General features: G+C 41.9%; 2 protein-coding genes across 2 annotated transcripts in view; both read right to left on the reverse strand.

Moving 5' to 3' along the window:
• Window positions 1-2894: 2894 nt before the first annotated feature.
• On the reverse strand, window positions 2895-22393 carry SMAD5 (SMAD family member 5). Its single transcript, XM_030458943.1, has 7 exons — window positions 22194-22393; window positions 11716-12385; window positions 10260-10511; window positions 8995-9114; window positions 8181-8402; window positions 5797-6053; window positions 2895-4892 (listed from the first exon to the last, which is right to left on the reverse strand). The coding sequence occupies exons 2-7, from the start codon at window positions 12116-12118 to the stop codon at window positions 4749-4751; spliced, it is 1398 nt and encodes a 465-aa protein (XP_030314803.1). The 5' UTR covers window positions 12119-12385; window positions 22194-22393; the 3' UTR covers window positions 2895-4748.
• Window positions 22394-71122: 48729 nt separating this feature from the next.
• TGFBI (transforming growth factor beta induced) overlaps window positions 71123-72089 on the reverse strand; it is a 21777-nt gene continuing 20810 nt past the window's right edge. Inside the window, exon 17 of the mRNA XM_030459339.1 lies at window positions 71123-72089. This exon is cut by the window's right edge and continues 101 nt beyond it. The gene's annotated coding sequence lies outside the window, so the exon portion shown is untranslated.

A 72089-nucleotide genomic window follows, 5' to 3' on the forward strand; every position in this document is an offset into this window, starting at 1 on the left:
GGAAAAAAAGCTATTTTTATTAAGGAGACAAGAGGACTTCCCAAAGTATTATTGCAAGGTGCCAAGGGAGCACCAAGAAGATCCAACAGTATGGAAACATTTTGTTTCAGTTTTGAACTAATGAAATAATTTGTAATCATTTGAAAAAATATTTCTTTTCATTTGTGCACACCACCAGTTACTATTACAGCTTCTATTTCTGTAGTATCTTGGTATACAAGATTTCTCCCCCTCAATTTAAAAAAAAAAAGAGGCTAATAAGCAGTAAAAGGACAGTGTACCAAAGTTTTCCAAAATTCCTATTTTACTGGCACAGTACTTGAGTTTAAGAGATATTTGAACAGCCTTCATTTCAATAAACAGAGTATTGAGCATCAATTTAAAGCTCCACACATTCAGACATAATGATGGCTGTTTAAAAATGTTATGGTTGTGCACAAAGGTAAATAAATTTTAAAAACAAAACAGAAATAGAACTCCAACCACCCCCAACAGAATAATTTAAGTGTTGCTGAAGTCTTACAAATGTACATTTTTTGTGTACGTTGAATGTTTCTATAAATACCACCAAATTCAAACCATTTTGGCTGGCTGCATTCTACAAGAAAAATCCCCTCCAAGTTAATGAAATAATTTAGCCTTTGCTTCTGGGAGCACTGCAGCTTCTGCATTACAGAAAAGCTATAGGAAAGTGTTTTTTAAATCACAAGATGATGTTCCTATGAGGAGTAATACACCCATGGTAAGGCATCACCAGAGTTATAAGAAGTCAACCATCAACCCTTTTACACAAATATTTGAGACATGCTGAGTTACAGATAAAGGAAATCAAGAAAAATCTGTGGGTTTTGTTGTTTTGTTTATTGAAATATGAGCAGCAGTATGCAAAAAATATCTTTAAAACATAACATAGCAAAACCTAATAATTTTAAAATTAACAAAATAAAAAGATGTTTAGAGTTAACTGAAAAAAACCTCATTGCTAGAATTGTGTTTCCTACAATGTAAACAAAAGCATAAAGGTTATGCTTGCAACAAACACAAGAAGCAGATTTATGGAGCAGCACAATAAAGCAACATTATGTTGTAATCTGATGGTTTGGTCTATTGATTTGAATTCAGAATGGGGTAACCTTCCTAAACAGAAACTTCACAACTGAAAAAAAAATAAAATAAAAAAGATGGTCACAACTCTGGCTTTTGAAGAAGCACTTGGGGCAGCTGAAACAACAGCCTGAACAAAATTATTTCAAACTAGGGAGAAAGCCTGACACATTTCTCTGAATATTCTCTAGGCTTACACTAGAAAGAGTATCTGCCCACACTGACACTGTAATACTGGGAGGGAAACAATCAGCTTCAAGCAAACCCCAAAATAATTTTTTAAACAACTCTATACTGAATCAAAACACATGGACTGTCTCATCATTCTTTTGACTGATGGGCTGTTTTGTTAGATTTGTCTCTGGTCAGTCAATCATGCTAGAAAGTTTTACTTTGGTCCTATAGATAGTATAACCCAGTGTCATCCCTTCATGTACAACTACTTCATGCCTAATGCAATTAAATGAACATAATACTTAGGCAAGGCACTGGACTGGCTGCCAGCAAGACTGAAGTCCTCAAAGGAGGAATACCCAAGCTACCTTCTCTTAGTGACTATAAAAGCAAACCCAGAAAGAACTTCAGTAAATGCCTGTTCTAGGCTCTTTGCTGGTAGTGCCAAAGTTGTTAGTTAATGCTGTGGTTGGTGCAAAGTAGAAATATGCCCCAAACCAAGAAAACAGTTACACTACAAAAGCCAAAATAGTTTTCACTGAAAAGTAACATTCAGTCAAGAGGTTCCATCTTTAACTACCACAGTACTGGCTGATTCAATTTCTCCATCCCTCCACTTAGAAGTGATTTAAAGACAAATGTGCTGCAACAGAAGCAGCACTCACTGTCTGCCATCTCTACACTGGAAACATGGTCAGGGCCAAACACTTCTCATACAATCCCTCCAGGCATTGCTATCTGAATTCTGTATCAGCAGCACAGATGAACTAAACTTGATCAGGAACATCATAAACCAGCAGCACACAAAATCTGCTAACTAGAAAGCTCTCAAAAAGTCCTACTTAAAAGGCACAGAGAAGTAGAACACAGACAAAATCTTACTGGGTCTGCTCCTGCAAGCCTACCCTGGCAAAACCAGCAGTCACAAGGATACCCCCAGCATGGCATAACAGGTCAAAAATATGTACACAAGCAGAAAAATGCCAGAGTATTCAGTACTATTAAGTACTAAATCAGTACTATTAAGCACAGCATCAGAAATGGGTTAACTGGATATTATTGCAGAAATTATGGTTCAGTGCATGGGTAACCACAATACTAGCACTAAGCACCAGCTCTGGCTCCTGAACACCCACTTCAGCACCCATTCTGGAGTCATTCAGCTGGCCACATCTAAACATACAAGTGAATAGAGATGAAGCCAGGTGAAAAATATTTTGGATAAAGTAAAATGTACCTACAACAGATCTTTCCTCAATCCAATGTGCCATGACATTTATTATAAAAGCTAGTCAAGAAAAAAAAATAAATCCTGTAGTGTCAAATAAACATGCTCAGCAACTCGAGAAAAGTCAGGCCCCAGGAGAAGAAAACAGAAGCCTGATCCTGTGGCCAACTGACTTTGCATCTTATTCAACCAAAAGAACCATCTGTGGGTTGCAGTTTCAAAGATGAAAGAGGAGACCCCAAAGGTGAGAGACAAACAGCATTATTCCCCTTCTCCTGAAGATTCACTTGGTTTGTTTTTAAATGCACTTGAGAAACTGCTTAAAAAAAACAACCCGAAAAACCAAAACCAACACCAAGCAATACAGAAATTCCTGTACAAGAGAACATTAGGGTTCTGCAGAAGTGTTACAGTTTATTCCTTTAAGGCATTTCATAAGAAACATTTTAATGACACGTAAACAATTTTATTCCTTTAAGATAATTTGTTACTTAGGTACCATATGATGCATGATTTCCATATTTGAGCAGAAACTGTCATTCAACAGAAGACACAAGAACTTGTGTAACCACTCAGTGTCTCAGGATTGCAGTAATTAACTGCAACACATCTTTTAATCAGTACTTGTATTTTAGAGTTTTCAGCCTCTCCCTCAAACACTGAGTTCTTTTCTGAAAAGGTGTTTGGGAAAGAGAAAAAGGAAGGTGAGAAGCCAAGATACAATAGGTCTTTTCCTGCATGCAAAGAAATTTTGTATATAATTCACTTCCAATCACCTTAGAATATTTCTTTCAGCTTCCTTTTTTATGACTTAAAGGGGAAAAGTATGCATACACTATTTAACTGATTTATTTTAGTGTTTAGTACAGTGTTAACATTCTCTACCAAGTAACACAACAGCACAGGCAACAGGATTCCTTACATGTGAGAGAGAAATTTCATCATTAACATATTAATGCAGTCCTTCAATCCCATAAAGCTGCCAACTACAGTTATGAGACTTCTGATTGAACACCTGCCATCAGGGACAGGATCAAGACCACTGTGTCACGCAGGCTACAAAGAAGTGATTACTTTTGGTCATCACCAACAAGTCTGTATTAAATTACATGAGCTGAAGTAAAAGCTTCTGCATTCAGTTACTAACTTGCTAAGCCACTCACAGTCTTCAAAGAGACTCAAACTCATACTGAAAGTGAATTAAATACAGTGTAATCACTAATACTGCATAATGTCTACCAAGAGATTAAAAAGGCCTAACACAGATCAATTCCAGACAGGTAAAATAAACAGCTAGAACACCAAAAAGAAAACAAAAAAAAAACTTAAGTCCTTCCAAAAAGTAGAAAGCCATTTACAAACAGTAGTGTTTATGTTAAAATAGAGAAGGGTACCTAAAAAGAAAAAGCCTTGGCAACCAAATCCAAACGGCATGAGTGTAAATCAAAGCAAAACAAGAACTACTACTCCAGAAACGTGCAAGATGTTTACCTTGTATCAATTACTATTTAAAATGGTGGTTAAAAGAAATATTACAAAACTGAAGTGGGAAAAGGCTAAGAACTGCTATTCTGCATTAATATACAGTGCATTTATGACAGCATTTTCCAATAGATGATACAAGTGTTTTTACACCACTCCAATATTTGTAAAAAGTATATTTCATGTGTACATTAAAAAAAAATAAAAATAAAAAAAATCACATTGTTCAATTGAGGCAAGTTAGCCATAATCAAGTCTAATTTTGCTTATGACAGATGCCAACCTTAAGATGTTAAACAACTATGCTAAAAATACAGCTTGCAAGCTGGAGCTGCACATGTTCAGTTTCATAAACGCTAAAAAAATAATCCCAAACTATGATATGTATTTCTTTTCTGAAGTCAGTCTTCATAATTCTTGTCCCTACAGGACAAAAAAAATAAATTTCCAGTTAAGACATATGCCTGTTTAAGGTCTACTTGAAGGAGGGGAAAAGTGTTCTGAATTTTTCAATAGACTTTTTTTTTTTTTTTTTCCTTTGGACTCAACTATCACTTAAGCATCAAAAGAACAAATTGAAATGTAAAACTGATTGGCTATACATAATGGAATTGGTCACAAAGGGATTAAAAAAATAATAAAAAAAAAAAAGTTAAACCATAAGATCCATTCTCCAGACAGCTCACAGTATCCACACTGGAAGTTGCTCTAGAATTAGAATAAGTTCACTAAAAATAAGGCTGAAGGTGGAATTTCGGCACTATGAAACAGATGAGATGGGATTAAGAGGAGAACCCATTTGTGTAAGTACTTTATCCAGCCACTGGAGGGGCCCATGAAGATGGATTTCTATCCAGCACGGGGTGCTCGTGACATCTTGTCGGTGATATTCAGCTCCCCAGCCCTGAAAAAATGAACAAGGTGTTACCCATCAAGTCCAGAATGTGCTTGTCTTTCAGCAGAACTGTGCTAACAAGAAGCAGGGAATCATCTAAAATACTTCTCTGAAGGTAACTCACAGTCTAACACCAGTTCTTATCAAAAGGAAAAAAACTGAGGTTGGGAGGAATGAAGGGAAGCTGCACCTGGAAGTCTGAATTAAGTCTTGTTTGCTAGACACTTGGAGCAGCTCCCCTGTGGAGCTCCTGACTCAGGAGGGACTCTTGGCTAAGGCCATGTCTCTCTCCTGCTCCCTACCCTCTGCACTCTCTGAGCACTATTTATCACAATTTATAAAACAAACAAGCCATCCTGGGACAGGGTGATAAACAACTGTAGAAGGCCCAAGTCTAGATGCCATGCTAGAACTGAAAGAGACAGCATCTTGATTAAATAACTGAGATTAAATTACACAGCACAGTTTGACCTCAAATTCTAACATGCATTTTTCCTATATTTTTTTTTATTCTTAAAACTCATCTTTTTGAAGGAGGTGGAACTTCTGCTGCAATCACTCATGTTCACCTCTCCTTATACTCTTTTTGTGGTATTGCAGTTCACTTTGCTCCTTCAAACTTAGAGCATGAGATGCAATCTCTTTAAATAACATTACAGAAACCACAACGATTAAAACCCTGTTCTGAATCATGAAACAACTAAACACATAGCTTACAATCAATACAGCAATCTTTACTTTTCCTTTATTACATCCATTTCCCTTCCCTCAAATTAATCCCTTTTAACACACTTATCACTGAAAAGAACACTGGCTCAGAAGAGCTTTGCTACATCATTACTGTGCTAATGTAATTAATGCTGATTACCCAAGCCCACCATAAATTTAAACGCCCTCCAAATAAGTTGTTTACCTTTACAAAACTCATTCGAATGGTGCACATTTTGGTGAGCTCATATACTGCCTCAAATCCATGGTTGACAGATTGAGCTAAAAGCTGAGCAAACTCCTGATTGTTAAAGATTTTCAGACTGCATCCACTAGGAATCTTGCATACAGTTGTCGGGTGAAAACCATGGTGGTAGTTGCAGTTCCTGCTCTGTACAAATATGCTGCTATCACTTAAACACTCTGCATAGACTTCCCCACCAACATAGTAGAGATGAACTCCTGCAAAACAAAAAGAAAACCGCCTCATGTTACATTTTTCCAAAAATATATTACTTAATACAACTCCCTAAAAATCAAAGACAACAAAACAAATTCTATGTTTGAGGAGCTTTTCAGAAAAGCTTTTATACCCACACAATCAGCTCAGTTGAAAACAGAGTGGGTTTGATTACCCAGCAGCCACTAGATGGCCTTGTCTCATTAGTGACAGAACAGAATGAAAAAAACTGCTTGTGCATCTCAACAACAATTTTAAGCTCTTTCTTTTGAAAATCCGTAGCTTTAAAACTCCAGTTTTACAAAAGTGTTAGCTTCTGCCTATGGCAATTCTAATAAAAGTAAGTGCCCTCGAAGAAGGGGCAGTGATAGGCACCAATGAGAAAGTATATCAATAGCTTGCTCTGATTTTCCACGTTTTTAGCAAGCAAAAGGAGAGGAAAATCCAGTTAGTTGCACAACTAAAATACCATCAGGCTTCACAGACCTCAAAATTAACAAAGCCTCTAGATTGATCACATCAGCCTGGACTCAGTGAAGTGTGTAATTGCTTCCCTCTATGTTCTGAAGTCTATATAACACTGACTAAAAAATAATACATAAAAGCTGCTGATCTTTCAGCAACCTTCTTCATTTAAAAAAGACAGTGACCACCACTTTCTAGCCAAGTTGTTTTGGGTAAAGATGATCTGAGATAAATGTAAGAGTCTGAGAAGAACAGAGACATTTCAACACAGAAATCACTTACACTTCCAGTGCAACACTTCTACAGAAAAAAGTTTAGCAAATAGAATTGAGTAGTTTTAAGGAGGCAAAAAAACCCAAGCCCATCCAAACAAAAGCCATAAATAAACACTATTTTATCCTAGAAATAATTTAATTGTTCTCAGAACTGTTACCATAAAGCAAAGTTTTAGCTTAATAATTAGTATTAGAGATGAAGGCATTCTAAAGCTCATGGCAGCCCATTCTATTTTACACTATGATGTCAGAACCTTGTAACATTTCCGACTGCAGGCAGATGCACAAGATTACACTGCCAGTACCATGGAAAGGGATAAGACAAAACAAAGGAACCTGTCAAACTACTTGTCCCTCAGAAACCAGTTGTTTCCCTTTATAACAATAATTTTTCTCAGACTACAGCATTGCAGAGCCAAGTTTTCAACCAGTGTATTAATATAACTCATGGTCTCTGCGTTATCTGCAAATTTTTGCTGTATTTATAGTAGTTTCTAATTACAATGACTTTCTAAGGGATGGGGTGATATATTGAAGATACATTACAAGCAACAGTGACTTTCATGAAACAGGACTCAAGACCAACTGCAACAAATGATCTTAGGTGTTAAAAAGGCCTCTAGGTATGTGCAATACTAATGGGGTTTTCTTCTCAGCACTTCCTTAGTTACAAAAAAGGAGACATTCAGAAAAAAAGCAGCACTACATTTTAAGATAATCCAAGCACATTCCATCAAAGATGAAAACTGTGCATCTACATGTGCTATCAGCCAAACACTTCAGGAAAACTAGAAGATCTTGCAAAACCTGCTGTCTGAAGGAATCCCTCCCACACACATACACACCCTATGGATTCACTCAGACAAATGAGCTCTTGCAGTTTAACATTAGCACTTCAAAGTCCTGCTGCCAACTCATGCAAGGTATTTGAACAAACTGTAGACAGCAGCCTAATGCCTTACCTGAACAACAAAATTAAAAAAAATCTTTGATATACTGTAAAGTGGTATGAAGAATTTGATTTATGCAGTAGATATAATAAGAGTACTAGAAGCCCTGCAATACGTTTCTTGGTGCTGAAACAAAAAACTCTACATACAATCATTAACCATAACCAACAAGCACCTATGACATTATAGTTTGGTAAGGAAGAGATAATATTTAATCTTTTAAATTAGTCTCAAAGAAAAACGTATGCAATTCCTAGACTAATTGGAATCAAACTATGCCTGAGCAAGTTGTCTTTAGATAGTGGAGAGGCAGACAATCTATCACAGATCACTTCTTCTGCTCCTCTTATCTGAGAGTAATCATTGTTGCAGTACACCGAAGCTGAAACAAAAACAAGGACTTAGCTTCTAATCATGCATTAAAAAACCTGAGCTTTACCTTTCCCAATGTGTCGTCTGGTGTTCTCAATTGTTGAATTGCGATTAACATTTGAGAGCAAACCTAAACAGAACCTGTTTTTATTATTGGAGGGATCTGTAAACCCATCTACTAAAACACTTGTAGAAGATGCATGAAAAGCTTCCCCAACACGATTATTTAATTCATAATACACAATTGAACACCAGTGTTTGGGTTCTTCATAGGCAACAGGCTGAACATCTGAAAAGAAGCAAAATGGAAACAGCAGTTTATTTAGGTGTCAAAGTATTAACTCTAAAACTGTAAAGCAGATCTTCCAAACATCAACAGGTAACTAAAACCTTAATCAACAGTTATGATGGCTAGGAACAGTCCTCATTTGGATCTTAGTGATTTTTACTTTCATGCATTTTAGCTAGCCCACTTATTTAATAATTCCAGTCTTATTTTTATTTATTGTCTATTTTAAGCCTGGTACTAAACAACATTTCTTAAAATGTGTTTTAATTGGTATTTTAGGCCTCAATTTTCAGAGCCTTTATGTATATTCTAAACAACAAGTGAAGGTAGCAGAAAAGGCTCATTCTGATGAATGAAAAAAGAAATTCAACTTCTTGTAAGTCATACTAGGCACCTGAGGCTTTAAAAGCAAGAGATGCAAATAGGCAAGGCAGGTTTTATTTCTCAAGTCTTTCTGTTACAACACCAGTTTGCCTTGGAGGACTGCTTCCACTTACAAACATGGTTACTGCACCGTTTGAAGTTCTTCCATTTGGTCATGAGTTGCAAGAAGCCAAACTATGTTAATTTTACACCATACTATAAAACTTACCTCTGGTAGATATATTTGGCATGATTTGAGGGATCATTGTATTGCTCGTGTCCATAGACTGAGAATTATCCTGCCCCATTTGATCATCAGGGGGCATATACGCAGGAGGTGGAGTATCAGCTACACACATGAAAAAATATGAATAAACCTCAACAATTTGAAATATTTATTCATTCTAGAGTTGTAAATACACAAAAGTACTTTTCAACAAGAGCTGTTAAAACATTTGGACCCATTTTCAAAGTAACCTGAAGTCAACCCAGCCAGCTGTCTTTACAGTAAGCTCCCTAAATAGAGCTGGATTCTTACCTATGGGACGAATAACAAGATTGGACACTTGAGGAAAACTAAGGGATCTGCTTTTTTCTTTCTGCCTTTGTTCTTTAACAGTTCCATGCCTGCAGCTGGGCAAGATGACTACAGTTCCCACTTCCCCCCACCCCATTAGCTTTCTTGCTTGCTCTCCTCTCCATGTTCAAAAACAAACAGTAGAAGTAAACTTTCTTTGCCATAGCATAACAAAGGTCTAAACCAGTTATTTTTTGCTCCTTCTGTAGGCCAAGTTCATTATAAAAGCAGGCATCTCTAGATTCCTCCAATCAGCACAGCAGAGTATCAACACACTAGTATCCTATTCCAGCAATTCCCTCCAGACACCACTAATGCTTCCATCCCAGTGCTACAGCCCTGATGCAGGAGGGATACCCCACTGAACAGACACTCTTGGAAGCTCTGGGCAGCCAGAAAGAACAAAGAGAAGGCTGGTGAGCTACTGGAGAAATTAATTCTCTTTTTTTGGCTTTATAAACCACACCAATAACCACAGACTCAGTAAGGCTTCTTTCCTTTGCCCCTACCAATTGTTGGGTTTTCAACTCTATATTCATCCAAGTTGGTAATGTTCCTAGAAAATATTTGCTCTATTTTTTCCCCTTTAAGTACCATGTGTCTTTATTCAGAGAAAGACATCAGTAAGATTCTTGCTCAGCCTTTTACATTTGTTTTCTCTTCACTGCTATTCTTCTGATGTGCAAGCTATTCTACATTGAAGCTGTGCAAAACAACTCACTATAGTATCTGTGACCATAAAAAAAAACCAACAAACATTTGCAAAAATAAAACTAAAGCAATTAATTCTGACTACTGACAAAACTAGGAAGAAACTCCCCTAAAACACAAACAGAAAAGCAATTTATTGCAAGGATCCCAAATCCCTGAGGACATTTCAATTCTTTTCATTAAGGTGACATTTAGGTTGTGCTTACCTGGTAGCTGAAATGGACTGGATGGTCCAGAGCTAGCTGGGGAGCTTGGGTAAGTGCTGCTGGCTGGAGAAGGTGGATAGGGACTGTTTGGTGAAATGGAAAACGGAGTGCTGTTGGGCTGCTGGAAAGAATCTGGAAATGTCGCGTTGTGTGGCATGTGTGGTTCGTTGTGGCTTAAGTTCCTGAACTGAACTAGGAGGCTGTGCTGTGGATTGAATTCACTATGTCTAGGCACTAACACTGGAGGTAGAACTGGAAAAAAAAAAAACACAACCAGAAAAAGAGGGAAACTTAAGATTAAAAACTGAGCTAGAAGGGAAGAGAAACATATAATGTGCTTATCATGAGAATTTCAACGCTAGCTGGGGTGGAAAGAGGAGGAGGAGATTAATCTGTCATATCTCTACCCTGCTCTTCATTTTTTTTACATTAGGCTTCATGGAAGAACCAACAAAAATCAAAGATGAAATGCACTTTTATTTTGTGCAATGGGAAGCTGCCCTTTTTTAAAAAAAAAACCCATAACACTCCACACACAGCAGTACGAAGTATTGATTTAGAAGTGCAAAACTACCAGCCAAACTGGAAATACAGTCTCTGGTACTACAGTCAAACTATATAAAAATATGTAATTACACACAGTCCTTTTCACTAAGACAAACAAAAATTCATACTTCCATATACAACTATTAGTAACCTGAAGTTTTATCTTTTACATTCAAGAGTACCAGAGTCTGGAATTCAAGTGCTGCAGCAGAGCACTTGAGTGCTACAGACCCTTGCAGTGGAGTTACAACTGTTTTAGGGAACAACAGAAGAAACTTTTAACTTTCCAGAGCAACATAATTCATCTCTCCCACTCATAACCACAATCCTCACCTCTCCCATGGCAACAGGCCTTGTAAGCAGGCTTGCTACCTGACACAAACTTGGTACATACTCTAACTGGTCATCACTCTTGGTTCTGCTCAGCTCTGTTGCCTGATAATGGGAAACCAAGTGGGGAACCCTTGATTTTTTTTTTAAACTCAATTCATGTCACTCACTAAAAAACCATTAAGTCCCAAGAAGGCTACCAACCTCCTTGCAAGGACTGAGGATTTTAAACAAGTTTCTCAAAAACCTGAAGTCTTTTGATGACCACAGTTCTATTTTCTTATAAATGAGGACTTTGCCACAAACTTTAAGGGCAGCAGGCTTAAAAGATCTGTGAGAAAAGTGTCATTTACTACAAAGAAAAACAGCTAGTACAGGATGGACACTACACCTCCCCAGAACCCCATCAGAAAAAGTACATTTTGAACATGTTTCTTCACACACACACTCACACACACCCCCACCATACACCAAATGTAATTTGTTCTATAGCACTGGAGAAGGAGGAGGAGGGAGGGACTGAACCAGGGAGATTCCTGTCAATTTTACTCCGTTTTTAGCCAACCATGTTCAAACATACCTGGGCTCTCCACCCTCTTATAGTGGTATGGATTGATGCAGACTTCCTTCTGTTTAGATCCAAAAGGAAATTCACAAATATCCAATGGCTTCAGCTCGTGATGGCTTTGTAGATCAGGCCAACGCCAGACACGACAGTAAATTACATGGGGAAGGCCTTTTCTGTGAGAAACTTGAAGTCGTCCATCTAAAGAGCGCGGGATAGTAACGCACTTGCTGGGCTGCCCTGGACTACTCAAAGCTTTCTCCAGTTCTTCCATAGCACCTTTTTTCTTTTTCAGCTTTTTTACCAAAGCATCGACAGCTTTTTCTGCCCATTTTTCCTCTTCATCTCCTTGTTTCCAGCCCAACAGACGCTTTACAGCTGGGCTAGTAAAGGAGAACAAACTGGCCATTGACGTCATTTGACTCAAGTCTTCAAAAGGTTTGTTGGGTTTTGTCTGTTGGGGTGTTTTATTTGACTTGGGGTTTTTTGTGTGTGTGTGGTTTTTTTGTTTGCTTTTTTTGTTTGCCTGTTTGGTTTTTTTCTTCAAATTAATGTCTGTGTCTACCAAAAGCAGTTATTGCCACTGATGAGCTATATTATTTCTTGAAGACTGAAAAATGAACTCATAGACGTCAGGGATGAACTCTTCACATCAGAAACAACGGTCGATTCCTCCACTTTAGTTCTATTAAAAAGATTAAGTTAACAAGTGATTAGTAAACAAGCAAAGAATGTGGTAAAATAATAGTAAAAAAAAAAAAGGCAGATATTAAAGAGCATCTGTTTCAACTCTAGCCATTGCACTGGATTCTGTTTCAAAACAGAATCCCAGAAGTACTAGGTAGGACCTCACCCCAAAGCTAGATAAAGTGGGAAAAAGGATGTCAGGGGAAAAAAAGGGACAGCAAGGTTTCTGTTAACAACATTCCCAACATCCATGAGTTTTCTTCAGAAGACAGGCCTGGGGAATGTGCTTTAAAACTGGTATTTTCTCTGTCACAGTGCTTCACCAGGAGACTTCAACTTGCTATGAAGAGGGGAGAGACACAGTGGAATCAGCAGTTCCCCTACCAGTACTGCAGAGGTCTCAACTTCTCAAATGGATATTTATTTCCCAAAAGGAGAAAATACTGAAACATTTATTTGCTCTTGAGTTCTAATTAGGTACCCCAAATTTTGGTTTTGGCTTTTTGTTTTGGTTTTGTTTGTTTGTTTGTTGCTTGTTCTTATTTGTTTGTGCTTTTGTGTGAGGGTTGGGGTTTTTTTGAGAGAGAAATTAAAAAATTAGGAAGAAGCTGAAGACAACTAAGCCAAAAACAATTAAAAGAAAAACCCATTAAAAACCTCAAACCAAGCCCTCCACAGCCACCAGAAAGGTGATCAGACTTTCCAGCTGTGCCTATTTTTATGCTGTACTTCCTTGTATCTTTTAAGAATATTTGAAGGGCTGGGTATTTTTAGACTTTGACAAAAAAAAAAGTTTTATTTTGCCCAGAAAAAGACTGGGGAAGGGGGGAGGCAAGACATGAAGTACTTGAAATGTGACCTTTACTACAAGCTGCCTCAGAAAGCAGAAGAACAACATCATGCAAAGCAAACTGTGCTCATGAATGGTGGTGCTTTCCACCACTCAGCAGCTCTAATGCAAATCCTCCCCCCTCCAATTTAAGGAGTAAGATGACAAGAGGAAATGATGTGCTGTGGCAACGAACTGATAAGAACTTGTAAAATCCCTTGTGAATACTAAATAAGCAAGTATAGACAATGAGCAGCTGGCAAAAAGCAAGAGCAGAGCTAAGAGAAAGGATGTCAATAACAAAAGATGCTTCCTTTCTTGCTACAGAGACTGCCAAACAACATTGTCTCTGAACTTTTGATAAGCCAGTGGTGAATTAGAACACCTAATATACCTCGAGACACCAAATCTGCACATAAGAGAAAAGGGTGTCTGTGTGGACAAAGCCAGATTTAAGTACCTGTGTGCTGCTTCTCTTAGATTGTTACCTTTAATCAAGGGGAACTTTTTTCTCCCATCTTTGATAAACTAGAAGTCATCTGATAAGGCTTTTTTAAAGTGTCTAGGCACATCTACAAGCTCACTCAGACACATGGATGTGTTTTACTGTAACAGCCATATATGAGGCATCACCAGCCAACCAAACATCCAAACATCCAACACCAACCAAACATCCCTAGACAAAGCATTTATAACATCCCACACTGTAATCATCTCAGATTTTCTGCTGGGGAGGTGGAAGGTGAGGAAAGCAAGGAGCAGACCCAAGGACATTTGCCTACAAGGAAGGCTGCAAGTTTAAAAACTTACAAACACCTCATACAGGAAAAAAATTCCTAGTAGCTTAATCCCATTGGTACTCCTTTGATTGCTTAGCTTTGTTTCAATAATATGAAAAAAAAATGGGAAGAGCAAAACAAACTGGAAAACTGAAGATTTTTTCCTAAGATCTCAAAAAAACCCAAACAAACAAGAACAAAAAAACCCCAAAAAAACCAAAAAAAAAGAGAAAGGAAAAAAAAAAGAGAAAGGAAGAAAAAAAAAAAAAAAAAAAAAAAAAAAAAAAAAAGAGAAAGAAAGGAAAAAAAGAGAAGGAAAGAAAAAAAAAAGTCCCACTGCTTCAATATGTCCTTACAAAAGGGTACTGCATAAAGAAAATAAAAACTTTACTTATTTATTCAGAAATAAGGACATGTTTGCATTTTATGTATAAATTTAGTTCCCAAGAACCATTACACATGAGAACCTTTGCACCCTTCAAAGTAACAGGAAATACATAAAGGGAGATAAACTTGGCCAAGAACACAGACTAAATATATTCTTTTGCTGAGGACAAAAGTTTCATGTTCTAAAAAGTAAAAGCTGTTCAGAGTTGCAATTAACTTACTTCCAAGCCCTGGGTACATTCAATAGCTGTAAGATATCAGCAGTTGCTCACACCCCTAGAAAAAGGAAATGAACCCACCTAGAATCTCAGACCAGCAAGAAGACAATTAAAAAGTTCTATTTCTGTTTCTCAGCTCTGCTTTCAAAGAATCTTAAGAATCATCAAGGCAGAACACACACTAGAAATTCCTATAGTTAAATTGAGCTCAGAAGAGACTTCAAGAAATGCCTCTTGGCTGTTGCCACTCAGATCTGTTCCACTGCAGCTGTCCCACCTATATTATGCAATTAAGTTTACAGATCTATGATTCTGTGGTCATGTATAATCTTTATTAATTTATTTTTTCTATTCTGAACACAGTAACATGCAGTAACTAGGAATGAAATTATGAAATTTTTCTGGTTGTGTATCATTTCAACATCATTTACCCACAAGTATGCTCATGGAATAAACAAGCTCACTAAAAGCAAAGAAAACTGGAATGTTTCTACCAAAATGACGCCTTGCAGTAACTAGTGTTTGTGTCAAGGGAATTTTGATAAATTACTTTGCCTTATAAACTATGATTTTAGAAATAATCTCGTTAGATTAAGTAACATACTTAGCTCTAAGAATTTTACATTAGTCTGAATACAACATAAGGACAAACTAGTAGAAAAAGCAATCCAGAAGCACCAGAACAGATTTGATCTAAACTGTTTCAACTATTTTAAAAAAGCATTTCCACACACAAGCTTGTGCTATAACCACCAAAAAATGATGCTGTCCAAGTTCAAAACTTTAATGGCATTAACTGTAAATCCCTACTGGCCACCCATGAGGCTTTCAAGACTGTTCTGCTGAAGTGTATTTTTACCTGTTTGTGAATAGCAAGGGCAAGAAAGAAACCCTGCAATAAACTGAGAGGCTTTGAGAGGCACAAATGACACTGAATTTATCTTATTATAGGTTTTTCAAAAGTTCATTCTGGAAAGTAAAATCACAATAGTTTTACAGCCTCTGATGTTCCTTAAGAAAACAAAATAGTATTTAAAAGCTTCATTATTAGTGGACTAAAGGTGTTCCATTCTTTGGAGTTATTTAAGGTCACAGAGCAGTAGATTGAGGCATTTAAGTAGAAATCAAACATTTTCCTGAGGAAAGTGCCACTCTTCTAGGGTTTTAAAATTTGTGAAGGAATGGCATAAACCACACTTAGAACATTTACTTGCATTTGATGTAATTTCAGCATCTCCTTTTTGAAAGGTTTTTTAAGTACTCATGATATCTGCTAGGAATAGCTTCACCAGATCATCTGGATTTATGTTTGCAGGCTTCAGAAGTGCACCTTATGAGCTGTAATTGCAGTACAACAGTGTGCCACTGTCAGATTTGAGCACAGAAAACAAATACTGCTGTAAAGAGGCACATTTTCATTCATAATGTTGCACAAATTACTCATATTGTTGCACCCCTAGATGCCTCTGGTAACTTTCATGGGGAAAAAGCTTACTTACATTTCCTACAGAGGCAGAGTTCATAATACATTACCTTTTTTTTTTTAATTTAGTAGCTTTTCAACTGAGCTACCAGAGAACATCAGCTGAGAAACATGTTATTACCTTTAAAAAAACCAGTTACAAACACTCTTTTAAGAGCAAGTGTAATGCATTGCATGGGGTAGCATGAGGGGGCTTTTTATGGCTGAATATAAAAGGAAGTAATTGCTGCATCAAAATTAAGACTTTGGGGCATGCATTATTTAAACATTTAAAGTTCTTGTTAATGACTACAGCTAATGGAAGGAAACTGGTTGTGTGAACAGGTCCATTGTTCAAACCCCTTAATACCTCATCAAGCCACTGAGATATAAACAAAGTTAGTTAACAGCAGAACTCACAAACTGTGTTTCATTTGTGAAGATGGAAGAAACCATCTTTCATCTACTATCACAAATACTAAGCAACTCTAGTACCTTTTGGTTCCTCTTCTGAGATTTTCTTAAGTATATATTATCTTATTTTCTTATATAAACTGGCAAATTCAGATTACTTTGATTGTTATCAAGGAACCTCCTTCCAGCTAAGAGGGCCTGAGCAGGACTCACAACTCAACAGATCAGTATAAAATTAGGAACAGTATCTTTACTTCACCAAGATGCATTTTGTATGTAACGTGTTCTGTCATTGATTCCAAACTAGTTTCCCACATGCAAAATTGAAATTTAAAGTACCATTAATCCAAGCCACCCACCACCCCAAGCAGCATGGCAATGAAAGATGCTTTTCACAAGCCTAAGAATAAAATGGGTAGCAACTACACATGGTCCTTACCCTTTTCTACTGTCAATACCAGGGTAGTACTACAAATGTACAAGTGCTGATCTTCTCCTGCTTAATTCACTCATTTGCAAATTAGGAAAGCTTCCTGTAGCTTCAGACCCAGTATGAAATTAAGGAACTTCACTTCTCACGATTAGAAGCTGCTTTGAGACTCAATTTCATAATATAAACAAACCACCACTTATGGGCAGCTAGACAATTGGGAGTTCATTAGAGCTGCTGCAGACTTCCAGTTAGGACTATTTTGCAGTCAGCTCTTGTGCCTGACTTTATTGCCCCTTCACACTTAGAAACGCTTGAGTCTTTTGACTCCATGCACCTTAACACACTACACATTCAGAGAGCTCCATTACAGTATATTAGAACACACATCACACTGCAGTCAGTTATAAATATTTTCTTTAAAACTGCAATCTCACACATCACTTTCACATCATTTTATGGTCCTTCCTGACAGGAATTGTGAAGATTTAGTTTTACTTTTATTATCATTTCCCCAACCCTACAATCAACACTGCAGCCTAGCACAGAGTGTCATGCAGTGGCATTCATTAGAGCCTTTTATTGAGAAAAAATACAGAAGAAACATTGGATCCAAGTTATTCCACGCACACCAAGGATAAAACAAACCCTAAAGTTACACAGTGGTTAAATAATTTGGGCAATAAAGCTGAAGGCCCTACATATTTCCCTGCCATTGCCACAGCCCTTCAACAACAACAACAAAATTCTTTCAATTAGCCTGTGCAACATCTTACTCAAAGAGCATTATAAATGACTGAATTTGCCTTCTTTTCCTTCTTCCCCTTAAGGGTAAGATGGAAGGAGATTTTATGAAGGATACCAAAAAGGAACTTATGGTATTTTCATCAGAACTGGGCCTGCATATCCACACATCCGGTTGACCAAAACCTGTGATAAATACTTCTACACAAGCACAAGATTTCTTTGCTTCAATCAAGCCTTGTAAGGCAATATATTCCAACTAGTAGCACATGTAAACAAGAACAGAAAAGAACTGTCTGGTATCTTCAAATATTGTACTAACTACGACTGTTCTCCAAACAGAAAAAATGCATTGACAGCTTCAGACATAGTTTTCTCATACAATACTTCTTTTCATTTCCACATCTGTGTATCATCTAACACAGCTTAAAAAAAAAAACCACAAACAAACTAAAAAAACCCCACAAACCTGAAGCATATAACTGTTGGCTGAGAAGTATTTAACTAGCACTCTCTTAAAAGGAATATTACAAAAAAATCTGAGGCTAAGCACAAGCAGCAAGTAATGCATTGTACATGGAAGAACTTATAAAAGCTTTATAGCTCAGATTGCAAAAGTGATGCTATTGTCTCAAAAATCACTATCATAAAAATAAAACCAAGTGATGATTTATATCACAAAAGAGGTCCAGCCAGAAAAAGTTCACTAATAGAGCCTCACTGCATTTCAAAAGCACCTTCACTTCCAACTCATGACAGGAAAAGCTCAGAAAAAGTATAACCAAATAGCAGAAAGTTTTGGATTTGTTCTGCATCACAGCAAAACTTGAATTTAACTATATACATGATGCATGGGAGGGGAGAGGTAGGAAGAAAACTTCCCAAAGTCAAAAATGTTAGTATCTATTTTTCAAGGCATCCACTTAGAACACAAAATTCGAATGTTCAAATAGCCCTGGTGCCTGCAACTGCTCTAATTACTGAGTAAATTAGCTTTTGTAGGTCTCAAAAAACAAATTCCATCTTAGAACCAAAAATCTTTCTCCCTGTAAGTGTTTTGTCAGAACCATGCAATTTCTCACACTTCTGTTTCAGCTAACTGGCACTTTCCAACAGAAGCATTATGCTGAAAAATGCCATCAACAGCAGTCAGCACATCTCAAAGTCAGCCCTGAAAATGCCTCATGTTTTTAAGTTTATTTAAGATCTACTCTAACCACAGCAGGTAACTACAACTTAGCATCCATTTCTTAATTAGATTTACATAAGAGTATCACTAGATTTCCCTAAACATGAAAACAAAAGCCTCTGCCACCATTTGTTGGTTGGTGGCATGGACAGGCAAGTGGGCAATTACAAATGACCTCAGCATTAATAAAGGACATCCTACACTTTCCATACCTCTACAGTATGATAAGAAATAACAAGCTGAATAAAGCCTTCCAAAAATTTAGATGCTCATATGCAAGGCCTTTATTAAAGAACACAATCCTAAATACTGCCACTAAAAACGTGAATTGGTAATAAAAAGTGTAACCTGAAAGCAGGGACTGTACAGACTTCAGAAAGCTTTGAAAGGAAAAGAAAAAGAAAGCTGTTCATGTGTGTGTATAAACACTTTCAGTCCAAGTGAACTGCATTAAGATGGTGACAAGTTTACAAAAGATACAGAATTTGGAGGGAACACTAACAATAGTAATTCAGCAACCTTTTTTTCCCCTCTTCCACAGAATGAATGAATGGCAAAGTATTCTAAATTTGTCAGTTTGTGACATCCACTGACCCAGAATTCAGAGACACTACCTCATAGTTGGTGGATCAGTAGCAGGGACTCTGACAAAGATCCTCTGTCAAGGATGACAGTCCTGGCAGGCTCAACCTTGGTGGTAGGTCAGTAGGGATACAGACTTGGCAGGCAGTGTTCTGCACCTTGCCAACCCACGCTGGTCAAGCACACTCAAGTGCCAGCCAAACTTTTCTACGTGGTCACAGGAACACAGCTAAAAAGGTTTCCAGAAAACGGTGCAGGAACTTGCTCTGTGACTAATGATAACTTGATAACTGCAAGAGTCTTAAATTACTGTTTGACTTGCTTTTAATGAGCTGTTTATCAATGTTAGCCATTAAATATCTTAAGTGTCCTCAACTCACACATGAGCAAACCTCATTCCGAACACGAGCTTCTCTCCTTACCTGTTGCTATTAAAAAGTCATCCAAAGATCTTTAAAGAAGAAAAATTAACACATTTAAATTAAATTCAGGGAATCTATCATAAACATGAGAAGAAACCTGCATTTTAATCAACATGAAAAATATAACTGCCAGGAAAGGAACAAACAGACTTGTAGTGAATCTCCACAGCAGTATTTCTTCAAGTATATAATTCAGCCAAGAGCAACAAGAGTTTTTAGTTTTCTTCAGAGAACTATGAAGTAAATATAGAGGACATTTAAAAAATTTTAAAAATGAAAAGCGTCCTCTGGAATATTAAAGATCACAACGTGATTTGCAAAGACCATTTGAATAATCCCAAATACATACACTACACTAAATAAAGCATGAGCACTCCATCTTGTAAGATAATTTCTACCAGCTCAGATAATAATCCATCATGAAAACTCTGCCAAGGAGATCACCTACTCAAGGTGCAATATTAAAAATCTGGCTATATAACAAGAACCTAGCACAGAGTCCCCAGAATCCACAGTTAAAGAGTTCCTTCTGAGGTTAAAACTCCAAACCTCAACAAAAACCAGATATCACAGCTGTGAGGAGCATCATAGTAGCAAGGCCTTTTGTTGTGATCTTTTGTCATCAAGAGAAAGAAGTGCAAAGGACACCTCCCCTCCTCCTTTCCCACTTCTCATCCCCATCAGGACCCTCCATCTTGAGCTTTCACTAGGAAAGTTTTCTTTAGAAATTAAATTCCTCCCTCAAGTGCATTTTCTCCACATTTGAAAGGAAAAGAAAGGTTTGAAAAAGGCAGGCTTGTTGGGTGTTTTGTTTTGCAAAAATAAGTGCCATTAAGCACTTAGCAGCAATTTCAAGGCTGAGTGAACAAAATTTTAATATCAGAGGTAAAAGTAAACCACTATCAAACAGCAGGGATTAAGACATCAAATCCAACAGCACCCTACACAGACAGAGCACTCTCAAAAATTGCAACACACTAATTATGAAACATCTTCAATTAAGTTATTTGCTGCTTCTATTAACTTCCACTACCACCAGCTGCCAACTTCATAAAGTATTACAGCTTTTGATGAGCATGGGCACATGACTGCAACAGCATGCTTGCACCCTTCTATCATTGAAATTTTGTGATTTCTCAGAATATCAGAAGACTATTCTGTGCAGCACTTCCATAACCAAGATACACAAGGAACACCCATTTATGTTTACAGTATTTTAAAGCTACCCACTGCAGGTAAATGATCTGAAATTAACAAAGGAATGAAAAGCAGCAAGAGATTTCATCTAAAACCATCACATACTGACAACCAATTTTCCCACGACAAGACAAAACTCACAGGCTGATGCAAATTTTGACAGTTATTCCTTAGTGGTTTTGTTACAGCAAAGAGCCCAAGTCATTCACTGAGTAAACTCCCTAAATCCCCACAGAATCCACCAATTATTACTGAACCTATTCCATGACATGTTCAACTACTACTGCTGAATCAGTTCTTCCCTACTTTACTGAGAAATACCTTCATTTAATTAGCTTAAAAGTCACATCAGAAACTACACCACTGGAACACCACACAGATCACTTGATTCCCAGTCTTGTGCTTTTTAACCACAAGACCGTATTTCCTCTATTAAGTTTACAACCCGGAGAAAACAAAAATTGCCATTCCAAATCACTTCAGCGGTCCATCTGTTGTCAGGCAGCTGTCAGGACTGGATGCACCCCAGAGAGGCCAAGGCAGACAAGCCATGTGTGCCCTAAGATCGCATTGAAACGTCTGGGTTTGTTACTTTCCCCTTTCCTTTCGCCAGGCCTGACTCCAGTAAAGAGCGGAGTTCCTCGTCTTAAAAAAATAAATAAATAGTTTTTTTTAAAAGAAACAAAAAGCACCGAGCCTCTCTCTCATTAGCATTGCAACAGTTCGCTCCTACAGTTACGTGCACAGACTTATTTTTATCGGCACGAAGCGTGTTTCCACAGCCCCGCAGCGCGGTCCTGCGCTCCCCTCTCTCCCACCCCCTCCCCCGGGGCTGCTCCTTCCCTCACACACCGCCCTCCGGCCCCTTCCCCCTCCCGCTGCCTCCCGCCCCTCAGGCAGCCCCCAGCCCGGCCAGGGACGCCCTCAACCCCGTCACCGCCAGGCCCGAGCAGCCGCAGGAGGCCTCAGCCCCTCGGATCTCCCCGACGGGCCCGTTTCCCCCTCACCCCCCGGCAATCCGCGCCTCTGCGCCCCGATGCCGCTGGGCGCTGAGGAGACGCCGCTTCCCCCCCCAACCTCCCCTCCACCATCCTCCCGCCCGCCTCCCGCTCAACCCACCCTCCCTTTTCCTCCCCGGGCCGCCTCAACCCACCCGTCACGAAGCTCGGCGGCCTCCCCGCCGCGGGTGTCCGTTAGGCTGGAGGCACCGGCTGGGCCAAGGCCGCCCGCTCGCAACAAAACTTTATCGGGAGCCCGCGGAGGGGACAGCGGCGCGGCGGCGCCGGCGGGGCCAGCGCCGGGACCCGGATGTGTGCGAGGGGCGGGAGGGAAGGGGACGGGGCGGGAAGGGGGGGAACGGGGAGTGAGCGCGGGCGGGTTCGGGCTCCAGGCGCCTGCGCAGGGCGGGCGGGAGGAAGCGGACGCGGCGGGAAGGGCCGGGCCGGGTTCGGAGAGCCGTGATCGGAAGGGCCCTGCGGGAGTTAAAAGTTTTGCCCCCGCAGACGGAAAAGTTTAATAAATAAATAAAGCGAAGCGTGGGGGGGTTTGTTGGCGAAAAAGTTAATTAGCCCCCAAGGCGGAGGAATTAGCAAACAAAAAAAAAACAAAAACAAGTTTCCTCAAGCGGCGATCTCTTCAGGAGGAAAGGCCGGGCCTAGCCAGGGCCTTAATGGCGGCCGGTGGATGAAGGCCAGGCAGCGATGGCTGCCGGCTGCTGGGGTTGAGATCCAGCGCTCTCCGCTCTCCCTGCTGCAGTATCGGTGGCTGATCCCAGTCCCAGCTGGGCGCTTGTGCTTTGGGGTAGCTTGTGGCCCCGTTTTGGTTTTATCCGCAGTGCTGAGGTGCAACACCGTGAGGTGTTCTTCATGTGAATCACAGAATCATAGAATTAGCCGGGTTGGAAGGGACCTCAGAGATCATCTAGTCCAACCCTTGACCCACCGGAGCAGTTGCTAGACCATGGCACTGAGTGCCACATCCAGTCTTCCTTTAAATGTCTCCAGGGACGGAGAATCTACCACCTCACCGGGCAGTCCATTCCATAGCCTAATCACCCTCTCCGTGAAGAAATTCTTTCTAATATCTAACCTAAACCTCCCCTGGCACAACTTAAGACTGTGTCCTCTTGTCTTGTTGAAGGTCGTCTGTGAAAAGAGTCCAGTTCCCACCTCGCTACAGCCTCCTTTCAGGTAGTTGTAGACAGCAATGAGGTCTCCATAGGAAATTAACAAAACCTGTTCATAAAACTTGAGGAAATTGTGTTGGCAGTGTTAGGAAGGACGGTACAGTTGCCGATTTTCACTCTGTAACTAATACAAGTATGGGACAAATTGCTGATTTTTCTCACTTTTGCCCCTATCACAAGGAATGGAAGTGACCTGGTTCCTCTAAACTCTTGTGAACAGCCAGAAGAAAGTTTCAGAGAGGTGTCCACGCCAAAACCACCTCCAGTTTTTTTTTTTTTCACAAATTAAGGGCAAAACATCTACCAAAAAGAGAAAAGAAAAAAAAAAAAAGGTAGAAAAAAAATCAATGTACAGTTTGTAGAAAAAAAGCAAAGATATCCAAGGAGCCAAACTGCAGTTTCAATTTCAAGCATAATGATCCTTGAAGAAATTTTCTTCTGGTTCAAAAATACATGGCTCTTGATTACTTTTGGTGTAAACACAAGTTTTTAGCACCATTTTACTCCAATCTGAGGTAGATAGAGGTCAATTAACAGTCCGACAGGGCATCTCTACAAAAGTTCACGACAGTGGAGAAGGAGCAAGGCTTTGGTGTAATTTAGTCACAGAACAGGGCTAACCTTTTGGGACTTGTATGGATCTCTGCACCAGCAATTGTTCTGCTTTGGCTGGGCAGTCCAAAATATGGGACAAAAAAACCCCATGTTGGCCTTTTTCCAAATCTTTTGTGTAACTTAATTAATAAACCAAGTAACAAACAGCAAATTGGCAGCAGGCATTTTAGGTGTTGTTCATGTGCCAGCCATGGTGTCTCTGTGAAACATAAATGCTCTCTTATTGAGGTTACAAAACAATTGTGTGCTGTCAGATGGAGTTGCAATGCACAGCTCAGATGTGCTTCCTCCTCTGGAGGTTTTAGTCTTCCATTGAGGAGGAAAGCTGAAGGTGTGCATACATGTATAGGAGAGAAAACAACAAAAAGCCTGAAGTTTTCAAAACCCTTCTCAATTTAAATCTACCGTTAGACATCTCTGCTTGCAGCACACCACTCCTCAGAAAGCAGTGGGTTTTGAGCTTAAACAATAAGACTTTGGAGTACAGTAATAATGTATGTGACATACCAGCTAAAAAACTGTTTTTCTGTGAGGGGTTTTTTTTTGCCATTTTGTCACAGACTAATGTGGAATGTCCAAAGACCACATCTTTAAAGTCAAGTTATCTCCTATTGCAGTAACAGACAAAGTAAATGACACTTGCTATCTGATGATTCAAGTCTGAATCTCATTAAGGCCACAATAAAATTAACACTGCTTACACCACTGTCTACTTCATCCATGGTTTCCATCACTTAAATCTCTGGTGCCACGTGCCAGTGGGTCTACTCTAATACTACCCCAAGTTAAAGAAAAAGGTTTGCAGTGGGTAGACTCGAGGCATCCTGGACATTTTCCAAAAATCATGTGATTTAATGAATTTCTTTACTCATGGAACTATCAACTCTTTTAGCACTAGCAAACTCCCATTTTCCAACATAGAGACACGCAGCCATGATAATCCAAGGAAAAATGACCAGCTAACCTTCAATTTACCTTGATATTTTAATTACTGATGTTCATATTCTGCAGGGACAACTGCACACATTTATACCTTTGGACCCGCCTTGTAAAGTCAATTAAAGTACAGGTGCCTGTCTTGCATTCCTTTGCACCCAGTCTAATGGCAATGAAGTGAGAAAACTCCTTTCCCATAAAACTCTGCTGCTGGAGGTGTTTATGTTGGAGCTGGCTGTAACCTTCCAGGCTGGTCAAAGTACAAAAGAATCAAGAGAAAAACTACCACCAGTTTGTATCAGGCCTTGCAAGGTTGAGAAGCAACCATGAAGTTCTGTAAGTGTCTTCAGTTACTTTATTTTGATTCTTCTCTCCAGATTTTGAATATGATCCCTGTATTTCTTAATGAGATCTTTGTTTGGTTAGAAAGTAGTAGTTTGAAAATCAAAATCAAACAGATTGTTTGAATTAGAAGGAAATAGTCTTGAAAAAAGATGCTTTATTATGAAACTTTGGCCTTCCTGTTACTTCTAAAATGACTTCATTGTTCAACTTAATTCCCTATCAACTTTCTAAATTGCTGGAGAGAGGGGGGAAAAAACCATAAACAAAAAAACAACAACAACAAAAAAAAAACCCAAAACACAAAACCACCATCACAACAACAACAAAAAACCCAATTACTATGCCTTTAACCAGATTAAATATTTGCAAAGCTGCTTTATGACCATTAAAAAAAAAAATAATTCTGTAGTGTGTAAGATGGTTTGGATATTTAATCCAAATTTAGCTTAAAAACAGAACTGGGGGAAATGGATGGGATAGCTCAAGAAAGTTCCACTCTCACAGCTGTCAGCTGAGAAGAAATGGGGGAAGGGGGAAATGCTGAGAAAAGAATTTATTTTTTTTTCTGGCAGTGAAGAGAGGAACATGCCATCCCTGTTTGAAAAGTTTCAGGGTGGGATGGGCTAAGGAGGGGCTAACATATTATACATACCTTTATGTATATTTTTGAGGCAGAAAAACAGTGTTGTGTTTGAGCAGAGTTCAGCAAGTGGCAAGGGAGGTGGCATTTGCTCTGGCCATTTGGTCCTCTTAAATAACTCCACAATTCACAGCACACTGAGCACAAGCACAGCAAGAAGGCAATACAAGTATTGTGGACATCTCATCTCATCCAGAAGAAAATGAAGCAAAAAAAAAAAATGTTTAGTATCTGGAGGAAATATATTTCAAAGTGTTTACCTGCAAGGCCCTTGCTGGTGGTTACACTCACTGGCTCACAGCCTTTGAATTCTAGGACAATAAATTATGAACTCTGTTGTTGTTACAGCCACACTCCTAGATGCTTTGCATGACTCAACTCATACAGCAGCACCAAGAAATAGAGAGCAGAATCAGTCTTCTTCCTCAAGCTACATTTATAGGACATTAACATGAAAATGTAGGCCAGGGGAGGGAAATGCAAGTTATACCCCAAGTATACCCAAAGGTAGAATGCCCATCGAGCTTCAAGCTGCCAACTTCTCTTCTTAGACTGGGAGAATAAATTAGATGAGACATGTAGGTGGATGCTGGTACACTTTTGGAGATGTTAGAAACAAAGACATCACGTAAAGGTTTTGTAAGTTGAGCTCAACACTATCTTTTCACATTCTACAGAATAAAACATGAATATATTGTGGATGACATACCCAGTGTGACAGATCTGAGAGTCAACTAAGGGCACAAAACTGAATGTGCAATTAAAAAAATGTCTAAAAAACATAGATGAAATGTATGCAATGTAATATCCTAAAAAGGGGGAAAGGACCCTGTGAGAAAGTAAGACATATAACAAGTAATGAGTGAGAGAAGCCTGCCTGAGAACCAGGGTAAAGTCCACACCAGAATGCAAAACCTTCTTCCATTGACACCTGTGAACAGAGTCTTGTCAGGGCAAAGTACTGCTAAATTGGATCTGCTTCTTGGAATGGGGGTGTGGAAATCTTCCTGGAGGAATGGAAAAAATGTCCCAGCTGATTAACACAAAGTAACACACCGCTCTCACAGAAGAAATGATAAAGAAAAGAATTTTATATGGCTCCATTCCTTTCCCTATTCTTCCAGCACTGCTGTTTTTCTAGTCCATCCTCCAGCTTACCCTCACCATTGCATCAGCAGCACAGAAACATGTGGTACTCTCATTCTTCTAAATCAATTATTTTCAACTATTTCCAGAACATGACCTCACATTGTAAGAACACTTTCTGGAGCCTTGACACCCACTGCTACTCTCAGAAGAGAGATAGCTCCTGCCTCCTAAAAACTGTCTGCAGCAACCAGACCAAATCCCTGTGGACATCTGAGAAGCTGGACCATATAAGTGGAATAGAAAATGTAGTACAGAAAGAGAAGGAATTTAACATCACACTTAACTTCCTTCTACTTACCATGACCTGTAGTCACTAGGAGCTTTTTTTTTTTTTTTAATGAAAGCCCTGCTCAAAATCAGCCATGAAGAAAACTGTGTCTTACTTAATTCTTACAAGATTTACTACCTTCCTTTCCACTTGTTTAAGGTCCTACACCATTAGCCAAACATGGAGCCTCCTGGGTGTATTCTTTGATGTTATCACCTGCATAGACCAAACTTTTCCTTGAACTCTTCACTCCCAGCCCCAGCACCTCCTTCTGAAGTTCCTTTTTGGAGGGTACTGATGTTTGGGTGGGACATATTCTTGCTTTGGGACAGTCAGGAGATCTAACAGGCAGCCTCAGACTCACCAGAATCATCTGCTGACAGTCATGAGCTGGAATTCCATTTCTTGTAGCAATAGCTGGGTCTGACATCCACAAGAACTGTGCTCTGAAAACTTGTATTTGTGGCTCCATGGCCAAAACCACAGGGAAACTATTTTTAGCACAACAGAGCTCTAAATAGTGGAAGCACTGAAAATTTAGCTCACATCATGGGCCAAATTCTTCTCCTGGTTACACCCACTCTATGGAGAAGCTTGTATATAATAAACAGAAACACTCTGAAACAGAAATTTAAAGAAAAAAAAACAAAAAGAAAACAAAAAACCTTTTGCTTATGAGTAAATTCAGAATTTTAAGCTTTAAAGGAAGAAGACTACATAACCTCCAGCATCTCCTCTGGAAATAAATAAAATGAAAGGAAAAAGGAAGAGCTGGAAATAGAAGTAATCTATTCCAATAACTGTACCCATTACAATAAAGGTAATTTGTCCCACTGGATATGTCTGAACAATAAAACCTATAGCTAAAATCTCTCTCCATTCATCACACAGATGGTTTTGGCTTAGACCAGTGCAGAGGACACTGAGGTTATTTGTATCTTGCAAGCATACACAGCTGAAGAGTGTAGCCTATGAGTAACAAAACTAGGTTTTAATAGCTAGACCTAGACTTAATTACACACAAGCCAACTTTCTAACAGCAGTTTTATCACCTGAGGATTTCCCAACACAAAACAATTAGTGATGGCACTGCAGAGGACTCCAGCTTTCTCAAGCAGGAACCAACAGGACCTGACTTTCTCCTTCTGGTTGTGCATCTGCCCAAGTCCCCAAGTCACAGGACTCTGAGCCTTTGCAACTGGTATTCAGATTTTGTGGCACACTTAGGGACACAGCTTTTTATTTTTTTTTTCCCCCACCAAATAGTTGGTTTAATAATTTCCTCTACAGTATCAAGATCTGCATATACAAGCACAATAATAGCTATTATAAAATTAAAGTGCTTTTGGGCATAGTGTACTGCAGGTTTGGGACAGTGTGTTGCAAGCTATTTACTTCTCTTTGCAGAATTTATACAGAAATTTTGTGGGTTTTTTATTTACTTTTTAATAGGAAAATAAGAAACATTTTCTAAAAGAAAAATCAGAATTTTTTTGAGAAGCCAGGTGGATGTGAAAAAAAATAATCACAAAATATTTTTTTTTCCCTCACAATAATACTTAAAAAATGTTATTTTTCATTCACTATATTATTGTTAACTTTTCTTCCACTTTTTAAAGCATTGCCCTATGAGAAATGTCTTAAAAAGACTTATGGGAAGTAAAATAGAAAGACAAACAGATTTTCCATTTTGGGTACATTTTTTGCAAATGTGAAATAAAAATTAAGATTATTGCTATTATTTTCAAACCTTTGTATATCATGCAGTAAAGGAAGAAAACAAGAAAAAGTTCATAAATTCTCCAGCTGCTTGGACAGGCCCCTTGTAAGGCAGGGTCACTAAAATAGTTCACAACCCTAATTACAATTCATCACATCTTGGGAATGACATTTAGGATTGTCAAGGCGCTTTTAGATAATTTTTAGACTCTGTGTAGAAGTTCAGCTGTCACGAACTGGGTTTTATTTTCTAACAGATTTTATCCTTTGGAATGTTATGTTTGGATTGAGCCGGAGATACGGAAAAATACATGCAATATATTTTGCTTACCCGACTGAAATATAACTCCTAAAACAAAGATGAAACTTTTTGTCCTTTAATGTTCATATTCCAGCCTGTGCTTGCCTATAGCTATTTAGATTTGGAAGTGGGGGGTAGCAGAAAAAAAAAAAAACCTTCTCCTTACTGCCTTATTCTGTTAGTACAGTCAGAATTCCTGCTCTCTCTCTCCAGTAATTAAATAAATATTTAACATTGCAGGATTTAATTGGAATCCCAAAAGTTAACAATAGCCTCTGCTATCGGTGTCGCTATCTCAGGGGTTCTGTTTTCACAGGCGTATATTTAGATCTCAGCCACATCGCCCACTTGCATTACGAAGAGTACAAACCTCCCTCCCCCCAATCCCTTAAAAAAAAGGAAAAAAAAAAAAAAAAAAAACAACAAAAAAAAAAAAAAAAAAAAAAAAAAAACAAACCCACCACAAACAAGAAGCTCAGTAAAACCTAGAAACTTTTATAAAGTGACGCCATCTCCACCAATCTCCTTCCCCCTCTGCTGCCAAAACGTACTTCAAAACTTAAATTCAGTGGCAGGCAGGCTCTGGTAAGGGGGAAAAAAAAAAAAAAAGGCACCCAACAACCAATAACAAACGAACACGGCTTTACCTTCCAGATAATTACTGCAGCTCCATTTTCTGACCCTTTATTTTTTCACTAGCTCCTTTCCAAGCAAGTCCTATTTCCCTCTCTCTTGCTCTCATGCTGGCTGCCGGGGAGGAGCCCTGCGGAGGGGTCCCCAGCGTGGAGCTGGGACGGGATCGGGTAACACACCCAGCAGCACACCCCGAGCTGGCTGCAGAGAATTCAAATTCCCACTTTAGGAACTTTCTGCAATACTTGTGTGTCAAGTCTGTTTTTCCTTTTCCTTCCTTCATCCTGTAATCATGCTCTTCGGTCCGATGTGACGCAGCCATCTTTGGTGCCGTGTCTTTCTTCAAATCTCTAGATCAAAAAGCTCTTTGCTGGTGGAAATCCTGGCTTTGCCAGAGCTGGCTGAGCCTTAATGGGTGAATAATTTATCTCTAGTTGGCAAAATGGGAACAACTGCAATCACTGTGTATTGACTTTTTGCATGAAGTCTCTCTGCAGAAAAAGGGAAATAGAGAAAAAAAATACTCGCTATCTGAAAGCATGTAGGGGATAGAAATGTGTATAAACATGTGTAATACATATATATATGTACACAGTTCAGGCATTCAGATGGTATGTCTGTGTGCACATGCACACACAGACCTGAAAATGGGCCCATTTAATTAGGATAATGGTGCTTTTCATGTAAAAAATACAATTCTAAATTATTAATGATCTTCATACCAGGCCCTCTGTATTTGCATTTTACCACTCTGCATATACACAAAGATGGCAAAACCAGGGAGCAACATGTATCAACGAGAGCACAAGTCTGCAGGAGACAAATCCTTCTATGTGAATCTACTGAGCTAAACACAATAAAAGCTGATTAGTCGTGTTGACCAGCTAAGAGACGTTTCAAAGTCCAGCTAATAGAACATTCTGACAGCTGCACACCCCAGAACAACCACTTAAAACAGAAAATAAAATTCAGACGATTAGATGCGTGCAGAATCAAAGCATTTCTTTCTGAAATAACAAGAATATTATGATTATGTGCAATCACGAGCCACCGGTCTTCACGAAGGTCACGAGGGTTGTGGCTAAATGATCAGCTCAACCCTCTCAAAGCCCAGTTCATGGGAAACCTTGTGTCTCCCTCATTCTGCAAGTCTGAGTTCCTGTGCCAGAGCTCCAATTATATGGCAAGATTTGAGCCTAGAGTAGAAAGGAAGAGTCAGACACCCCCCGTGAGGCATCCAGCAGGGAAAGATGAGTATAGCTTGGTGAAGGAAAGTCAGACTTTGCTTTCTTTGAAAGATTCAGTCAGCAGCAAGAAAGATAATGTTCTCCTTGATGTATTCTACCAGGATTTTCTAAAAGACTCTTGGCAATGTCTCCTGCCTTTCTCAGGGAAGATAATCTGCCAGGGGGGAGGAGGTAATGGTCTCCTAAGAAGACATAACTACTCAGTAGAAAGGCAGCAAGGAGTGGCAGTGCCTGGTTACTTTTCACAGCAAGGGAAGTGGAGTTTCTGTACGCTGCTCAACGTATTGCTGAGTGAGCTGGAGAAAGGAGTAATAAGATCATCTGTGGATAACAAAGCTCTTGAGGAAAGTGAACATGAGGAACTCAGTGTGAAGAACTGAAGGAAGACTTCACCACACTGCACAGGAAACAAAAGGCAGATGAAATTTGATGTAAATGTAAAGTTGCACAGATGGGAGTGAAGTCACTTCCAAGATTACGTGCTCTAACATATTCTTACCCAGAAACAATATTATAGCAGTTTGATGCAGGTGTTGAATGCTTTTTTGATTACCAAGGAGTGCACTGAATGTCAGGAATTGCTACAAAGGAATGGCAAACAAAGCAAAGATGATCACACTGAATTCCTGGTGCACCTGCATCTCTGGCTCCATGCAGAGGGCTGGTTCCCCATCTCAAAAAGAAACATCTGGCAGAGGTACAGACAAGGTCAAAAAGAGTGAAGTGAAACATCAGATGGGACCCACACAGGGAATGTCTAAACAGCCTCCTCCATCTGGAAAAGAAAGAGCTGAGAAGGGATATTACAGACATCTGCAAAAAAAAAAACCACAAGTGGAACAGGGAAGGTGAAAGAAGGCTGTGTCTTCCAGTTCTGGAGGAGGTGGAAAGGAAGCTTAGCTGCAGGCTTTTGAGAAGAAAAAGGTAGTTCTTCACACGAAGTGTAAGAGAGGGTTCAGCTCTCTGCCACCAAACATTATGGGTTATAAGTTTACAGGAGTTCAAAACCCAAAACTGGTGACAGCAAATTCACAAGAAAAACCTTTTAAAGGTCACTAAATGTAAAGATATCAAACTCCAACTCCAGAAATCCCCAGGCTGCAAATTTCTGGGACAGTATTCTGTGCAACTGCTGCTTGCTTTCCTCATACTTGCCATCTGCCTTTGGGCATCCTCAGGGTGTTGGACAGGACATTGAGCTCACAGACCTTTGATCCCACTGAGGGTCACATGCATGTTCTGCACATGCTCTCAGCAGAACTGCTTTTCATCCTCGTATCTCATATTACTGTCTCTAAAACAGCACAGATTCTGGTCTGGTTTTTTCCCAAATTGTGTGAAACTGCACTTCTGCCTCTTCACCAGTCTACAAATATTGTCGTGCATTTATAAATGACACATATAAATACATCCACTAATAGGAGTAAATATCTTCTGGACAAAAACCTGTTAAATGCTTTTTTGTTTAACATACTGCTCTGGCTTTTTCAAGATGTTCAGGAGCAAAGCTTCCAAAAAGTCAGTAATGAATTTAGACTGCGTAGCTCAAAAATGCATTAATTACTCTAATCTACATCAAGAAACTATTGCTAAGAACTCCACATTAAAGGTAATTTAAATAGGAGCTTCAATTTAGTGAAGCTTCATTGTGGTAGAGCACAACTATGTGGACAAGCATAAGTGAGGTAAGCATATATTTTAATCCATAGTTTTATATCTACATTTTTATATGCTTATGTACAACAAAGAATGTTATGTCTTAAACCTATATCTGGTCTCTTCAAGTGACATAAGAGGTGTGCAATAATGGGAAACTGAACAGCAAAAAAAAAAAAAAAAAGTGGCTTTTTAACATTTCCTGTGAAGGGAAAATGGTAGCAGGGAGGAGGATTTTTGAAAAGTTGTGTTTTGATAGAAAAAAAAATCTTATTAAAACAGTAATGCAAATGAGAAACATCTCATGGAAAAGTCATTTCCAAAACTTGTGTTTTGACAGTGATGATTTGGGATTGCAGCTTTCCCAAATTTCCGTTTGCCTGTTCTTCTTCCTTAGACTTGCAGTAAAACACAACCTATGTCACAAGGTATTTTCATAAATTTATATGTGCCAGGGGAACAGATTTAGGCCAGAGTTTCTTTGGTCTCACTGAAAAAGGCAGCAAAATCCTTCATAAATATTTAATTACTACACTTTCTAAGAAAAAGGCATTTTCATTCCTATTAGAAAACCAAAGAAAATTAAGTTCAGGTAGAAAGTACCATGTGTCTGAAATCAGTCAGATGTATCAGTGGCAATGTCAGAGCTGAAATTTTTAATTTCAGATTTTAATTTAACTTAATTCCAAAGCCTAAGGAGGTACAGAGATCTTGAGTGCAAAACCAGGCAGCAGTTGCACTGCTGTTTCCACCACCCCCTGACTTCTGACGTTCTGGGATTTCGTAGAAGGAGGAGGTGTTTCCATCCTGATTACCAAGGATGTGTTTCTGAGAAAGCCACACAATTCAACTTGAAATAAGCTTTTCCTGCCTTTCTTATATGTAATTCATCACACCCAGATTTTAATATTTGTGTTCTTGTTTCAAACCTACCCTGCCAATTTCTTATATAATCAGCACTTTGATCTCTATTCTGTCAAATTTCTTAGGAAAAAAAATCTAGATTTTGAGGCCAGTTTTTATTATTAGGATAGTTGGAACTTCTGATAGAAGGCTATAAACCCAGGTTTTAGGAAAATACAGATTACTCCTTTCATTGAAGCACAAGAAAAAGTCTGCCATTTATTCAGTGAAGTATTTATGACTGCTTTAAGCACACGTTTAAATTCAATTAACTTCATTTTAATCATGGGCTTAAGTGCTTTGCTCTCTCAGGATAATAAAACCATTGGCATTTCATTTAGCTGGCTGAGCTTGTTTTTAAGTAAATCTCTTATTCTCAAGCACAAACTGACAAACATGCAAATAAAGAGTAACCTTTTTGCCTAAAGACAAAAAATGATAAACCAAGTAGTTTTCCAGTCCATGAGGGGAAACACCTAGGCATGGAACAGATTTTCATTTCCCTGATACTATCATATTAATTGTCTGGTAGTGAAATGCTGCCTTGCAAGCAGAGATTGTACCATCTTTGATCTTCTTCTGTACATGAGTGAGGAGAGGCAGAAGCCTGATTTTCCATTGAAATGAAGAATGTTTGTTTGCTTTTTTGCGAGACAAAAGCAAATGTCTGTGAGACCTTGTGGCCCACAGCTTCACTTGATACAAACTGGCTCAGCTCTCTCATTCCAGGGGAATTACACTAATTTTACACCTCGGAGCCTCCGAGTACATCTCTGAGACTTTCCACGTCATGTATAAACTTGAACAGAGAGATTCTGTATCATGAGGTGAGATCATAACATGCAAGTGTTTCACAGGCATAAAACTACGAGGTCTGGGAACACTTGATGGTAGCCAGTAAATAGAGTATGGTCTGGCCATTAAGTGGGACCAATTGTTTATAAGAAGAATAAACCAGTTGGCAGGCAGAGCCAAAAAGCAGTTTTCTTTGCCACGGTACTCCTAATTAACAGCTTTTCCCCACTGAGGCAGTAAAATACAAAATTATGGTTTTATTCAGTCTTACATGACTCAAAGAAACCTTTTCAGAAAGAATTACCATTTGATCTGCTCACTCCAGATAGGGACCACTTTAAAAAGAAGTAAAAGAATACTTGAAAAATTTGGATGTAAACCAGTTTGCACCACTGGCTAGGATAGTGCTGATGCAAACTGAGAATTCTGTCATGTACTTAGTACATAGGTACTTATTTAAGGTGAAAGAAAGGATTTTCAGATTTTTCAAATGCTACAAGAGTTTATGGCACCAGACCAAAAGGAAACACAGCAAAACTGAAATTTCTGTTTTCCATACAATTGCTTCTATGAGGAGTGATAAATAACGAAGGCTTGGAAAGAAAAAAAAAAAATATATCAGATGCATGTAGCATATTTCCATTTTTATCTTGTGAACATTACTGCAATTATTTTCATATACAGGAAAAAATATTCCTAGCGGAAGGACAACAATGCTGAACGGATATTGGGAGAACTTCAGACAGGAAACCTGGTACCTTCCAAACCAAGAGTTCTGAAAATTTTTGAGTGATTCATGACCAGTTTAAAGAGCTGAGACTCTGCCATGAGCTTCTCCTCTCTAGGGGAATTGGAAGGGGACTGTGTGTCCCACCAGGGTGAGCTGCCACATGCACCTTTGGGGATATTCCCAGCAGAAGGCAGAGCCATCCCTGGCACCATCGTGGACCCCAAGGAGCAGCTCCAGCCTGGAGGGGTGACAGGAGAATGGACTTGCCCTCCTGCAGGCCAGTATTGCCCCAGGAAACAAAGACAAATGTTAATGAGATTATGAGAAGCTTGCAATGAACTCTCGTGGTTTTCTCTCAGATTGCAATGTACTGGTCCTGCTGGTGGCTCCAGAATTTATGGACAACAAAAATGATGAGTTGTGTGGCTTTCCCAGGTCCTACCCATCACCTGACTGACAAATACCTTTTTCTAACTTTCAGAAATACCAGACTTAGTTTTCAGAGGCCTGTCTCTCACAGATTGCTTCCCTTGCTTGCCTTTTTTCCTTTCCACCTATTTCCCCAGGCTTTGCACTGAGAAGAGCATGATGTCTTGTGCAACCCCTAGGTATATTATGTACTACTTCCTTCTAAAAGGAAAAAAAGAAATTATTTCAGGCTGTTCAGATTCCTGACATGGAAAAACCTGTGGTTAGTCAAAGATAATCTTGTTATTTCCAGCAGTTTTACAACACTATAACCATCACTTCCCATTGGGTGGTTATTAAGTTACGTCAGTGTGAAAGGAGAGCAAAGTTAAACCACCCCAGCTTCTGAATACAGAAAAGCTTTTGGACCTGCATAAAAGAACAGTTCTGTGTAGTAAATGGCAATAATTCAGGACAACTTTTTTGAGGTTCTTTGCATTTAAACATCAAATAGGATGTAAGGCTTCAGAAGTACTTTCAATCTGTGCTGCAAGGGAGGTGGTGGTGGGGGAGACAAGAGGAGTTAATAGCTTCTCAGGAGCAAATCATCATTTACAGCCAGTTCACCACTGATGTGTACCTGAGCAACCACTCTGAGTTCATAAAGTTCAGTGGATTCAGTAGAATTGAAATTAATTATTGCAAATTAAAGGCCAAGTCATCCAGGGGTTTCATGCAGGCAGAAGCGTTGCCGCTTTCTTTCTGAATAGGGCCTGATTGACAACAGCAGAATTCAGCTCTCTGTTAATGTACTATTTAGTACCCCACTTTTACACATTGCAATGCTACATCTGTGCCTGTTCCGTGTTCTCAGTTAAACTAGAAGCAAAAAAGAATAGATTAAAATGGTGCAGCCCAAGTATCTCTCACCTAGTCTTGCCCTTCAGCTGAATGGCCCTTTTTGTAACCAAAAGCACCAGAAACAGCCTCCTTTCCCAACTGGAGGTCCTTTTAAATTCTAGCTTTTAAAATCCTTTATGGCAGCAGAGAGAAAACCCCCTGAGCCTTCACTGATGCTCTGCTTGCTGATTGTCCTCCCTTGGGAAGGGCGCAATGCACTTCACTGCCCGATGCGTGGTTGTGCAAGAATCATCCATTTTTATCACTTTCAGTTATTGTTTCCTGCCCTTGCCACAAATATTTCCCACAGTTCCACGTTTTCTCTTGGCCTCCTTACTCACCCAAGCTAACAGTTACAGGCACACTGGGCATTTTGTTGTGCCTTTTTTTTTTAATGTTCTCATAGGCATGAAAACACTCAGTGGGGATTCCATTATGCTTTTGCGCTTGTGTTGAAGGGTGAAATAACTTTGCAGCCTGTCAGAGGAGTGATGCATCATTAATAGTTCCTTCTCTATTCTACATAGATTTATTTAAACATTCTGAACCATGTTTTGTAACAAGCTGCTTTCACAGTACTAGACTGTGTGGAGGAGGAGGGTCTGGTTTAATTTTCAAATGACCATGAAAGATTGGAGAGAAGCAACAAACAAGAACATCTCTCTATTAAGTTATGAATTTTTTTCCAGGGATCTCAGACTGGAGAGCCAAATGTTAGCAGAGCTTTTACCTTCGCTGCCTTTGTTTTGGAAATTTGCATCAATTCCATCTGGGTATTGATTTCATCTCAGATGTTGACAACTTTGTCTCTTCTGTGATTTCTCTGAAGACTGAATGTGCCAGAATTTACATGGGCAGAGCGAAGGTCAAACCACTATCAAATCCCCCCCACCTCTGTGTTCCCCATTGGCACTATTTTACTGATAATCTTCAAGTTCCCATCAGCAATTCCTACCCTTCCAACACCAGAAAATGTGAGATTTGCCATCTAACTAATGCCATTATCACATTCAGCTAAAAAACTGCACCAGATTTTTGGTTAATGAACCTCTCCCTTTGGTTCGTTTTCATGAAACATCCAAACCTCCTGTTACAACAGCAAACATGTGAAGGTTGTATAGCCCTAACAAATGTCCCTGCCTGGAAGGGACTGTGACAAAGGTCAAGGATCAGCAAGGGAGAAGAAGGAAAGGGCATTTTCCTCCTCTCCAAACTCCTCATGGTGCAGTTAAATCCAGGAGTTACTGAGTATTCCTGACTCTTCCTCAGCTCTTGAAAACAAGTACCTCAGCAGTGGAAGGATTTTTATACTCAGAAAATAAAATCGAGTCACAAAAACTCTTTTCATTCTCATGGTGTTCTTCTAGAGTCTCTCAGGTGTTGGCCAAAGTTGCCAGCTGATGGTACATCAAACCAGGACAACACAGCCTTTGTTATCTTGCCTTTTGCACTAACCTGTGCTTATTGCTAATATTTCTTAAATAAACCACAATGTTTTAGGTTCCCCCAGATGCCCACCTTTAAAAAACATTCTAGACACTAAATTCTACAACCTTAAGTTGAAAACCTAAAAGAGATTTCTTTACCACACTTGAATCAGGAGCATCTGTTGTCACTTTGCTCTAAACCCCACTCATGGTGAGCACGACACGTGCTGCCCGGGGGCAGGCTGAGACTTAGGTCATGACTCAGAGTGTTATTAATCTTCCTTCCTTAGGGTTTCCTTCCTCCCTGCCTCCAGGACGTGAGTCCTGCACCAGCTTGCTGCCTGGAACAAAGAGTGGCCCCACCGTGGAATCTTGGGCCAAGCTCTTGCAAAGGAAAGGAGTTCACTGCACACAGCCCCGTAGGTTCCTCCTGACATCCAGGGAAGGGACAGAGCTGCCCTGCTGAGACTGCTCACTTTGATGCTACTCCTCGTAGTATTATCAGCACCATCAGGCCGTAACAAATCCAGATCTGGCCAGGTTTGAGCACTCTGTGCAAAGTCCTTCATTTCACTCAGCATCACAGTACCAGGAGGCAGTAGCCAGCAGCTCTAAAAATGGGGTCATGCAATACCAGTGAATGGATTCACCTCCAGAAATGGGTGGTCTCCTGCCTACTCCCCTTCTGAAACCAAAGATCTGCTTCCCAGGTAATGCACCCCATCAACTCTAGTCTGGCCTGTACTGTGGCTACCAAGTTACCTACATGCAGTGAGAAGCTTCACAACCTGTCTTCTCCCCTGAAGTAAAAAGCAGAGGGGGAAAAAAATAAAATAATAATAAAAAATTAAATCAATCCATTAGTTTTCTAAAAAGATGTCAATGAACTTGATTTATGATGGAATGGGAAAGACACTTTCTAAATCTCTACCTTCTGTGCTGATTTACAAGTCCTAATGACAAAACTTACTGACAATATTCCCCTTCTGAGCTGGTCCAGGAGAAGTTTTTTCCACCCTTAGCTACGAATATATCCTACCATGGTAAAACAACCATATCTATTGATGCAGCAGAAAAAGGTTCAGGACTGATTAAAATAGGTGGTTGTGTGGATTCTGTGGCACAGATGTACAAACTGAAGTGCTGGCACCAAAATAAAACTGAAGAGCATCAGTAAAGCAATAAAGCATTTCTGCTCTGTCTTCAGTTGTCTGTCATTGATTTACTATGATGGGAAGAGATAGAAGGAAGCTTTAGTCTCATCCCCCATAGTGAAAAGGTTCCTACAACATGATGGCAAATTTACACAAAATAAGGAGAAAATTTTGGGAGGTTCAACACTGTGAATCTGGGCTGCCCTTTGAAGGAGTACCAGGCAGTGGCTGGGGTTTGCAGAAGTGATCAGCCCCATGGATTTGATGGCAGACCTTTGCCTTTGCTTCAGTTTTTTGAGAAAACCTTTTTTCCATTTTTTGAAAATGAAATCAGCAGCTGTTTTGCTGATCCATTTCTTGTAGGAATAACCACAAACTGCTGGGTGAAATTGCTGGCTGCACCCATCTTGTGCTTAAAGGACACAGCTCAGGCCCTGTGCTCCCTCCTTCCTCCCTGACATCCAGCATGGATTTGCATGCACAGGCTCAATGAAAGAGAGGCAACACAGAAAAAGTAATCACACAGGAATGTACAGAACATTAAAACCAGCAGCAAAAGATAGTGTGTAGTCAAAACACAGGTGCTTCATCATCATGTTTTCACTCAAGTATCCTCAAATAACCTGCACAAAAATCCCTGGAAGAGGTGCTGGTGGAAGGACACTGATAATGAAGGAGACTTAAGGCCATGGAGCTAGCACTGAGGATCAGTAGCAGCAGGAAGGTTCTGGGTTAAGCTTCTTCACATCCATACAAACCCACCAGATTACAGGCTGGGCTCCTTGGTGGGTGAGCTGCTTTTCTCTCAGAAAAGCAGATAGGACCTACCAGCTTCACATAGGACAGTGATGGGAGTGAGAATTAAGAACTAGAGGATAAAGAAAATACACTCCTTAGGTTTTCTTGGCTGTGAATTTTACAGCTAAGGATTCAAAATGAGGTTGAGAAGCAGACCCTTGCTGAAGGAGGGACAAGGAGAGGGTGGGTCTGGACACCACAGTGTGCAGCAGTGCCAGCTGCCAGGACAAGTGATGTTCTTATCACCAAATAAGCTGAAAGTAAATCACAATAAACCAGATGTAATTCTAATAGTGCCTGCACACATCTTATTCTGATTCCAGGCTCCCCATGCCAGTGTAAGAAAGGTGCTTGGCCAGCCAGAACTGTTGAAGAGCAGATGTCTCACACACTTTTTTACCATCTCTGGTCAGCAGAAGGAAGGAGAGAAACCATGTATGCTTGCAATTATAAAGCAGGGGCCTGATCCAGACTCTATTGAAGTCAACAGAAAGGTTTCCATTGACGTCAGTGAGTTCTGGGATGGGCCCCCAGAGCATCGCTGCATGTTGACAGCAGCTTGAGTGTTGTCAGCTGGAGCTTTACTGGGTGAATTTCAGGACTGGCTCAGGTGCCCAGGTTTCCTCCCCTCTCATGGTGGGTAAAAGGGCAGCCTGCAAGCACGGGGCTGCAGGTTTTCAGGCTGGCTCTAAACAAGGGCCGAGCTTCAGCTCATTGTGCTGCAGCCTTGGGCTGTGCTAAATTAATGCCATCTGCTCCTGGCCTTCCTCCCCTCGCCTCCTCCCACCTCCTCCCTCAGGGGGCTTCAGACAGTGGAGAATAGCTGGAGTACAGTCACAAGCATCACGCCTCTTCCTGTCCCTAAACACACCCTTTACACCCTTTGTTTCTCTCTAAGTGTCATGGGTGGAGTAGGATCCCAGTAGGTTGGCTCCAAACCAGCTGGCAGCATCTGACCAGGCTCAGCCCCGTTTCTCCCAGACTTGGAGGACCTGAAAGCAGGCAGAACCTCCAACTCTGCAGTCTCCAGGGGTTGATGATGGGGGTTTTTTTCACCCAGGAGTGGTTTTCAGTGATGTCACTCCCCTCCTGGCTGAAAGCTCCTGAACTTTCTAAATTCAGATATTTGCAAACACCGGGGTGAAATCTCACCCTGTGTTGAAACCCATTGCCAAGAGGTTTTTCAGGAGAAAGCTCTCACCCCTAAGTCTGAAAGTTCAAAAGGTAGGAGCCATTTCTCACCATCAGTGTGTTGGGAAAGGCAATTGAAAGGCAAGATCCTAATTACATTTGGCATTTCCAAGGGTCGGTCTCCCTCTAAACAAATGACATCATTTGTGGCATTGGCAGCCAAAGAGCCCACTGGAAGAGACTGTAAACAAGAGTCCATCCCGCCTCATTCTGCTTTAACAAAAGGAAGGGAAAGGAGGGCGGGGGAGAATCTTATTAAATGGCTCTGATGTTCACATTTTTTTCAAGTATTAAAGATGTCCTGATACTTCCACAAAAATGCTTTTGGAAGGCAGGATAAAACCCACTCAGAAAGTGGGATTTTGGGCAAAGTTAAGAAAACGATGCACTCAGCAACCCACAGCTGCTGAGGCTGGGGGCATGGCCACCCCTTGCCTTTCTGGATCTGGATTTTGTGGGTGTTAAAGTCTATGAGGCTAGATTAAACCTCCTGCTGCTTACTGGAAGCTGTATTTGGTATTTCTGTGGGATGCATTTTCCAAAACAGGACTTACCTTTGCAATGCCTCTCAGGAAAATCGTTGCACATCAGTGTCTCCTCAGACCACGTTGTGAGCCCTTTGCCTGCCTCTGCTGAAAGGAAAAGAGAGAGCTTTATTTAAGCCTAGAAGGAGATCCTTCAAGAGAGAAGTAAAGAGGCTTTTCCCAGCAGGGAGAAAGTTAGGATGATTTTGGTCTCAGCCTGGATTTTTGAGGGGAATAGCAGGGTGCAGGTGCAGTGCACCAAGTCAGAATTAAGGCAACAGACAAAAATCCTTTCCCTCCAATAAAATAAAAAAATATAATATTAAAACCAAAACAAACTCAGCCTGCTGTATTTCAGTCTTGTGCATTTTCTAGTTTGCTGCAGTACAGCAGCCCATCCACAGCTGTGCTGGGGATCAGCACAACACCAGCTCAGAGGGACCCAGGCTGCCAACACAGGAGGATTCTTCAGAGCTCTCCTTTCCTCCTAATGATCCTGCTCAGCTCTGCTTAGTTTGTGATATTTGAGGGTATCCCAGCGTGGAGCAGCATGAGCACAGACCATTAACTGTAACAGGATGCTGTTGGAGGCTTTCTGATATCTACATGCCCATAAGTATAACCTGCATTCAGCTATTTTCAGCCCTTCATGCAAATAACAGTAACATTTGCATCCAGCTTGCCTTCAGTGCCTAGATATGCTGGGTGATAAAATTAAAAGTACAGTGTAAGGGCAGTGTAATTAAAAGTACAGTGTAAGGGCAATACCTATCTGTTTCATATCAAAGGTGTATTATTTTTTCCCTCACCTGGTGCTGTAGGTGAATGCCCTTTGCTTGTTTTGAGACAATTGAATTCACCACCAAATAACAAGTGCTCATTTGGACACTTGAGTTGACTCCACTTATTATCATCTTAATACTTTCCCACTGCTCTGGTTTGGAAATCTCCTTCCTAGATGTGCTGCTGATTGCCTCCTTACCATAAGGAAAGATCTCCCAAGTCTCTTAGAATCATAGAATGTTAAGATTGGAAGGGACCTCTGGAGATCATCTAGTCCTACAGTGGCCAAAGTAGGATCACCTTGGGCAGGCCACGCAGGAACACATCCAGGCCAGTTTTGAAAATCTCCAGAGAAAGAGACTCCACAACCTCTCTGGTAGCCTCTTCCAGTGCTCCCTCATCCTCACAGTACAGAAGTTTCTCCTCATGTTGAGGTAGAACTTCCTATGTTCTAGCTTAACCCCATTATTCCTTGTCCTATTACTGGAGCACCACTGCAAAGAGATCGGCCTCATCCTCCCAACACCTCCTTCTCTGATATTTATAGATATTAATAAGTTCATTCTCTGATCTCTTTCTCTGTAAAATACAGGACATATTCTTGAGCCAAGTCTATGGAAATAGCCCCTCACCTGAGATGTGTTCCTAGTGTTCCTTTCACTTATTTAGGTGCCAGGAACTCTCTGAATCACTCACGCTCTCATCATGCAAACCCTGTGGTCAGGCTTTATTCACAGAAGCCCTCACCTTGCTAAGTGTGAAAGAGGCCATTTATGCTTCATGATGATAATAACCAGCTGTTGGAGATGAGGAAATAAAGAAAGGAAAATATAGCCTTGCTGAAGCTTACAGAAAAGGACACTTAATGCTGCCAGGAGGGTGAGAAGGTCAGACATGCAGTGCTCAGCCTACAGGCAGGAATGCATGGCCATGGAGATGGGGCTCAACTGGCCCCAAGGACAAGGATGCTCGTGGCCAGCAGGGCTTTGGGGTGCCCTAGCATAACCCCCCCTTTGCATTAGATCTTTTTTGTTTGGGCTCATCCTGCACAGCCAAACTCCTAAGGAATGAGCATCAAGGAGGAGAAAAGTACCCCCTGAAATAATCTTAAGAGTTTAAACTGGGGTAAAGGCTACTGTGGGAACATTTAGGAAATCCCTCAGAAATCATGTCATGTTTGTCCTTCAACAATCATGAAAAAAAACAGCACACAGGGATCAGAAAGATGTGTGATCCTTCACTTGGTGGTTCTAAATGTTCTGGGCATAGATTGTCTGATACTGCTAAAAAATGATGTTTTGGGAAGCCAACTGCAAACCAGCTTGCTACTCAGATATCCTTCTCTAAGAGGTCATGGTCACTTCTGATTTATTCTGCTTTAGGAAGGCAAAAACATTGTGAGTGGCCTGAAACTGAATGTTTCAAAACCATGCAGAGTCCTGCTGCTAGAACACTGAGATTGAGAACTTGCATGGTCAGCTCTCACCTTGCCATGAGTCATTGGAAAATATACAATAAGGGGATCTACATTTCCTAAACCCAGAATAATGCTTGAATTTAACCTTCAAGAGCTCAGCAGCCCGCTAGGAAAGGGATATCTCATTATCAAACACTATAAGACCTTGCAGTGCTTTTCCTTTGGTGCTACAATTTCAACACACCCAGCAGTTACTGCAAGTTATCACAAACATTCTCTGTGTTCAGTTTATGTTCATCTCCATCTGCTTTTAACAAAAAAATAGACTAAAATGCACATTGGAGCAGTACAGTATTCCTCTTGAGTATCATAAGGCTGCTTGATCACATCTTTTCCTGGCACTTAGTCCATTGCTTTATGAATATGCTGTTACACTGAGTACATAGTTGATAGTTTAATGGCTGGAAGTGGTTGTTCTGGAAATCTGGATGGAGTTGTCATGGTGATGTATTGTGAGGAAGATTCAGGCACGCTTAAATTAAGGCATGCATTGAATTCCCTGTTGTTTTAGCTACTCTTTCCTTGCCATGTTTGGAGAACAACCTATCTGGTGCAATCCTCTAAGACATCTTACTGGATTCCCCATCAAGCAGTGACTAACTCAATGCTTTGAGTCACCAATTTGCCATCCCTGGGCTGGGGCCAGGCCCGTGCGTAGGGGCTGCTGGGGCAGTGATTGGCCTCCAGCACTGCCTGTTTTGCAATACCAGGAGTTCCTTCCAGCCCCTTTGAACTAAATCCTGAACAGACTCACACTCTGCCGGAGCATTTGGCTCCAAGATACACAGGAAGGTTTTCAAAAGCAGACAACAATGAGAGTTGGGTTTCTAGAATTTTTTTAGTTTGGTTTTTTTGGGTTTTTTTGGGGGGTTTTTTTTTTGTTTGTTTGTTTGTTTTTAAGGTTTTTTAAGGCATTGATAGGGTTAGATGGATTCCTAGATGATTTTCAGAGGCAGATATTGAAAGGGTTGCCCTGGGGTTGCCTCCCACCCACCTGCCCTACACAGCAGCTTGTTCAGGTAAAGTCACTGTAGCAGTTCCTCTCAGAAACTCTGCCAAAGCTGATATTCATCGAGTATCTCAGTATTTCTGATAGATCAACAGCATTTCTGGCTTCTGTTCAGAGGCAGCTGACACCAGTGAAACCTCTGGTCATGTGTGGCCTGTCACTGGGGATTTTTTCTCCCAGTCTCACTGACCGAGATGGGGATGGGTGGGAAGGGAGAAGCATCTTTTCCCCCACAAGCAGCTCCCTTGCCACCAGCATTTCTGAATGTCCTGTTGCAATGGACAAAGCAAATCCACAGCAACAAGAGTTTGCAAAGAAATCGATTTATTGCCAAATCCACTGACACAGTGCAACAACTCATTGAACTGCAGCCAACACATTTCTTGTAAACCCAGCAAATATCGACTGCCCTGTACGTGATCTGTAGCTTGCAGCAAAGATGACCCCAAGCACATAGGAAAAGGATCAAAACAAAAAAGCACATGACAGCTCTTAGCAGAAAGTGCATTCTCTGTGGAAGGGACAAACACACATGGTCTTCAGATCCCTGTAAAACAATACCAGGGCTGTAGCAGGGCTGAAACTGGGAAAAGCAGATGCTGCCCAAAGCAGCTCGAGAGGTTTAATATGCACAACACACATCAGGAAATCAGAGGGCTTTCATGTGAGCAGAGAAGAGTTCATTGCAAGATGATTTCCAACAAGCATCCCTGAACCAAGTAGCAGAGAGACTCAAGAGCCTGGCTGGGGCTGGATGAGCCAGCCCTTGTGTTCAGCTGTGCTGGAGCCAGGAGCCAGCTCCAGAAACAAGGCCTGGCTCCAGGTCAAGAGCTACTGAAAAATACAGGAGCAGTTCTGCAGCTTTCCCTCTGAAGGGATGCTGTTATCCACAGCAAGGACCAGAACATTTCAGCTGGTGCTCATTCATGGGAAATAAAAAATTCACACAAAGCAGGAGGGGCCCTGAAACACGGTGGGAGGGGGGAAATCCCCCTACACCCCAAGCCACATGTTTTTGACTCCTTCAAAGATGCATTCAGTTTAACCCTCCAATCAAGAGCTGTTTTGGCAAACACTAGAAAATAATCTCTAGCTTTTAACAGGTGCCAAATCCATTATTTTGGCTAGAGAAGCAAATTAGCTTTGGGCCAGTGGAACAGACTGATGATTTGTTGAGGTCCCTTTCATGAAGCTTGTCATAATTTTATAAATCAAACACAAGATGCAGAGAGCTTTCAACCCAAACTGGTTGCCTCCCTCCACAGGCAGTAGTGGCCTCCTCCCGTGGAACAAGAAGTGGCATGGATCCTACAAGGGTCTCCTGTGGGATGTTGTGGGGGAATCACAGTGCCAGGTGAACAGCTTCCCCTTCCTTTCCTAAAAAAAACAACTAAACAACTTACACCAAAACCCAAATATTAAGAGTATGGGGCTGACACCTTCTCTAAAAGGATTTTTTAAAAAAATCTTCTGCCTTTACACAGAGTTATCTTGGGGAGAGTTATCCCCTAAGCATCACATGAGGCCATAACTCCTCATTTGGAGCTGCAAACATCACGCACACAATAAGAGAGGCTCTGGCACTGCTGTGCAAGCTGCCAGCCAGAGAAACATGCAAAGCAGCCACTTGAAAAACAAAATTCCCCACTTTCTCTTGCATGTGGAATGAGCATGATTTATCTGGGAAGGAATTTGCCCTCAGTGTTGATCTCCTTAAAAGAGACGGTAACTAAAATAGCTACAAGGCTGCTCAAAAATTAACCAGTTGTCGTGTGCAAGCCATGTTCCCCTCCTCCTGAGCCCAGACCCTTATTGCAGCATCCATGCCAGTACAGTGTTAGCCCCTATCCAACAGCAATGGCACAGCTCATAGCAATTTTTCTGCATGGGACAGAGATTGGTATCACTGCTGGATGGTTTTGAATTCAGCAGAGGAGCCAGGAGCCCCCCTGGCAGGGGCTGCTGGGGCAATAGAGCCATTCCCAGCTTGGCCCAGGGAGAGAGAGTCCCAGGAGTGGGAAAGGAAAGGTTTTGGTAAGCAGGGAAGCCAGTTGACACAAACTGCTTCCCCATCCAAAAAACCAGGGTTGCAAATACCAGGAAGCAGGATAAGAATCAGAGTTTGTTGGCACTGGTGTTATTGGCTCCATATTGTTTGTGAAACCTAAAGTGAATTGGTTGGGGGATAGAACCAACCAACCACCAAAACCCTCCCAAACCAAACAGTCTGCCTTCTGGACATTCATGTACAAACTCTCCCACACAGCCAGGGACTGAGTTTTGGATGGAGGCCTCAGATTGGCTTTCATTTACCAGCCAAAAACAACAGCACAGATTTACAGGGGGGGCAGGGCTGTGTGATGTGAGGGAGGTTGTCATCTCCATGGGCTCTCTGGGGTGGTTTATGTTTCCTTGTCTGCATCCCAGCTGTAGGATCCATTTGTGTCCCCATGCAAGGAGGAGGGAAACAAATCCTACTCATTTTGAAGAGTTCCTCACCCCTGATGTGTACCCAAGCCTGGGCAGGATTTCACCCTAACAGCTGTAAACTGTCTCTCACCAAGAAGTGATAGCAAGATCTGAAATATTGAGGGTGGACATGATGCACCTTGGGCAGGAGAGCTGCTGGAGGCAGTGTATTTGCAGAGAAGCTCCAGGCAGTTAGGTGCTGTCCCACATCAATACATCATAAGGATGATCTTACCATCACTGCAAGGATGATGAGGTACCTCACAATGTAACTGAGGTTTTATTGAGTCTTTTTACTTGGGCTATTAATCACAAAAATCTTTGGTTTAATCTTTGGCTTAGAAAAAGAAGATAGCACATTGAGGGGTTTAATGAACCTTTAAAGACATCATGGCAAGAACTGCCAGCTTAACCTGCCAAAACAGCACTACTGAGGTCCTGAAAATTCAGAAGGAGGAAATGTGTGGTTAATGTAGCTCATTTAACTCCTATTATTCAGAGAGATCCACAGGTGTATTTCTTTGAAGCACACAAGATGCTAATGCATACAGCATGCAGTCATGCAGCCCATGCCTTCCTAGAACTGAAGAAAAACAGCTGGAAAGAAAAATTGTCTTTCTCCTCTTTCCTCTCTCCATAGGCAAAGGTTTTTTTGGGGTTTTTTTAGCCTCTCTTTAAAGTTCCATCATTTCTATTCTTTTCCACTGCTTCAACCAGCATTTATCCCCCATGGCTGTGTGCTGCACCCCAGTTCAGATGTCCCATTCCAGCAAACTCCCCTTGATGCACAACACCTAAATACAGAGGTACTTACTTATGTCTTACCCCTGCAGTGTCAAAGTAAATACTACCAAGGGAGCTCCTGGAGCACAGCTCAAATATCTGCCCTCACCAGCTGATTTCTTGCTGCTGTGCTTCTCATAGCAGAGCAGCACAGACTGGCTCTATTGAACCAGTGTCCACAGAATCAAAATCAGGGTGATGTTGCAGGTGAGATGGGACAGGTCCAGGTTTGAAGCACAGGGCAGGAGATCCTGCTGAGCATCCCAACATGCCAGGGGCATCCCAGAGTCAAGCTGACCCAGACTCTGCTTCATTTTGTGCACTTCAGCTCAAGGCTACGACCTTGGAAACCCTTCCTGCCCTGCCTGCTCACCCAGGAAAGCACATTAACACCTCACCTGAACACATCACCAAGCACTGAATCTCTGCTCATACCACAGATTGTTGCAGTTCCCACAGCCCCAGCACAGCATCCCCTTAGTTTCTCTTTGGCAGATGGAGCTTCTCACAGGGTGCAGCCACGATGAACCCCACGCTCACACAGCAGCCAGAGGTCCAGGCTGAATTCCTGTTTTTTAAATGAAGAAACTGAAAACTCCTCCTTGTGCTTCCCAAGGGAGCACCAGGGCTACCAAACTGTTGCAGTTATTTCCCCCCACAGATAAAGGTGCCCAGATTCAGTGATGCCAAGGATGCAGCAGGATGCTGTAGCACACTGCTGAGTCCTGGGCTCAGGGAGGGTGGAAGGGGAAGAGCTGTCTTTGCTTCCAAAATTGCTCCATCTGATGGCGAATTGATATAAAACACATCCGTAAGACTAGAAGTGAGAGCTCGGGTCTGGCTGAGACCTTTGCTCTCAGCTTTCACCTCACCAGCTCCTTGGGTAACATCTCAGCAAGGGCCAAATGCTTACACCAAGATCCTCTTAGTACAGCAGCTTGAGGGCTTAGGAAGAGGACTGCATGAAACATTTAGTCCTCCAGGCCACCAGCTCCAGTCTGACATTCCCAGAACAGCATCCCAGAGCCCATGCAAGACATATAAAGCAGGGCAGCCTCCATCTCCTCCTTCCTGAGCCCAGCAGTGCTCCCAGAGTGGGAGCCAGTCCTCCCATAAGAAGTGCTGCTGGAGGGCCTGCAAAAAACAGAATTATCCCCAAGGAAGGGATGAAAGGAGAGCAAGAAACAGATCTGTATCACTTGGCTTCATGTTCCCTGTGCTTGCTCTCCCAGAAGCTTGCTGCTGGTGCCAAGCGTGTGGCAGCAAAGGTCAGGGCTGCGAAGAGCCTCACTGCTGGGCTGGGGGCATCCTGACATAACACAAGAGAGGCAATTGTAAAAAATAAAAAGAGGTTATTCTGCTATTTCCCATAACGTGACTCCAGGCTGTGCTGACTAGAGGTGAGGACACCTTCTGCAAGCAGAGCAGTTTGAAGCAATAATGTTGCTTCCCTTGTTTCATGAGACCTTCCTGTTTGACACAAAGGAGGACAGTCCTTCCTGATATCCTGTGTTTGCATTCCACACTATCCAGGTACCTTTCACCCCAGCAGATCTTCATCCCCATGCAGGTATTTGCTGAGAGGTGCAACCACCAGCCATGGGCAGGACCTCCCCAGCCCCTCTGCTCTCCATTTCCTTCAGTGCTGTGGGTTTCTGGAAACAATGTTGGATTGCTCCTCCTTACTAAATCAGTCCCCGGTTTTTACAGCACCATTTAAACGACTTCCTCAGGAAATTTCACAGGCACACTGGCAGGCATTGATTTCAAGCACAAAATATCCCAGCAGGAAACTTTAAAAGGAAAGATGTGCTGTAATTATATCTCTTCTGAGCCTGCAAGATGAAGGAAGACAAGATATAAACTAACACAAGCACTGAAGCTATGATGTGCAGTAATGCTGTAATTAATACAACCAAAGCTTTCAAAGCAGTTTTTTTGCAATCAGAATTTTGAAGCTTAAGTACACAGCTTTTTGTGCTCACACAGACACGATCACAGCATCAACATCATCACTAAATGGCACAGACCATCTTATTTCATCTCATGTCTCCTCACTCCAATTAAACAAGCACAAGCAATTGAATACTTGTGATGTCTTCTAGTAGACAAAAAGGGCCTGAGATGCCAGTCCAGGTTTTTCAGTCAATTTCTAGAAATGACAAATGCTTTAATAGAAATAAAACAACAGCACAACAAATGTGGATAAAGCCTCTTGAGGGGAGGTCTGCAACTCCTTCATGCCATCATAACAACAGACAAAAAATTTATGCAGCTTCTCTAAAACTACATTTTCACAGCCAGTTTAGGATCTTCACATATAGACTACCATTTACCTAAATGACAATTAATCTGTGGTGTCACTTTGCTTCAAAGCACACATGATTTACAACTCCTGCATGTGGTTTAGGGTGATAATTATTTTCAAGTTATATTCCCAAATGGAGAAATGAGGGTTGGAGTTGGGGGGAACTAAAACCACAAGATTTCTTTTGTTTGTTTCAATGAAATTAATTTCAGGATGCATGCAGAGAGACCTAAGTATGTTGCCACAAGTCCCATGTAATTGAGCACAGGTTTCCCATAGTCCAGACAGCATCCTACCTGTTGGATGATGCCTTCTGTCTATAAAAAACTCTACTCCTACAAGGCTGATGTTCTCTTGCTGAAGAGAAGATCAGATCTGCTGAAGAGCAGAGTTATCACAGATTGAAAGCCTCTTGGTATTAGGTTTCTACCTGCCCCTCCTTTGAAAGAGAATCCTACTAATAAAAAGGGATATTCAGCTTCTCTAGTATCCCCAGGCCACTCCGTAGTGTTGGGCAGATGTGGAAAGTCCACAGCCAGACAGTATCTGCTACAGATTTAGTGAGGGATAAACCCTTCCAGGCAAGGTTGGAATAAGATTGCACCCACAGCCCACGTGGAACAGGCTGCAAGTTGGCACCAGAAGCCACAGAACAAGAGTTGTTTTCACTTTTAACATCCTTGAACTTGTACCACAGAAGGCACCCACCATGCAGAGCTCTCCCAATCCCTCTCTGAAGTGGCAAAACCAATACTTTCACCCAAGAGATGAATGCAGTGAGAGTTTGGGTTTTGCTAGGCTTTGACTGGACTATTGACAAAAATACATATTTTTAAAAATCACTAAATCACTACCTAATTCTTGCATTTGGAAATTTGTCAAGCAGAAACTTGATTTATTTTTCTGAGTCTGGTTTTGGAAAAACATTATATAAAAAATAGTTTTTCATCTCCTATCTCTATAATTGAAAGCCTCTTTTGACTTTGCCACATGCACTCAGGTACAAATGTCAAGTTTATTTATACCAGGGGAAAACATGCTTATTATTTTATATCCCTTCTCAGAGCATATTTGCATGTTGTGGTTTACCAGGAAAAAATAAAATCCTCATTATTGGCAGGAGTAGGAAATTCAGGCACAACTTTATAACCCTGTTTTATCGATCCGATCTGCAGGCAGGGTGTTCCTGGAACTGCTCCTTTCTTGCCCTGCCTCTTGCCTTGTAACTTATCCCACTTTCCTCACCTCAGAGCTGAAGAAGAACCTAAAGCTTGTATTTCAAGGCTCAGTTTTACGTTATTACCACCACATCTATTTATAATCCCTGGAACAATAGCTGACCTTGGCCCAGTGTGAGCACTTGGATACCCTGTGCCTGCATTGTCCCACAGCATTCCCACCCCGCTGCCTGCGGCTGCCTTCCCTCCCCAAGGCTGCCAAGCCCTTGGACACAGGGTGGGGACATCACAGAAATCATAAACAAAGCAAAGCAAGCCATGACACTCAAGGCTCGACCCACAATGCATCCGAAGCTGAGGAGAGGTGTTTTCTCCCTCCCCCAGCCAGCTCAAAGAAAAAAACTTCCCCGCTGACCTCTGTAATGAGATAGCTTGCTGCGCTATCAGAAATTGCTTCTTGGAAGTACAAAGCAAACTCTTCTCCCTGGTGCTTTTCTTCCTGGAAAATAAACCAGGTGTCCTGCTTTTCCTTCAGGGTTATTTTTAAAGTAAGGAAACAGCAACGAGAGCAAAGCGGGGGATGCGCCACTGCCTTGACCCCACTGAGCCCCAGCTGCCAGTCTGGTCCTTGGGCAGCCCCTCTGGGGGGGCAGTGGGGAGAGTTTGGGTGCTTTCAGTCCCCACCACCCTCCTACCTGTAAAACAAACCTTTATCCCCTCACTTGGTGCTTATCTGCCAGCTCTGCCAGGGCTTCTCAGCTGCACACTGGGCAAATCCCTCAGAGTGTCTGCAAAAGGTGATGCAAGGCAGCCAAGGCCATTGGGCAGTGTGTGGCCAAAGTGCCCAGCAAAGAAGAGTGAGTGAGAAAGGGCAGTGAGCAAAGTGGAGTGTCAGAAATTGGCCCCAGAGCAGCAGCTGCTTCTGCTTGCTATGGGCTCAGATGGACAAACCTGCTTGGGTTGCAGCACTGCACCTGGGAAGCAGGTCCAGGGTTTGCCAGGAGCTGCTGGTCAGAGCAGCCAGCGGTTTGGGGCTTGCTTTTGAGCAGAGATCCCCACCAGAGGGACCTCTTGCTCAGAGCTAGGAAGCCAGGCTCCAACCACCCTTCTAGGCTGGCTCCTTGCCCTTGGGTGAGCCATGGGCTAGGCAAAGGTGGGTCTGAGGTTGCCCATCTGAATTAACACTTGGGTTGCTCTAGGTTAGACTCATTTTGGAAGAGTGGCCTGGGAGGGGGTGGGAGGCTAAGTCAGGCATCACCCATCTCCCACAGGCACGGGAATGAGGAAGGAGAGCAGCTCCACACTTGGCTGTGCCACCTCAGTGTGCAGCCACCATGAAATTACAGTTTGCAGGGAGGTTGTGAGGAGCAGCAGTCCTCACCCTGAGTCCAGGCTTGGGTTAATATCTCAGGACACAAGCACTGAGCTCCCATGAGAACAAAGCTCCATTCTAATAAAATGGTTTCAGTTGGAATGGACCTTAGAGATCATCTAGTGTGCAGGAACACCTCCCCCTAGACCAGTTTGCTACCAACCAGGTTGCTAAATACACCAATCAGTACATTTGCATAAGTGTTTGAGAAACTGGGTCCCCCATCTCCCATTAAAAAAACATTACATTGCAGGAGCTCCCCATCCACACCTTGGAGGGGAGGCAGAGCAGCCATTGGTGTCCACCACTGAGAAAAACCAAGCACAATTAACCCCTCTCTGGATAAATCCAAGGCTGCATGGACCAAGTGGACTTTATCAGAGCAGCTATATTTAGGGCTGAACAATTTCCTCCTCCCTCCCCAGATAGGATCCTCAGCTGGCACCAGGCCCAGGGGCAGGAGAAACCTGCCAAAGAAGCAGTTCTGAGCCCCAGCCTCTCTGCTGGGAGACTTTTATTTCTCTCCAGCACAAGTCTTGAGTATAAATAAGCTCTGACAACAATTGGATTAGAGGTTAGATTGCCTCCCCAAACCCCCAGGAGAGCAGCAAAAAAACAAGGAGAGGATACAGAGCTGCCTGCAAGGCAGTTTGTGCCAGCACACACCTGCAGCCACCCCCTAACCAGCCTCACAAACAACAGCCAGCAGGTCACGTAACATGGGGACAATGGTGGCTCAGCAGCAGCAGCCACCTGGTTAAATGGCATCACTTTCCCCGTGAAGCTGGGTTAGCCAAGCTGTGATGGAGTTTTAATTGCTGACGTTATCTGGAGAAGAGCTTCAGGGGCAAGTAAACACACACAAAAGCTTCTGAGCAGAAGCCTGATGAACCCTGGGTTCCAGATGGCTTCCTTGGAACTGGGATCTCAGCTCTGTCACAGCAGGGACAGTGCAGTCAGGAAGCACCAGCAGCGAGTGACACCTTAGAGCCCTTTTCCTGCAGCAGCCTTTACCTCCAGCACCACCTGGCGCCTCCATCACAGGCTGGAGAGCTCCAACTCCCATCACCTATTTTTGCACAATTCTGTTTAAAAACCCCTCCCCATCCCTCCCGGCGTCGCGAAGCAGCGAGCTGAGCGCTGCTGCTGCCCTGAGCCTGCTGCCTGCAGGTGGCGGTGCTGCCGGTGCTTTGCCTGCAGCGCACCCAGTGACCCAGGAACTGACCCTGGACAGTGGAATTCGACATAACAATAATATAATTCGGTATAACTCTCTGTAAGGACCCCGAGAAAAGAGGCCTCAAGGTTTTATGTACACTTGTTAGATGTTTAGCATCCGATAAAACAGCATCAGGTGTTTTATTGTCACCCCCCAGAACCATCCTTGTCTCTGCTCCCACCCAGCCAAGTGCTACTTCTACCTCTTTTCAAACCCCCCCCCGCCTTTTTTTTTTTTTTTTTTAATTGGCACTAAGAATAAAAATAATAATAATTAAAAATCTCAGTTCATCCTCCAAAGGTGGAGGCAAAGCAGCCAGGAGACTTTCCCACCTCTGGGAAAGCCTTGGAGATGAGCAGTGTGAGTGCAGGACAGGATCCCACCACATTGCTGGGCAGAAAGGGCTTAAGGCCTAGGCACAATATTAATTTATAGTTTAATAATAAGATAGGGCATAAGGATTTCTTTCAGAAAAGCTTTTTGGGTTTTATAGTTTGTACTTTCAGAGCAAAGAAACTAAAACCTTGGGAATTAAACCACATGAAAAGCAAGATCTTCCCTGCTGTGTAAGCACTAGAAGCAAATGGACTCAGCTTTTGTCTTGGGTTGGGTTTAGGGTTTTTTTTTAAACCACAAGGCCATAGTTATAACCATGTGAAAACCTTTCACATTTTGGACTCTGAAATCCTGCTGATTTAGGGAGTTTTTGAGGATGTCCAGTGCAGTCCAGCTGTGTGGCAACTTTTTTCTATTGTTAATGCAGGACTGCTGCTGCCCAGAGCAGCCTGAAAATGTCAACTACTCCCTCCTTCCCAATGAATGCATTTGCATTTTCACTCTTCATTGCATTTCAATGGTGATAAAAGGGGTAGTCCTAAATGTTACCTCAAAAAAAGTGGTAGTAATCCACACACACAACTCTACCTGGTTACTGAAAACCTTTTTTTGCTAACAACTGAAATGCCGAATAATTATGTGTTAAAATTCCAGCCTTCAAAGTTGTCCCACAGCCTTTGAAAGCACTTTGTGCTTCCCTGCATCGGTGGCAAGTCCAAAGTGAGCAGCCTGCCCCTGAGTGAGGAACAGTGGCTGTGAGCTAAGGCTCACCAGAGCTCTGAATTATATGCAGATTCATTCTCATATTGATGTTAAGGAGGTTTCCTTTCTTGATAGGATCATTTCCTGGAGCTGCTGACCTTGGAAGGGAAATGTCCCCTGTGCCTTCGTGCAGGGCTGCTTGGTGTCAGCCTTGGGGCAGCTCCTCCCCTGATACTGCCCAGCATCCTCAAGCCCCCATCCTTTTCTGATCCATCCCTTCATGCCTATTCCAGCCTTTTATCTTTCCTCCCCAGAACCCCACAGATCCTTCTCTCTAGCCCCACAATTACAGATGCTGTTCTGATGGGTTATTAAGCAACATCACCCTGCAGCATTCTCCAGGCAGCACCACACCAACATCTGCTTCAAACCTTCTTTTCCCAGTGCCCCAGACATGATTCAGCACAGAGCAGCATTTCATCCTTTGCAGAAGCAACAATGCTCTAAAAATGACGTGCCTGCTTCATCCCACTGCTGCTGATTAAAACTCCTTAGTCTTGGAAGAAACAATTCCACAAAACCCAAAGAGCTACAGAGGGAAAAAATATTCCCCACAGCCAAGTTCAGCTCCCACTGAAATCCCTCTAAGTGTTTCCACTGGCTCCAGGGGGTTGGAGCTGTCACTATCCAGGAGACATCCTATAAATGGATGAGATTCCTGGGTGAGTCATCTTTACATGCAGCCAAATTATAGCTCCTCTCTCCAGTGGGTCTTTTGTCATGTCAGTGCTGTTTATGTCTGTCACCTCAAGACTTTAATAGCCAGACACCTGGCCTGGTGACCACAGGCTTCTGAGCAGGACACATCATGTCTGAACGTGAATTAATTTGTTCCTTCATGTCAGCATTTGCTTAGGAGCATTACCTTCCACAAGAAAAATCTGTTCTCTCCATTGCAAAGTAGCACAGCACCAAGAAAAACAAGGAGGTCTTCAGAAGAACACCTTGGTTTATAAAGGCATTTTGTTGGATGGCATTAAATAATTATCTGCCCAGGCATCTGAATAATCAGCACTGGAGGAGCTACACCATCACTCTTTGTAGCTCCAGACAGTCAGAAAGTCATTAACCAGTAAATTCTGTTGCTTGAGATCTTTGAAGTGTTTAACAGGAATAAGATAGATTATCCTCTAAAAGGGTGTAAATCAAATTGAGGCCAAGACAGCTCTTCAAGAACACATAAAAAAACAAGCAGATATAGTAAGGAAGTTTTCCAGATCCAAATTCTCCTTCATCTACCTCAATCTATTCCTCAAGTCAACTTGAGGGGTTTTAGACCTGTTGTGTTTTAAGAGGGATTTGCTAAAGATGCTGGAAGAGGGAGGACATGAAGTAATGAGAGGGAAGCTCTTAAGAAGCAATAAAACCTCCCTCACACCACATGTTTGAGACAGAAGAATAAACAAAAGCCATAATTACTAGAAGGAAACATCTCCAGAGCCAACAATTATCTAATTAAAACAAAAGCATATATATACAGGCTAGACCTAAGGACAAGCAGCAAGTCCATGTCCTCAAACTGGCCCTTTATAAACATTTTCTGCCAGAACCTGGGCTCTCTGGTGCTCACAGTCAGTCCCTGCTTTGAGGGATTCTTCCAGGAAGACAGTTCATGTTTGTTATTGTCATTCAGTGCCCTGAAAATACCATCCTCTCATTTGCCAGCCTGTGAGCTGCCCTTTTCTACCTCAAGCACATCACACCAAAGCCAAGGTTTCTAGCAGTCACATCCCTTCCTTCTCCAGGGCTCCCAAGGACCCATAACCACAAAGATTAAAGATTTACTGCAAAACAGGATGCTCTGAGGTCATGAACAGTGATACCTCTAGACAAGGACCACATTGGAAAGATATAAAATAATCTTAATTTGCTCAGTGGATGCTTTCCCTTTAGGAGGCAGGAAAGTTGGGTTCCACTGGCTGTCCCTCATACTTCTTGAAACATATACATTGTCCATTAGGACCTCTCCAAAATTCATTGACTTCATTACATTCCCACATTCCTTGGTGTGACTGGCCAAGTGTAACCTTAGAAGGTGTTTAACTGCTCCATTTTCACAGGCTACAGCCAGAAGCTCCATGTTAACCTCAGACATGGTCATAAAGTCTTTGCCTCTGGCTATGGAAACTGGGATAACGGCTTGCTGTCACCTTCTAGGATCATCTTCCCCTCACATCCCAGTGCTTTTTCTCTCTGTTTCCAGTTCTTGGTATTATAAATTGAGTTGTCTTTACTCTGAAAAATGAGTGTAGATTTTATGGTCTCTGCAGTTAGGAGGAAAACATCAAAATACAATCATAAATGTAATACTACCTCTAAAACTGTGGTTGAGTGACAGCTGGTTTTTTCCTCTAAATGTGATTTTCAACTTCTCAGAATTCCATGTCATTAAATTAATTTACAGCCACAAAATTAGAATCCAGAGAAGTAGGGAAATTTGCTTTCATTTAGAATTTTTTCCGCTTTTTTAATTGCTTGGCTCAGAGACAAGCAGAGCTTTTCTTATCAGTCTTCCATGCTTATTGTTAATTTTCTTCTATAAACTGAACTCCAGACATCTTCCCTGTAAAAGCATGCCAAAATTTACAGTGGCACCAAGCTAAAGCAATAACTCCTGCAGAAACTAAGCAGCTTTCATTCCTGTCAGCATGTTTTCCACATCAGAGGAAAAGGTTGGACAATTCAAATGTCATTTAAAAGGTGGGATCATTTTACTAGGAGAGGGGCCTGGAGGATCTTTGTCCCCTTGGTATTTTAGCTGCTCTAATCCCTCCTACAGGGCAGAGGACTTAGCTGCAGAAATCTAGAGGCAAAATATGTAAAGAAAAGCTCTCAGTGTCAAAATTGCACAGGTATGCAGAAAAAAAAAATGCTTGTTTTGAGTCTCCTTCAGCTCTTAGAGAAGCTTTTGGCATCTCTTTTAGCTGTAGCAGACTTTTGCCACGTAAAAGGTCTGAAAGGAAGGTTGGCAAAGTGAGGAAGAAATATTTTCTTAAAAAAAGATGTATTTTCTTCAAAAGAGAAACCCATCCTAGATGCCAACTTCTCAATTTCTCCTTAGTTCTCTAATCACCTCTTGCAGCCCCAACAATTCATCCAGGAGATCTGGGGCATCAGGCATTTGTCTTAAAATCAAATCCTATCCTATCACCACCTTAGTATTTTTATTTTTCAAGTTATTTTTAAGCAAGTCTCCTTTGTCACTCTTTCTCCTCACTTCTACCTCCTATAAAATCTTGTCTAACTGTTTGGGCATAACAAAACTGGGCCCTTCTAACCAAGAGTTTCTCTCTCTGTATGGAAGAATACAGAACAGCAATGGCAGATGGCAAGAGTCCTTCTTTCTTAAACCTTGAAATACATTGGGATTTGGAGGAGCTACAGAGAAAAAACAGAACAAGATGAAAGGAAAAAACAAACAAAACCCCACAAAAACAGGAGAATGAAGGAGAAACCTGGACACACAGGAGAACACAGAAGTAAATGCCTCACTCCTGCAAGAATGGAGCCACTTTGAGTTTGCAGTCACTGATGTGGACAGGAAAACTGAAGAAGAGAAACAATCCTTGAGTGGCTACAGACCTTTTCAGCAGCAGGAGCTGATTTTCTGCAAGAACAACATGAGAGATGCCCAGGGACCCACATCTGTCCACAAAGGAGTTGAGTTTGTTCTTCATAGTTTATGTGTGTGGTGCCACTGAACTGATGGCAGAAGGAGAATTTAGGACATTTTTTTTTCCATTTACCAGGCCATACCCACGTTGTTCCACTTTTCAGTGGAGTTCCAGGAAACCTACCAAGTCTTGATACTGTTACATAAATGAAAATCATCTCAATTTCATGGTAACATGCACATATTTATGTTGATGTTAAACAGATGAATAATTAAAACTTGAAATTAAGAGCTGATTTTTGCAAGGATTCATGACTATGCCATCAGTACTGACTCTGGAGGAGGTTCAGACCCAGACAGACAAAGACTCCAGTGTGCTTTTACATCACCACCAGGGATTGCTAGAAATGTCACATTAGGAGCCAAGTGGTGTGTGCAAGGTCCCTGCCTGGCTCTTGGGCTGCATTCACATTCCAGCTTGCACAACCAATAACAAAACCACATGGAGAGCCACAGCCAGTGAAAACCACAGGCTTGGGTTTTGCACTTGCAGTAGGAACAGAATATTTTTTGAGTAAATTCAGAGGCAAATGCTTTCTTCAAGGTCTTAGGGTCATGCTTAGCATTTAACACATTGACTACAATGAAGGGAAAAAAAATAGCACAAGGTAGAGCAACATTCCAGACTCCTAACTGCACTGGTTTTGGTTTTGACCATGAATTACTGCTCCTAATAACATCATATAATAGTTCTCCATCTTTCTTTTTTTATTATAATTCAGAATTAGCTGGAAAAGTGTCAAGTTAGTATGCAAACCATGAGCCACATCTTTTTTTCACTAACACCATATTCAAAAGCTTTTGACTGACATCATTTCAATAACCTCATTGTTTCACCAGCCATTCCTTTTCTGCATCCAGATACACTACACTCCCATCCCTTCAGCTTCCAACAACCTGCAAGAATTCTGGTGCCTCTGCAAGAAGAGTCCAGAACTCTTTCCAGGAGACTGGGGAGAGCTGCTCAAGTATGGAGATCCACAGGAACCAAAAGGAACAGAAGTGGAAAGGAAGATGATGCTGACAGACCCATGCTCACAAGGCACAGTGCTCCACTGACAACTTTCTTCAAAGTGCACAGGAAAGGAAATCTCCAGCCATCACCTGCCCTTCAAGCCAGCCCTGCAGCCACCATCTCTGCAAAAGCAGGTGAGATGTTCTGGATGTCAAATCACAGCCCAAACCTGGCCCAGGTTGGTCTCCTCCCTTTCTGAAAGGGGATCCTGTTCATATCACCAGCAACTCCACAGAAAATGAGAGAGTAGTGAAAACCAACCCTGATTCTGCAGGGCAGGCTGAAGGCACTTCTCCTACCTAGTACAAAACCTTGGTTATTGAAGAAAAGGCTCAAGATACAGTAGCACATTTGAAACAACTTTGCAGATGGTGAGTAGGCTGCAAAGGAAAACCCAGGACATCCAATATTAGAGGCAAAAACGAACACTTAAAACAGCAATAAATTGAAGGAAATTATTTCTGAAATCCCTGGCCTGTCTGCATACAGTCTGACCATATTAAAATGACTGTGCTCTTTCCACAGCTAAAATACTTGACATGCCTGAAGAAACCTTGTGTAAACAGGCAAATATACTTGATCTTGTTTCATGGAGCAAAACTGCCCTTTGTTGCAGCACTGTGCTGTGAGCCTTGGCACAGCGAGGCCATTGCCCTTTGCAAAGCTGAACAGAAAAGAGGAACAGGCAGTGGGAGAGACCATCCCAGGAAAACCCCACGAAAATGTACAAAATACTGCATCAGGCAAGGCTCTACTGCATCCTCCCCTTCCCTGTCCTGTTTCTGAAGGAGAAACTGGGATGGCCTGGGAAAAAACAGGCAGTGCAAAGCAACAGGCATGCCCAAGGTTCTAGTTTCATTGTCTAGTATTAAAGAAATCTACAGTTTTGTGTGAAGCACCTTCCTGACCTCCCTTTCCCAATGATTCCAATGGATAGTTCTTTTTCCATCAGCAGCTCACCATTTAGAGGAGATGTTTGCTTTGGAGAAGGCAGCGGTATGCCAGAAGCCTATCCAAGAGGCCACAGTTTGGTCATGAATGCAAAAGGGGAATAACTGTCAGTATTAAAAAGACATTTTCCATTAGTATTTGGATGTCAAGTGAGTAATTTCAGCATGTGGAAGCTACTGCTGGGAAGGGATGTTCATGTGTTAGCTGATGATCAAAGGTCAGCTGGCCCACGCAGCCTCTCTATAGAAGGGACTGGATGCTGGAGACAGGACAAGTGGGGCTTGACTTAAAATAATGTGGCCTCAGTCCAGCCTCTGCTAATGAGTCATTTTCATCTGGGAACATTTCTTCAGCACAGATGCCTTCAGATCTGAGTGTCAACATGCATGGTTGAAGTCTTCAGGGATGTAGGAGAGGCTGACGCTGTTTCCAACAACCCCTTCAAGAACAGGGAGTTCAAGTGCTCCACATATGGAGTCTTCTTACTCAAGTGGCATGGATGCTGGAAATGGCCAAATCCACACATTTTTTTACCTCAAAAATACCCACACCCACGGTAGTTTCTCACACAGAAGACGTTGGAAGAAAAAAAATTATTGTAAATATTCAATGTCTTGGATACTTGACTCTGAACTGAGGATTTAGCCATCTCTACCTGCAGGTTGAGGTGTTCAAACACTGGTAGATCACCAAATGGCTGAATGTCCAGAGATATTCTGGGTTTCTGATGGTACTGAACCACTCTCTAAAGACCTTCTGCTCAGAGAAACTGATGGAGGAGCACACAAAGGTGAAACCATATGCTGGATGTTTTCCAGAACTGATTTGCAGCAATGATATTGTTATGAGCACAAGTGGAAGAAAGGGATTGGAACAGAGAAGGGAAAATATGTAAAATATGAAAGGAGGAACAAGAAGTTCTACGAAGAGAAAGAAAATAATAATGGTAGGAATTTCTGAGGTGAACATAATGAATGAATCTGACAAAAAAAGTGGAGAAAGGGAAGAGATATATTGGCAGATGGTTCTCTGCAGGCAAAGCTGCTCTGACAACCCAGAAAAATAGTTCACAGCTGCCCTGTGGCAGACCAAGACCTGCTCTACTAAGTGCAACTTCATGAAATGGTTTTACCTTTGTTTCCAGGGCTTAACAAATGTAGGAGTGAAAAAAACCTCAGGTACCTCCTACATTCATCCAAATCTTTCATTCGCTTCTGACATTCCTTCTATCCCTTCTCCCCCCTGGCCTCCCAGGACCAATAATATTTCCATGCTGTAAGCTGGAAACAACACAGAGACAAGAGAAAAACATCCTTTACAGATTAATTCGCCTAAGCAATTACATTAGAGTCTTCAGCAAAACAGTGTCAGAGCCAAAAGGCTCCTGGCTTCAGCAGCTGCAGGTGGTTCCAGTTATAATCACCCACTTAAAACTGGAGCCTTGCTGCAGCAACAGCAGTGCTGCTCCTGCAGTGATGGGGTGACATGGTTATGATACATTTGACCACCAAAGCCATGTCTCTAAAGTCTCCAGAAACAGTTTAACAGGCCCAGAACAATGTGGATGAAGTTTTACACAATTACACTACTACCTCAGAGTGCTGATACGTTTTCTACATAAGGCTCATAAAATGTGAGGCATGTCTGTGTGCAAAATGTAGTGATGGAGGAAAAAAAAATCCCATTAAAATCCAACAGATGAAACATGGAACAAATTCCAGAGGCTTTGCCAGAATTAAGCTAGCAGCAAGTCCAGCCACTGGACTTTACAGATGTCTGCATCCCATAGGCAAAGAGTTGGGAAAGGACAGGAGGACAGGTAATCATTCCCAAATAGACCTTGTGGGATGGTTTGAAAGCTCACAACCAAGAACATGCACTTCCACATGATTTTTCTGCATTCAGGCATGGAGCTCTAGGCAGAACGAAGACGTGGTGTTACTGTACCATCTATTTAAGTACATATATTAAGTTCTGAAATAACAGCCTCAGTTTCTTAAGTCAGTGTGAGCCACGCTGTGATGGTCTCCATCTTTTCTATGATGAGAAAACTCTCTCATTTGCATTACAGTTAGTTTTGGGTTCAGTGAATCAACCTTTCCCAGCAAAGAAGGATTTTACTAGCAAATTCCTAAAACAGATCTAATGTGCTCCTGAATTCAATAAAAATTCCAGACTTGAGCTTCAAGTGCTGCAGCTCCAGCACCCAAGGCAAGGTGGAGTGATGCCACCACAGCAGGGACCTGGCACACAGCACTTTGGGCAGCTCCTTTCTTCTCACTCTTTAGGGACATTCCAGTTCTGCTTTACCTTAAATGAACCCCTCTGCAGCAGGCAGCTGCAATATTAAACCTGCAGCTTACTCCTTTTTTTTTTGTTTTTTTCCCCACATCTTGCTGTTCAAGTTGTGGTGATCTGAGCTACCTGCAGTCCTGAGGTTGGCAGTGATGGTCCAGGCCAATGTGTTCATGGTTCCACATTTGTCTGGCTCTGAAGTGAGCTACCTTTTCCTTTCAGGACAGTTGCCTACCCCTGTGTGGATTCTCCACAAAACCCTGCAGAAGAGGCTCTCAGACACTTTCTTGTCGTTCCTTATTCATCACATGGAGGTTGGGAGAAATATTTCAGAATAGCACCTTAGTGCTTCAGTGAAAATAAATTAAAAACCTGTTAAAAAATTGGGTAGGAGTCAGGCAATGCCCATCTGAGCTGAACAGCAGAGACTGAAGCGACCTGCAGCCCAAAACCAGACAGTACCACATGAAAGTTCCTTCCAAACTATTTTCCTGCTCAGAGCTTAGTAGCAGGCAGCTCGAGTTTTCCCATCAGTTATGCAGAAAGCAGATTTAATTGCTGGCCTTTCAAAACTTGTAAATAAACCTCCCTGTCACAGCAGGGACATCTGACTGCAGCTCAATTGCTTTGTCTTTCATCTGCCTATGTAAGATGCTGCTGAATCCTTGTGGTCAATGGAAGACACTGACTGGGGAGATATCTGAGTCTAAACAAGACTCAGAGAGCAGCAGAGAATGAAGAGCTGAGACTGGGTCAATGGTGCTGATGCCCAAAGCTGGGGAAACACAGACTTCAGGCCATGTCCTCATCAACACATGCAAGATTCATGCCAAGATGTGAACTTACCATTGTGTAAAGCCTTCAATAAGGATTTGGGAAAGCAGGCATGTGTGGAGCACCTCAGCCTGGCACGATGAAATCTCCATCTAAGAGCACATCAAACAGCTCAGAGACTTACCCAGGGGCAGTGAAATGCCTTAACTGCTTTCTCAAGCCTAATTTGGTGACACTCGGGGCTCTTAAGCATTAACTAGGAGTGAAACAAAACATTTCTCACTGCTAAGATGTGCCCCTTCTGACTGCCCAGACATCTGCAAAGGCTCAGAGGCACATTTCTTTCTCACCAAGTGTCTGGTGTAAATTAGACTCAGAAACATGTTCCAGATAGCAGAACATGGGGAACTTGTGACTCAGGCTCCGTCCTGCTGCTTCTGACCCAGGGGAGCTTGGTGCCTCCTGTCAAGCAGGGAAAGGAGAACCCAGGGATGCTTTAAGAGGTATGACAGGGGCTGCTGCAGCAACGAGGAGCTGCCAAGGAGTCTGCACATCCTACATGTACTCAGGCAGAATGTGCAAGAAGTCATCAAGCCTCTGATGGAGGTGAGTTAAGGTCTGGGGTATCTGCTTCCTTTCTGCAGCAGGACAAACAACCACTTCTGAGCAGCTCCAAGGGAAAAGTCCCTCAAAAAGTCCCTTAGTAAATTTGTGCAATGAGGGAGATTCAGCATTGAATTGATTAAAGTAACTGATTGATTACAAGGTGACAAACGCCTCACGAGATATCCCCTTTAAAACCCTTGTGATCAAGAACTTTTCTGAGGATACCATCCAAAGGCCTCCATATTTCTTTGGCTGCTGTGGTGCCTGGGTAAAGACCAAAGCTAAAAGGGAAACGCTTGTCAGGAACCTACAAAAAGGATCAGCAGATTGAAAAGTGGGATTTTTAGGGATAAAACTCTGTTTTCTAAATATAATGGGTTTCTGGATAGTGAACTGGCAATGGAGCACACTACATTCCCAAGGAAGATGGCAGGGACCTCTCTGAGCACCATGGATGTATCTGACCAGCCAGCCAGCAACTCTCCCCTCCATCCCACACCAGGCTGAGACCTTCATCCCAGTCTCATAATAAAATGAGCTGCCCACCTGGGTGCTTTATTTCCCATTCTCTACTAAACCAGATAGAGTTCATTCAAGTAGAAAAGCCATGAATAAATTTGCTGCTGAATTCCATCTTTTATGCTGTAAAATAAAGCCTGCCTGAGATCCTACTCCTATTAGTCACTAAAATTTACAGGAATCTTTTCAACCTCATTTCTTTATACGATCTTTTTACCTCTTAAAATGCACACTGCTCACCAAAAAATCAGCCAGCCAGGGAACTGCAATTCAGCCCCTGGGCTCCTGCAGCCAAGCTCACCACACACCACTGAATTGCTTCAAAGAAAATTAACTCCAGTAAACGAAGTGTATAAAGGTTTGTTACCAACAGCCAGAAGTTACAGACAAACAAACAAACAAAAAAATCCTGGCAGCAAGATGTTAGAAAGCTCTTCTCTTTCCATCAAGGTAGCATGGAAGTCAGAGTTTATTGAAAAAGGGGCTGATAAAAAATATCTGTATAAGAAAGCACTGGCAGGGATGGTAGAGTTATTTTGATATTAATTCCTTGAAAGACTCAAGGTTATAGATCTGTAATTTTCCAGTTGGAAGACACTTGAAGAATAGTTTTAGCATTAATATGCACACTGGAGATATTTGCTTCATTTCACCTTTATTTGAAAGCCATTAGCTATGAAAGGACATGAATCAGTTATTAAAAGCCTAATAATGCATTATTCCTGAGGGTTAATTTACTGAATTTATAAATGGCAGAATCTGTGTAAGACAGATAATTCCATAAAGATTTAGTGTTACATTTTTTCCATGTTCTAGTGCTCCAAAACATTGTCTCAATACAAAACAGTAAAAAATCCTGGAAAAAAAATCCCAAAATGTCCAGTGCAAGACCCAACAGGGCTTCTCTCCCTTGAGTGTCCACTGCTCCCACCAGCCTCATCCCTGGCTCATTGCTCTCCATTCAAATCCTGTATTCATTTATTTTTTTCCTTGAAATTACATTAACCAACAGCTTAAAATGCTGGTGCCCTGAGCTGGATTAGCCACATGAGAGCAGGTACAACAGATGCACCTTGACTGAAAGCATCCCAAGGACCCTTCCCTGATGCACAGGCAATACCAGCACAGGAGGCTCTCACCTCCTGCAGCACAATTGCCATTGGCAAGGTAGAACCCAAATCTCTTTTTCTAAAGCCACCTTCTGTATCACCGCACAGACATTCAGCTTATAGAAAATGGCTTAGCTAGAAGGAACCAAGTCTTCAAGAAAACATGAACTTCTCTCAGGATATGGAACAGTGGAAGCCTGTTGCTATTTAGCATTTCTTTTTAATTTTATTTTAATACTAGTCTTAGCTACAGTTTACTTTTCCCCACTTAGAAACGTGGAAAAGTTTGTTCAGCTGAAAATTTCCTGTTTGGCATTAGCAGCTGCTGGCTGTACTTATAAATATTTCTGCAGACACTGCTAGGGGAATCTGGTTGCAATTAAATGGTGAGCAATGGGGCTCTGCAGCCCTTTGCTCCCAGGCAGAATTGGTGCTGCCTGAGGTTACCCGAGGGAGAAGAGGGGTTGCTGCAAGGTGAGTGTTAGCAGCCAGCAGCGTGGCTTTAGGGGGCCTGGTTTTGAGCAGAAAAGTGAAATCACTTGCTTGTGGAGTCCAGAGGTAGCAGCTGGGGAGGAACATTTGGTCAGCAGATCTGGGACCACCTACTCTGAGCATTACTCATTGCACTTCCCGTGCTCCCCAGTGCCCTCCAGCACCCCAGGTTGTGTGGGACTTCTCCACACTGAGCATCCCTCCTTGCCCATCACCCCACAGACTCACGTTCACACACAGAATCACACACACACAATCTCCAAGGCTGGAAAAAACCTCTAAGCTCACTGAGTCCAACAGCCAACCCAGAATAAACCACCATGCCCAGTACAGCATGTTCTGAAGTGCTGTGTTCTTTGAATACGAGGTATTTCATGTTTCAATTTCCCCCAATTCGTGTTAATCTGACCTAAAGCTAAGCAAGGCAGAGCACAGGGCAGAAAGAAGAGCCCAGTTGGAGACAACCTTTTGATTTCCCAGGCACATCTGCCCACAACTTTCTGAAGCATCCACACTGTTGAACAAAGGCAAGTCATTTCTCCCCAGGCATCTGCCACCTCATTTCAGGGCTTCCCAGGGACAATTTCTTCCCACCTTTTAAAAATATCTTCCAGTAGCATCTGGACCACTCTGGTCCTTAAAATAATAAAGGCTGCAAACATCTCAGCATCTCCTTGGACTCAGCAAGACTTTTGCACAGTTGAGGCAAAGCATCCTGTGTGGATGTGCTTTTGACCCTTGATGCCATCATACAGGAGGAGAAGAAACAGGAGAACGTGGATTCCCAATAATCCAGCTCACTCTGAGCAGTCAGGAAACCTGATAAACACTGAGGCAATGGTGTTGCCTCAGAAACCACTAACCTGAACCAGCAGCTCCCTTTTTCCTGCAAAGGTACTTAGTTGAGGAGAGATTACTCAGAGGAATGGGAGGTGGAGAGAATGTGTGCCAGGGAGCTGGTTTTCCCCAGACTGTCTGCTTTTTACCTCCTGAGCACTACATCTTGCGCCTCTCTGCTGTGCCCCAGTGACACAGCTGGGACCTCATGGCAAGCACAGCTCCTGTGCCCAGTCAGCAATGGATAAGCAACTTCCCTGCCCTATCTGCACACCTGATGGAATGTTTCCACCTCCCAAATCTCTCCCAGGGGCACTTTGACCAGTTTGACACCATGTCTGAGCCTGCACAGCTCAACCAGCCCTTCTGGGGCTCATGGTTCAGTGCTCACCCAGCTCAGTGTCCCATCTTTTAGGACCTCAATTCAAAAGCCTCTCTATCTTCACAGACATTTCAGAAGAGCTGGGAGCACAGGTTAGTTTATTACCATTTTCCTCAATTTCAGGGTAACAGCAGCAAGAACACAAAGTAGGAGCAAGCCCATAAACAATTCTGCAGTCAAATGCTGTTAGGGGAGAAGGATCCAACTTCCTCCTTTGCTGGTTTTATGTAAAAAGGAGGCAAAAATCTGCTGAATAAATAAAAGGCATAACTGCACAGCCACCCCCCCACCCCCAAGTCCGTTTCCGTCCCTAGGCAACAGCACCACGACCTTCTTAAAGAGCAGCATTTCCTGAGCCTCAAGAGCTCACAGATGGTGTTGTCCTGGAGCCCTTTCTGCTGATGCTCTCGGGTTCCCTTTGCCTTGCGTGACCACCCCACAGCTCTGCTTTGTTTATTCCACTTTTTCCGGCTCTTTAGCTCTGAGCTAAGGAAGGGAACCAGCCCCTTTTGCTGGTTTAATCACTTGTTGGTGCCAGTGCAGGGGTGATTAGCGGGGTGTGTCACTGCCATTCATGTGGGCAGAGATTGCAAAATCAGGTCCCTTTGGTTAACTGCAGGGATGGATGGAGCGTTGTCAGGGACAAGGCTGTAAATATTTTCTATCTGAGGACTTGGAGACCCATAGCCTGACCTCTGAGGTGCCCACCATAAACTGGGAGCCACATCATCATGTGAGCCTCTCCCCGTGTCCAAAGACACCAGCAGCACTGCTAGGAGAGCACACACCATGCTGGGCAGAGGGACTGGGGTGCCCGCAGCTTACAGCTTCATCAGCCCAGGCATCAGTAGGATTTCAGGATATAGAAGGCACACTTAAAAGCTGTGTTTTTCCAAATGGATTTCTACATACATTTAATTATTTTGTTGAACTGGAGCCACTGGAAGTGAAGGAGTCCTTATTCTGAAATAAGTAAATAAGGGCAGCAGCACATTCCTGCAGATTTTCAAGAGAAAAACACTCCTGACTCCAAAGGAGGAAAAAAATGCAAGATTCTCCTCCAAAAGCCTCATCTGCACTCTTAATACCCCAGTGGTATTTGCCTTGAGAAGACTAATCCTAAACACTCCTCATCCCAAGGCTGCCCTGAGGACTCTGCAGCAACCTGGTCCCTCACATAGCAGGTGAACCTTCTCCCCCCCACCCTAAGGCATCACTACCTAGGGACAGCCAGAGCTGTGGGGTTGGATGGGGTGGGGACAGAGGGGAGACCCAGCTCCTTCATCACACCACAGCCCTCAGGCTGGGGTATCCCTCAGGTTCCCACAGAGCTCTCAGCCCCTCAGCCAGCACTTCCCCAGAGGAGTTGTTTCTCCTCAGCACCAGCAGCTTCCTTCTTCCTTTCACTTCCACCTTTCATCGTATAAAAAAAAAATAATTGAAAAAAATATTTCTTAGAAAATGGCAGATAGGTTTCATATTCCCATCATCTCAGCACTCCTCATTTCCCCATCTTCCAGCTGCTCTCCTCTCGCTTCCTCCCTTTGTACCACTTGAAGACTGAAGCAGTAACATCTCACTCCCTTTGGTGGGATGGCTGCCAGCACCCACCCTCTCTTCACAGGGATAAGGCACAGGGATGAACATCCATAGGGGAAAAAATGCCCAAAGTGTCACTGAATCAATGGAAGAGATACAGTCCCTGCTGACCATCAAAAGCAGCTCAACCATTGCTGTTGATTTCAGCCACCTGGAAACCCTCCCTGAGAAGAGTAGGGTGAGAAACCAGCTTGGAGCAGGGAAAGGGAGGGAATTAAACCACCTCAAGAGTTTCCACCAACATGAAATGTCATCTGGAGGCACTAAAGCCCTGTGGACTTAGTAGATGGCTTCCCAGGATGGGGAATCCCTGGGAAATGATAAAGGTAACACAACAGGGACACCAGCCCTACACCCAAAAGACCAGGAGAGCTGCTAGCATCTCACAGCAGCTATGGAGATGGAGCCAATAGCAGAAGAGATAGCAGAGAGGAAAAAAGGAACAGTTTAAAAGGATAGTACACCTTTATCTACTGCAAGTGCTGCTGGGACTCATAAACTTGGTGTCCCCCTCAAAGCAAGCCAGCAAATTCAGGCAAAACACAAAGATCACCATCCCCAACCCCTGCCCATAAGCCAGGCAGTGGAAAGCCAGGGCTGTATTCCCAGGAGGAGAAGACAACTGCTCATGGGACTTCTGGTAGTTACTGAGCACATCTAAGCAAACGTTCCCCTAATCCCATCTACTCAAGTCGTTTCATTTCACATAGAAACACTTGGTTGGTCACCAGAGCTGACAACAAGAAGGCATTAGTGAGGGGCACTCACCTAGACAAAGGTCAGAGCCACTTCCCAGCATCCCAAGGAGCAAAGGACTTGGTATCACCGAGCCAGGAAGCATGAGGGAGGAAGGAAAAGCAAAGCAAAACAAAGAAAAGGCAATACTACCCTTGCAATCATAGGTGCTACTACTGAGCAAGATGGCTTTTCCTCTCTCTCAGGCTTTTTTAGGAGTTAGTGATTAATTATTCTAATTAATCTAATTATTCTAATAGTAATTAATTATTCTAATTACAAAAAGCTGAGACTTTCTCAAGAGCCAGTGCCTTGATAGGACTCTTCTTCCTTGGGCTGCTGGGAAGTACCTCAGATGGTTCCATTTATCACCACTCCAGCCTTAAATAACAGGACTGTATCATGGCAGAAAAATTAAAAGATGAGAAGAGAGGTTGGGGAAGGGAAATAAAAGAAGAGCTTGATTATTTTCCACCCCTTTGAGTTATGCAGATGGCTCACAGCACATGGCATTTCAATTTGGGGTTGTAATAGCAAAAAACTACCAGCATGTTTCTCAGACAGAATGACCAAAACAATCTGGATTTTTTTTTTTTCATATTCTGTGCTTGACACCCTTTTTCTTCATTTCTTTTTTGTCTTCTAATCCTGCTTGGCCATCCCATTCTAGTAACTATGAGACCTGTTAATAGTGATCTGAGCAAACCTGACACCACTCCTTCCCAGTGCTCAGGTGATCAAACTGGGCCATCAGGAAATTCAAATCAAACCAAGAAGCAAACAAGCATTATCATCACTTTTCATATTTATATTTTTGATTTTATTTTTAATTTTTATTAAAAAAAGACCAACCATTCTTTAAAAATTGTTCTTTACTGGGAGGCTTCAGCCAGGGAGAACTCTCATTTCAATCTTGTGAACAAAATGCAGCATAGTTAAAACCCATGGGTATAAACAAAACCCATTAACAACAAAAAAAGAAAAAAAAAACCAACCCAAACCAATTCAAACCATAGCTTATAATTATGCCTTTTTCTCAATGTCAATGGAGAGGATTTTGTTAAAAGCCTTAAATTCAAAATTTCATGGAAGACTTAAAAAACAGGAGAAGAAGGAAACACACACTTGTTTAAAAACAAAACAACCAAAAAAACCAAACATGGAAACAAAATTGCCTGGGTAATGCTTAATGAATTCAACAAATTTACTTCCTCCCCAGTGAAAGCAATCACTGTTCACCCAGCCTCACATCTGGCCCCGGGTCATGTATTTGCTCACAAAAAGCTGAACATGCACAATCCCTGCCAAGTCATTCTGGCCAAAATTTCCCAATTCTGGCACTGGTTTGGAGGGGGTTACAGTGAGATTGTACCTGGCTTCCTGCTTTGGGAGCCTGGAGTTTGCAGTGCCAGTAGGTACCACTGGGAGCCTGGAAAAGGGGCTTTTATTCAGCCCCTTTGGGTCTCCCCCAGTGAGAGCACCAAGGTGAGGTCTAAAAATCAATCTGAGCTCCTGAACCAGGGCAAAATTAAGCACCTGACCTTGTATGAATGTATCAAGCCTCAAACTGGGCATGTTAAAATTGCAAATTAGGGACTACTTTGTGAAAAAAAACCCCAAACTTAATTAAAAAAACAAACAAAAAAACCCCAACCCAAACCCTATCCTCGGTGTGGGAACTTTAAGGTCAAAACCCAATAAAAACGGTCTTAAAATATATACATATATATATATATATGGCTTTTAATTTTTCTTACCCATTTGATTAGAAACAAAAATAAATTTAAGGGTAATATTTGGTTTTTAACAACAATTCTGTCCTTCTGGTTAGCTGTCAGCTGG

Source organism: Calypte anna, chromosome 13 (genome assembly GCF_003957555.1).
Source record: "Calypte anna isolate BGI_N300 chromosome 13, bCalAnn1_v1.p, whole genome shotgun sequence".
In the NCBI taxonomy this organism is placed as follows: domain Eukaryota; kingdom Metazoa; phylum Chordata; class Aves; order Apodiformes; family Trochilidae; genus Calypte; species Calypte anna.

Bases quoted from the DNA above. Each gene is read 5' to 3' on its own strand.
- SMAD5 (XM_030458943.1), bottom strand. From the start codon at position 12,118: ATGACGTCAATGGCCAGTTTGTTCTCCTTTACTAGCCCAGCTGTAAAG. The intron at 10,512-11,715 runs GTATGTTTGAAC...TTTTTTTTCCAG, and splicing joins TAAGAGGGTGGAGAGCCCAG to TTCTACCTCCAGTGTTAGTG. The intron at 6,054-8,180 runs GTAAAGCTCAGG...TTTGTTTTGCAG, and splicing joins CAGACGACACATTGGGAAAG to GAGTTCATCTCTACTATGTT.